The sequence below is a fragment of the Mobula hypostoma genome, chromosome 22 (assembly GCF_963921235.1).
Source record: "Mobula hypostoma chromosome 22, sMobHyp1.1, whole genome shotgun sequence".
NCBI classification, from domain to species: domain Eukaryota; kingdom Metazoa; phylum Chordata; class Chondrichthyes; order Myliobatiformes; family Myliobatidae; genus Mobula; species Mobula hypostoma.
The window spans coordinates 38786158-38847105 of NC_086118.1; the positions used below are offsets into that span (position 1 = coordinate 38786158).

At 42.5% G+C, this 60948-nt stretch overlaps 1 long non-coding RNA gene across 1 annotated transcript; it reads right to left on the minus strand.

Moving 5' to 3' along the window:
• Window positions 1-31052: 31052 nt before the first annotated feature.
• Window positions 31053-58285, minus strand: LOC134336519 (uncharacterized). The gene is made up of 3 exons (XR_010015813.1): window positions 58168-58285; window positions 36096-36254; window positions 31053-31855 (listed from the first exon to the last, which is right to left on the minus strand). It is a non-coding gene; the product is annotated as an uncharacterized LOC134336519 (long non-coding RNA).
• Window positions 58286-60948: the final 2663 nt, after the last annotated feature.

Sequence of the window (60948 nt, forward strand, 5' to 3'; positions counted from 1 at the left end):
AGCAGCGAAGAAAGAAAAATCCTACTGAGGATTTTTCCGACTGAGAATCTCACAACAGGAACAAAACATTTCTGTTTTTGGTTTAACCAGATTCTCGACAAGTTTTGCAGCTGACTGAAGGAATTTCAAACTCAAACCCAGGAAGTTTTGGGGGAGGAAGTTCCAGAATGTGTTAGAACATGAAACTTGAATTGTAAACGGTGACACTGGCTTTCCTGAAAGCAAGGTAACTTGTTTTCCCCTTCACCACATGTTATATATGACCTTGAAGCTTAAGGCTGCAGACACCCACACTGTACAACCACGCAGCCAAAAGCTTCAGCACAAGGTCACCTCCCACTCCTCCCTTGGCATGGTACCGGAGATCTTTAACTGTTTACATCTGGCCTGTAGGAGCAACTTTTTTTTTGAGGCGGCCCAACCTCAGGTTGGAATGAGACTGAGGCAACACGACTTATTTTACAAAGTTGCATTGTTCTGCAGCTGAGAGCAGTTCCCAGATTGTTTCCTTTCACTCATCATCGAGAACTGCCTGCTCCCAGCATTTTCCAACCTTGCCTCCTCTCAGCAATGAAAGCTCTTGCATTGATTTAATGCTCTTCATAACCTCAGGTTGTCCTGCACCAGCTGAGAGCAAATGAAAATGTAGACTGAACGTAACGTATAAGATCCTAAAGGGATTGGACAGGCTAGATGCAGGAAGATTGTTCCCGATGTTGGGGAGGTCTAGAACGAGGGGTCACAGTTTGAGGATAGAGGGGAAGCCTTTTAGGACCGAGGTTAGGAAAAACTTCTTCACACAGAGAGTGGTGAATCTGTGGAATTCTCTGCCACAGCAAACTGTTGAGGCCAGTTCATTAGCTATGTTTAAAAGGAAGTTAGATATGGCCCTTGTGGCTACAGGGGTCAGGGGGTATGGAGGGAAGGCTGGGTTCTGAGTTGGATGATCAGCCATGATCATAATAAATGGCGGTGCAGGCTCGAAGGGCCGAATGGCCTACTCCTGCACCTATTTTCTATGTTTCTATGTTTCTATGTTTCTATGTAAGGGTCCAAAATTCAGAAGCTAATTTGCACGACATTTCCCCCCACACACACCACACACACAAAAAAATAATGTTAATCATGTGATTTTCCTCAGAAAGTGTTTGGAGGTGAACGTGTCAAGAAGCTTCCTCAAACCTCAGTGAGAAAATATACGGTGGGATGTGGGACAGAGACTTTATTTATACTGAGTTAGCTGATTTTAGACAGAGTACAAAGAAAATTTACAAGGATGCTGCCACATCTGGAGGAGTTACAAAGAAAGTTTGAATAAGTTAGGACTTTATTCCCTGGAAATTATAAGACTGAGAGGGGATTTGATAGAGGTATACGAATTTATGAGGGGTGTAGACAGGGTAAATGCAGGCAGGCTTTCTCCATGGAGGTTGGGTGGGACTACAACCAGAGGTCATGGGTTAAGGGTGAAAGGTGAAAAGCTTAAGGGGAACATGAGGGGAAACTTCTTCACTCAGAGGGTCATGAGAGTGTGGAATGAGCTGCCAGTTCAAGTGGTGCATGTGAGCTGAATGTCAATGTTTAAGCCAAGTTTGGACAGGTACATGGAGGGCTATGGTCCCAGTGGAGGCCAACGGGAGGAGGCCGTTTAAATGGTTTTCACATGGACTAGATGGGCCGAGGGGCCAGTTTCTGTGTTGTATTTCTCTGTGACATTACATCTGGTCCCACTGCTCCTGGGCAAAAGGAGGAGGACCCAGAACACTATCCACTGACTTTGGCCACACAATGTGTCCATGCCTACATCAGGTGACGAAATGATGGAACTGACAGAGATGCCCCACATGGTAGATTGGTATCCTAACCCTCTTACAGGATGAGTCAGAACAAAACCTGCACAGAGTACTGCTTTCAGGAGAGAAGCAAAGAAAAATTACCTAGAAGGAAAAGGATATAGCGAGATTCAAATTGACTGCCTATCATCTGAATACAATGTGAACACAGCCACGTATATTCCCATTATATTTCCCATAGCAGGCCTGGGGATAACTACACACATCCAACTTTAGTCTACAAATGGGAAATTAACATTCCATTCACTTAATCCTAACAAAAAAAGGGCTGACAGAGACACCATTCTCTCAGCTGGATTACTGTCACTGACAATGAGTTTAGACAGGAACAGTTTTAAACCGATTCTTTTCAATTTTATGAATGGCTCACTTCGTGCAAATTGGATTTAGAGGCATGGCTGGTGCCCCCTAATGTTATGTCAGTGTAAGTCCACACTGCAGGAACGATTTGTTATAACTGGTTAATGGAGATTGAGGAGATACAATCTAAGCTTAGATGGTTTTCTCTGGAACAAAGGAGATCAAAATAAAATTTAATTGAAGAGTATAACATTTTGAGAATTTATTTCCATCAGTAGGTGCGTTGAAATTTGGAAATATAGATTTAACATAGATCCTAGATGTCTTCATCTCGATAGAGAATAAAATTCACTTTCACAGAATTAATGTGGGAAGTGATTAAAAAGTAAGCAATCAAACGCAAAATTCAGTTTAACTTTTGTTTCTTGGGTATGAGCAGATGGCACAGCCTCATGTTAACATCCTGATATGGAGAGCTGAAGATGTCCATTCGCCCTGTATTGCAAGAGAACATTTATTTTCCAATTCTAGCTATGCATTGGTCGGCGATGATGAACTCATCAGATTTGGATGCTTGTAAGATTATTTTTCACTAGATCCATGTTGTTCAAAGTTAAAAATACATAATTTCGGCAAATACAACCATGAGATTCATTTCCAATTGGGCATACTCATTAAATCCATTGAATTAAATTCATAACAGAATCAATGAAAGTCCTCCCAAGTAGGGCATTCAACTAGAGTGCAGAAGACAACAAGCTGTGCAAATACAAATAGCGAATCCACTGATCCGTGAGGCATCGATCATGTGGATAGCCAGAGGCTTTTTCCCAGGGCTGAAATGGCTAACACGAGGGGGCATAGTTTCTAGGTGCTTGGAAGTAGGTACAAGCAGGATGTTGGAGTAGGTTTTGCGCACACAGTGGTGGTAGCGTGGCGTGCACTGCCAGTGACAGTGGTAGAGGTGGATACAATAGGGTTTTTCAAGAGACTCTTTGATAGGTATATGGAGCTTAGAACAATAGAGGGCTATGCGATAGGCAGTTTCTAGAGTAGGTTACATGGTCAGCACAACATTGTGGGCTGAAGGGCCTGTAATGTGCTGTAGATTTCTATGTTCTGTGATCTCAAAGGATCTATCCTGGGCTTAGCATATTGATGCAATCATGAAGAAGACATGCCAGAAGCTCTGCCTCATTAGGAGTCTGAGGAGATTTGTTACGTCACCCGAAGACTGCAGCAAATTTTTACAGATGTTCTGTGGAGAGCACTCTAACTGTTTGTATCACTTTCTGGTGTGTGGGGCTAATGCACGGGATGGGGAAAAAGCTGCGGAGGGTTGGAAGGACAGCGAGCTCCCGTCGTGGGCACTAGTCTCCCCATCACCACGGACACTTTTAAAAGTTGGTGCTTCAAGAAGGCCTCCCAGGACTTGCCTTCTTCTCATTATTACCATCAAAAAGGAGTACAGGACCATGAAGATGCAAATTCATCATTTAGAAACTGCTTCTTCCCCTCCACCATCAGTTTTCTGAACAATGCCTCACTATCTTCGCTCACTTTTTGCACTTTTTAAAGATTTCTTACTGTGAATTATGGTAATTTTTTATGTATTGCACTGTACTTCTGCTGTAAAACAGCAAGTTGTACGACATACTGTATGTCATTCATAATAAACCTGATTCTGATTCCAATTCTGAAAATAATTGGTGGAAGGGCTATTGAAAAATTAAGGAACTTATTTCCTAATGAAAAATAGTGGGGTCTGGTACTCCTAATGGAGTCAGAAATGCTCATCATACATAGAGTGCTCATCACATATAGAAAACTCATCACATATAGAAAACAAGTAAAGGAGCAGTTGATAGATACAAAATTCAAGGATAGGAAGCAGGTGTAAGTTAAGTAGCTGAATTTTTGACCAACAAGGATATCATCAATTCTTTCTCTGGAAATCTGATGATTTTTATCGAAAGGCACCTTTCACCACCTTAAGACAATTCAAAGCACTTCACAGCCAATGAATTAACTTACTAACATTGGAAACATAGCATCAGACTTGAGCACAGATAGCTCCCAGAAATAAATGTGAAAAATAACCTGATCATTTGTTCCTCAGCCTAACATTTTCTGTTGTTTTAGTGTAATCTTCAGTTAACGTACTATGGTCTGAATTCCCATCGTGATAACCATTCTTCATTCTCGAGAAGAATTTGACCAATATATTTTTAAAGTAAAAATATCAGAATCAAATGAAGTATCATTGTGAATGAAACACTTTTTGGAGCTATAAATGTATTAAGTTTACATTCTGAAATCATGTGTACTCAATTATGTTCACATTAAGTCATACATTGCTTTAAATGGTAACTTGGGGAATAGTATTCTGGGGAAAGTTATTTTTGTGCCAGTCAAAGCCACAGAACCCGCAACACTACTGAAAATTAAGAGCTCTATTCAAAATTGCAGGACTACTTTGCGGACACTACAAAGAATACAGCAAAGAACAGAAAAAGTAGAAGTAACAAGTGGAAAGATTTTATACCAAATAATCGTACTGATCGTCACTCATTCTGCTTTTTTCCTCATTGCCTCCATCATGTGCACCATTGCCAAGCCATCATTGACTGGAACTTCTTACTGTTAGGCATTCTTTTATGTATTTATTTGGCTACTGGGGCAAATACAACTATGATAAGATAATAAACTTACCACCATTAAGGATATTCATGTTTATAGGTTAGATTCGCATTTTGTTACCTTCATGCCTTTAAAGATGCATATAATTTAATACAATAAAGTATTTTTTAAATTATTTGATATATCAGTGTGATTACGCTGCTTTGTATAACAAAGACGCGCGGCTAAAAGGGTTCCTTCTCTAATTTATCATTCTACATATACCTTCACCTTGATGGACAAGGGCCAGTGACTAAAAAAATCTATAATCTACCTGCATTCTCCTGCCAGCAGTGCTGTGGCCCAAGTTGAGCAGGCAGATCATGTCTTACTAACTTGATTGAATTGTTGGAGGAGGTGACGATGAATATCAAAGGTAGAACAGTGGAAATTTTCTATATGGGTCTTAGTAAGTCATCCAACAAGGTCCCTCAGGGTAGGCCCAACCAGAAAGTTAAGATGCATGGGATCCACGATGATTTTGCTGTTTGGATTCAGAATTAGATTGTCCACAGAAGACACATGGTAGTGGACATCTGTCTTATTCTGGCTGGAGGTCTGTGACTAGTGGTGTTTCAAGTGGGACCTCTGCTGTTTGTGAACAAAACAGCAGAGTTTATATATATGTACACGCTCAGGACAACAAAGACTTTTTCGGGTTTTAATTCCTTTATCGGCTTTCGATGTTTAAGTGCCAGTAGAAGGTTGCGAAACAAAACGAACAAATTTACAACCAGTTCTTGCCATTACAATCTCAGTTTAACTTTCGATTCACACCCTTGTGTATGGACAGAATTGCGTATGCAGTATAAAAATACCGGAACTAATACGGTACAAATACGGTAGTGGCAATCCTGAAGGAACACAATACAAACAACATTAGAATCCCACCCACCCTGCATCTTATACAATACAGCAAAAAATGTAAGTGAATATATCTCATCTAAGACGTACACATGTGCTGAACTTCCAAACAGAGACTGAACATTCACGCTACGCGGTTACATGCACAATCAGCCCTGATACAATAAAGTTAGACAAAAGGTACACTTTGGCACAACTTTTACAAGGTATTGCCTGGTAGTTAAATTACAGGGAGACTGACCTACTTGGATGGTGAGGAACTTGGTATAAGCCACACTACCCAGCGTTGATTTCTTCACCTGTGGAAATCTAAAGCATCCACACATAAAACATGTCCTCAAATTACCACTATTCTCCATCCGCCAACACGCATAAACAAATTCACATGGATATTGTCAATTAATGCTCACCTTTCCTCACCATGCCCAGCCTCTCTGGAAGGAACCCTCTTCCAACACCTTACCACGTGTTCAGCAGAAAGCAAAAATGGTCTCCCCACTGTCCCGTGCGTGCGTAATGACATCACCATCTCCCTTAAAGGCACAGACAACTATTCTAGCATTACCCGGATGGATGCCTAAGTACACTTTTAACAATACTGAATAAGATCCGATGGTCAACTGGTTACATATAAGTCATTTTATATATATACATAATGACCATGAAAATGCAAGTTAGTATTTTTGTAAATGGCACAGATATTGGTGGTGTTGTGAGTAGTGTAGAAGGTTGTGGGATATAGATCAATTGCAGGTGTGGGTGGAGAATTGGCTGATGGTGTTTAATCTGGTAGAGTCTGAGGGTTTTTACTTTGGGACATCAAATGTAAAGGGAAAATACACAGTTAGTGGAAGGAACCTTGACAGCACAAATGTACAGAGGCAGCTGGGTCTCCAAGTCCAAAGCTCCCTGAAAGTGGCCCCACAAGCTGATAGGGTAGTGAAGGCAGCACATAGCATGTTTGCCTTTAGCAGTCGAGGCACTGACTTCAAGATTCAGGAAGTTAAGTTGCAGCTTTGTGAAGGTCTGTTTAAGCTGCAATGTGAAGCACTGTATTCAGCTTTGGTTACCCCGTTATAAGAAGTATGTGAAGGTTTTGGAGTGGGTGCAGAAGAGTTTTACTAGGATACTGTCCGGACTAGAGGGCGTGTCCTATCCGGATAGGTTGGACAAGCTAAGGTGTTTCCTCTGAAGTGGCAGGCACTGAGGTGAGGCCCAATGATAAAAGTTTAAGAAATTATGATAGGTATGGATAGACAAACAGTATCGCTTTTCAGCTTTGCATTGTCTAATACTAGAGGGCATGCAATCAAAATGAGAGGGGGGATGTTCAAAGGAGATACATGGGCAAGTTTTTATTTCTTACATGGAGAGTGGTGGGTGCCTGGAATTAGCTGCCAAGAGAGATGGTGAAGGCCTATATGATAGGAAAGTGAATATGCAGAGAATGGAGGTATAAGGTCCAGGTGCAGGCAGATGGGATTAGTTTAATTAGTTGTCATTAACTAAATTAGTTTAGCAGAATATCATGGGCAGAAAGGCCCCATATCTGTACTATACAGTTCCATCTTCTATAACACAATGGCCAGCAACTGATGTTAAAGTTGTGAGGAAAACAGATGGAAGGAAAGTATAAAACTGGTAAAGACAATTTCAGTACACAAAGTTCAAAATCTCATGTAGCATTCTAATTTATTTACCTTTCATACAATTCTAACCATTCTTTGTTGGATACTAATTTGCTTTATAATTTTTTTTTCCAAGTAAAACCCCAGGTATTTTAATCATTTGGCATACGGCTGCTGAAGCCCATCAAATCTTCATGATGTCATTTAGATTGCAATGCAACTTATTCAGATATACTGCAGGAATTGGCTTTCCCCGGCACATCCGATTATTTCCGCCAGCTGCAAACGCTTACTAACAACTACTTGACACAACAAATTAACCGCATGAAATTTCAAAGTCAGCAAATGTGTTCTCCTAAATTTGGAATTCATACTTTACATGCAGGAAACCTCCATCTCTCATCAATAGCAGAGTCAGGAAATGTTGTAAGGAGCTGGTGGGAACTGCATTAATGCACTGTATATAGATGAATGCAGAACATATGTTATAATGTGCACGGCAATAGAAGGAATTGATAAGTGTATAAATTAATTGCATATGCTTTGCTAGTTCTCCAACTTTAACAGTCCCTATACAGCATTTAGTGCTGCAAGAAACATACAATGTAAGCCAGCAATTCACAGCATGGTAGTGTAGCGATTAGCAGAACGCTTTACAGCACCAATGACCTGGGTTCAATTCCCCCCGCTGTCTGTAAGGAGTCTGTACGTTCTCTCTGTGACCACATGGGTTTCTCTGGGTGCTCGGTTTCCTGCCACATTTCAAAGACATAAGGGCTTGTAGGTTAATTGGTTACGTGGGTGTAATTGGATGGGGCAGGCTATATCTGCGCTAGTCCTGGTCTGAAATGTCGACTGTTTGCTGCTTACCGAACTCCACAGGTGCAGCCTAAACTGCTGAGCTTCTCCAGCATGTTGTGTGTGGACTTCCAGCATCTGCAGAGAATCTCTTCTGTTAAAGTAAGCCAGTTGCAAGAACGAGATGTAGACCTGCGTGAAGGCGCTTAATGTAGAGGGAAAAAAAACTCATTCACACCCCTATCTGTGTGTTGTAGTTAGCACCATGCAATCAGCTTACCTTGACCATGTCAATCATGATGCATGCCTACACTAATTTCATTTCCCTACTTTAGGTTTGTATCCCTTAATGCCTACCCTATCTAATTCCTTGTCCAAATGCCTCTGAATTTTGACGATCTATCTGTAAGGTGGACACTTAATCTGAAGTACCAGAGATGTGACCACAGGAGGGAGTTCCGTCCAAATTGTGCCATGAATGAAGGGAGGAAATGCCACCGCCTACACTGATCTGGGGCCAAACAGTGTGCCATGAAGTGGCACAATATACGCTACAAATAAACAGAACAGAGACAATGTATTCAGTGGATTCAATCAAGTCAGGAAAATTCTCAAAGGTCTTAACAGCACATTAATTACGCTACAAATTGTTTTGTGGTAACCTAATGATTTACAGTGTGCAGCCATCAGCTTAGTCATTCAAGTTCAAGCTCAATTGTCAGTCAACCATACACATGTATTCAGCTAACCGAAGCAGTGTTCCTCCTGGGCCAAGGTGCAAAACACAGTGCATACAGTCACAAAAATAATATTAGCACAAGTCCCTGATTGTCTGTAGATTGATGGCGCATGGGATGTTGTCCTGCGAGCCATGTTTCTGCAGGAACAACTATACAGCAGTTCCTCATCCCACACTCGTTCAGCAGATGAAAGCGAATCAGCTTGCAAGTCACGCTGGGTCAGCCTCAGGCAGTCCAGCTTGACTTCCATGGAGCGAACATTGGAGAGCAGCATTGACAGAAGGTTCCAACCCTCAAACCAGCAGGGCTCCCAACGCGCCTGCCAGGCCTCTGTTCTTTCCCACAATCAGGAGAGCTTTGATGTGACTTCATCAGTTCTGGAGGAATTAAATCAAAAGCGCAAATGTGGCTACTCAGCATGTACCAGGGTATTGTACAAAACGTGGAGTGTAGAATCTAATGCTTGAGGGTCTCATTTCAGGTTCAGATTCATGTATTTATCACATGAACCTCAATCATACAGTGAACTGTGACATTTGCATTAACGACCAACACATCTTAATGATGTGCTGGGGGCAGCCTGCAACCATTGCCATACATCCCAGTGCTAACAGCATGCCTACAGAGCTTGGCAGAACAAAACAGAACCCAACATGCAACAAAACCACCGCATCAAAACAGGCTCCGTTCTTCCCTCCCACGCACATGCACAGTCCTCTAAACTCCAGAACAGACCACCTCCGGGCTCCAGCGGGCTTGTGGACTTGCAGACCTTCGACCTCCTCAGAGCACTCGCAGAGATTCACCAGTCCCAGCCTTCCACAGACTCCTGGGCTTCCGATTAATCTTCAGTCTTTGATCTTCGGTATCGATCCCAGAACTCGCAGGTGATGATGAATGAGGACCCTGGATGAGAAAGAATGCAGAAATGTTCAGGAACCATCCATCTGGATATTACAGGTTGCAATTCCTGAATCTGTGGGTGAGAGGGATACAAATATTTGCTGCCAATACAATGAAAGCCATTGACTGCATGTCTGTACCAGCAGGCCAACCTCCAGAGCACCACATAACATCAAAAGATGTAAGCATTCTGCAGGTTGCTCGGGATTGGGAAATGGACGTGGACTTGGAAAAAAAGCTTGTGTTTCTCCCAGACATTGTGGCTACAGCACTCCGGCCAGACATGGTCCTGTGGTTCACAACAGTCAAGCTGGCATATGTTGTGGAATTGACAGTACCATGGGAAGATGGTGTCGAAAAAGCTTATGAGAGGAAAAAGACCAAGTACTCTGAACTGGCAACTGAAGCTGTCCAGAATGGCTGGAAGACCAAGATTTTCCCTGTAGAAGTGGGATGCAGGGGATTCATTGCTACATCTACGACCAGTCTATTGAGGAAGATGGGGATGAGGGATCACTCCCTCCAACAAGCAGTCAAGTCCTTGTCAAATGCAACAGAAGAAAGCAGCAATTGGATTTGGATTAAAAGGAAAGACAACAACTGGGCTGCAAGATGAAGACAGGAAGGTATGGAACTGAGGGGGTGTATCTGGGATGCCAGGTAGCACCATTGAGCTCTCTGGAGATGTTGTGGGCTTATCAACAAAACCTCAAAGAAGGAGGGTGCCCACCTGATGACCCCGATGATGTACCTACCCTCCCTCCTTGTCACCACTCAAAGCCCACTGCCAACATCGAGAGTGCCAACTTACCATAGGGATTGAAACATCAAGTCCTGGTAACTCTACAGCTCCAATGACAGCTTAACAAGGCAACATGTTTCACTTGTCAGAGAAAGGGTCTCACCTCCTCACCATTCAATTATCACCTATCTCTTTGGGTACCGACGAGCCATGAACTAATGAACAAGAGCAGACCTAAGGTAAGTCAGTCTGACTGGGCAACTCCAACCATAATATACCAGAAACAAAGAAGAGTATTCAACCATGTGAGGATTACAAGTGTTTGACGATGAACATACTTTATGCAACCTTACAGAATTTATTTGTAAGTGTGGCAGGAGTCAAAATTGTAACCAAGTAATTTCAAGCTAGTATGACAAGAAACTACAACATGCAAATCATTGTCTGTGCAATATATTGAAAGGCAAAAGAGCGGATGAAGGAAATCTCCAAATACTACAAATGTTTGCACAACCTACAGAATTTTACAGGCTGTGGAGAGCTTTCTAACTGGTTGCATCACCATCTGGTTTGGAGGGGCCACTGCACAGGATGGAAAAATATTGCAGAAAGTTGTAAACTCAGCGAGCTCCATCATGGGCACTGGCCTCCGGGACACCCTCGAAAGGCGATGCATCAAAAAGGCAGCATCCATCATTAAGTACTCCCATTACCCAAGACATGCCCTCTCCTCATTGCTACCATCAAGGAGGAGGTACGGGATGCTGAAGACACACACTCAACGTTTTCCCCACTGCCATTAGATTTCTGAATGGAGAATGAACCCATATACACTAGCACACTATTTTTCAGAGAAGCAATGTGTCATTTCCATATACATTATTCGATTATATACATTATATACATGTATACAGTTAAATGGCAATAAAATTGACTTAACTGCTGCCACAAAACATCAAACTTCAGGACAAATGTCAGTGATATTAAACCCGATTCTGATTCTGATTCTGAATCCCATTCAGGTGCAACTCAAGAGTTCAAGGAAACAACAATAACAATAAACTTCTGTACAGCACCTTTAATACAGTAACGTGTTTTAAAGAATTACACAGGAACATAATTGGGCATTAATTGATACAAGGCAGAGAAGGAGGCATTTGAATGAGTGACAAATACTTAATCAGGGATTTTAGATGCTAAGAAATTTAACCTGCACACCTTGTTCTACATTTGAAATTCAATTTTGGCGAAGTCTGTGCGATTTAACATGGGCCGCAGAATGCAGTGCGGAGTGTTCAGCACTACCAACTCAAGGATGGATTTCTAGATGAAAGAGCTAAAATGGTCTCTTAGCAAAAGGGAAGGAAGCAGAAAAGAAACAGATGGAATCATGGGGATGACAAATGTTCTTTCTTGTTAACCAAGATTTATATTGCTTGCCTTTGGTTTGGACAATGCACAGATAACAAACAAAAGTGCTCTAAGAATATTTTCCCTGTAGTTGAATTTAAGTGGGTAAAAGTAATGGATCAGGCGGTCAGATGAAGCAACCCATGATAACAGAGATTGCTAACAGATAGCTGATGGAAATGTAAACTGTGGTGCTGCATTAGTGCTATTTTAAACAGCAGGCACAGAACTCGTCAAATGGGAACTGAACGCAATCAAGCAGTGGTTAGTTTGCTCTCACACACTAAGTCCAATCACAACAGTTCCTTCCATTGTTTTGACCATCTCTGGCTTGGCCATTTCCTTCAGACCTACAACTCTCAAAAATATTTGCACTCACACCAAGTACAAAATCAGATCCCAGGATTTAATTACTCCATTATGTCTGCACAGCTTTCAGTTACTGTGATCCTAATCTCGAGCAATTCCTCTCAAATCCCCTTAGCCTATCTACCATTTCCCATGAACAGGGTCTGCCTCTGTGATCAAATTCCTGACATCCCCTAACGTGAAGCAGCATCAAATGCTTGCTCGATGATGCCTCCATAAGGGACTTGGACCATATTGCTACATAATCTGTTACTTCAATCAGTTTAATTTGACTATTCATTTACATTACAGAATGGCAACAGGCCCTTCTGGCGTAGTGAGCCTGGGCCACCCAATTATACCCATGTGACCAACCTGTACATCTTTGGAATGTAGGCAGAAACCGGAGCACCCTTAGGAGACCCACAGTGTCACGGGGAGAATGTACAAACTCCTTACAGACAGTGATGGCACTGAATCAGGGTGACTGGCGCTGAAACATTATACTATTCTGGGATACTTGGTTATATTGCCAAATTTGCCAAGCTCTGATCCTTAGCAGGAGGGAGGAGGGAGGAGAAAATGGTGGCACGACACAGTGCGCGCGGCCGTTCCGAATGATATTGTATGTGTTAACTAGGGGCCGTGCACAATCCTGATTTGATTGTGACAGCCATAAGAAGCATGGAGGAACACCTGGAGAAACTTCTGAAATGCCCGCTTCGCTGCCGCTGCTACTGTGTGATCGAGAATTTCCAGAGGGGAAGGCCCCAAATCCTCGGCTTTGCCTATTGCCTGTTGCCGGGACCGGGGTCGAAGCGCTCGGCAGAGATGGTGCTCGGTGCTCGGTGCTCGATGTCGGAGAGCTGGTCGGAGGCTCGGAGTTTTCAGACGGACTCGGAGTCGGACTGTGGTCAGATGCTTCCATGATGCCGCATCGGCAAGTTCGCGGCACTGGAGGTTCACCATCTGCATGAGATGATGGGACTTTCGAGAGACTTTGAGACTTTTTACCATGCCCATGGTCTGTTCTTTACCAAATTACTGTATTGCTTTGCACTGTTGTAACTATACGTTATAATTACGTGGTCTTTGTCAGTTTTTCAGTTGGTTTGTCATGTGTTTTTGTGATATCATTCTGGAGAAACCTATCATTTCTTAATGCATGCAGTACTAAATGACAATAAAAGAGGACTGCGTGTCCTCATAATCTAAAATATGGGTGAAGGACGAGATGTGGAAATTGCATTAATGTTGTATGAGACTCCAATCGGGCCATACCACACCTGGCTTATATTTTACAGTGGTAATTGTCTTGACGTGAGGTGGCATGTTAGAGCCTGGAGGCAATGTAGATGAGAGCAAAGAGACTGATCCTAGTGACTGGGAACAAGCCGAAAAAATGGTGGATGCAACCCGAGCCATCACAGGCAGAGTCCTCCCCAGCAGTGAGCCCATCTACAAGTAGCACTGCCACAAGAAAGCAGCATAAACTATCAAAGACCCTTTGATAATTGTAGCTTTTTCATAAATTCTATTATATTTCTTTAGCTCCCTGTAAATGCCTGCAAGAAAACAAATCTCAAGGTAGTGACATATATGTTCTTTGTAATAAATTTATTTTGAACTTTAAACTTTGAAGAATAATTGGAGCCTTTGAAGGAGTTATCCTGGGGTGAGAGGACCTCATCAAACTCCATAAAACATTTAATGGGATTGCCAAGGAACGTCAGAAATAAACTTTTAGTCCACAAATACAACAGGATAAGAAAGCACAGACAAAATAAAACTGCATATTGGACATCAGCAAGGGTTTCTTCACAGTAACACTAAAAATTATCAACAGCTGGACTGGTTTGCTAGAAAGATTGTGTGAAGCCAAGACTTGGGATTCAGTTCAGAAAGACTAGGAAGCAAAAGTCTGTTGATGTTGAAACTCTTAAAAACAAATCAGAAGATGTTGAAGCTCCTCACCACTTGATTTATATCTACATATACCCAACATCCAGGCCTTACTCTCTTCTAGCTACTACCATCCAGCAGGTGGTACGGAAGCCTTAGGCCCCACACAAGGTTCTGATAGATCAGAAAGATTTGCTGGTTGAGTGGTGTCATAGCAACAACCTTGCACTCAATGTCAGCAACTCCAATGAACCGATTGTGGACTTCAGGAAGGGTAGGTCAAGGGAATGCACACCAGTCCTCATCGTGGGATCAGCAGTTTCGAGTACCTAGGTGTCAGCATCTCTGAGGATCTATCCTGGGCTTAACATATCGATGTAATTACAAAGGAGGCACAACAGTGCTATATTTCATTAGCAGCTTAAGGAGAATTGGTATGTCACCAACGAAGCTCACAAATTTCTGCAGATGTACCATGGAGAGTATTCTAACTGGTTGCATCACCGTCGGATATGAAAGAACTACTGCACAGGATCGGAAGAAAAGGTGCAGAAAGTTGTAACTCAGCCAGCTCCATCTTGGGATCTAGACTCCCCAGCATCCAGGGCACCTTCAAAAGGCAATGCCTCAAAAAGGGGGCATCCATCACTATGGACCCCCATCGCCCACGACATGCCCTATTCTCATTGCTACCGTGGTACAGGAGCCTGAAACACATACTCAACGTTTCATCAACAGCTTCCTCTCCTCTGCCATCAGATTTCTGGATTGACAATGAACTCATCAACACTTCACCTGTGAGTCAGCTGGGGTGATATACTGCGTCTGGTGCTCCCGGTACGGCCTTCTATATATTGGCGAGACCCGACGCAGACTGGGAGACCATTTCGCTGAACACCTACGCTCTGGCCGCCAGGGAAAGCAGGATCTCCCAGTGGCCACACATTTTAATTCCACATCCCATTCCCATTCTGATATGTCTATCCACGGCCTCCTCTGCTGTAAAGATGAAGCCACACTCAGGTTGGAGGAACAACACCTTATATTCCGTCTGGGTAGCCTCCAACCTGATGGCATGAACATTGACTTCTCAAACTTCCGTTAATGCCCACCTCTCCTTTGTACCACATCCCTTATTTATTTATTTATTTATTTATTTTCTTCCTCCCCCTTTTTTTTTCCCTCTGTCCCTCTCACTATACTCCTTGCCCATCCTATGGGTTTTCCCCCCTCCCCCTTTTCCTTCTCCCTAGGCCTCCTGTCCCATGATCCTCTCCTATCCCTTTAGCCAATCACCTGTCCAGCTCTTGGCTCCATCCCTCCCCCTCCTGTCTTCTTCTATCATTTTGGATCTCCCCCTCCCCCTCCCACTTTCAAATCTCTTACTAGCTCTTCCTTCAGTTAGTCCTGACGAAGGGTCTCGGCCCAAAACGTCGACTGTACCTCTTCCTAGAGATGCTGCCTGGCCTGCTGCGTACACCAGCAATTTTTGTGTGTGTTGCTAACACTTCTTCAGTGTTTTTTTTTCTTCTCTTTTTGCACTACTTATTTAATTTACTTTTTCCAATATATTTTATTGTAATTTACAGTTGTTATTAGTAAGTATTGCAATGTACTGCTGCCACACATCAAAAAGTTTCAGAACATAGACCAGTGATATTAAACCTGACTCTGATTCTGGTTCAAGAATAGTTACTGCCATTACCATCAGGCACCTGAACCATGTAGATAACTCCACTCACCTCAGTTCTCAACTGATTGCACAATCTCACTATCAAGGACCCTCCTGAAGTCGATAATCAAAGACCCTACAACTCATGTTCTCAGTATTACTTATTTATTTGCACAACTCATCTTCTGTTGCACATAAGTTGTTTATCAATCTTTATTTATGTACAGCTTTTCATAAATTGCATTTCTTTATTTTCCCATAAATTCCTGCAAGAAAATGAATCTCAAATTAGTGTATTGAGACAGATACATACTTTAATAATAAATTACTTTGATTTTGACATGCAAACCTAACCCATTGATGTTGGTAGCATCTTCTCAACTATCCACTTCCCCATTGCCACCAAAAAACTCCCCTGAACAAAGGTGTGATAGGAATTAGAGTAAAAGTGCAGAAGAACATGAATTTTAATCACACGTGTTGTTACATTCTGTCACTCTAACTGCAAGGGAAAAAACTGAGAAAAGCAGATCAACGTTTGAAACTGAATTTAGAACTACAGAAGGCCTGAAGGCAGAAGACTTATTTGTACAGTGATGTGTTCTGATGCTGAGGTTTCTCACTCTGCCTTTTCCAGAACTGCTTTGAGGTGCTTTTTTACAACATTTTAAAGTTTCCTTCAGTCTTCTCATTCAGCCCCAGAATACTGATACTTCTGTAAGTCAAAACTGGGTGCAAGGTGCAATAGATAGTACTTTGCATTTTCTCAGTAAAACCTGCTCACATCCTGAACAAAAGCAATGAATGTGTCAGAGGGTTTCCTGGAAAGAAGCTATGCTGAGTGAAGGGGGTAACGTTCCTTATTATCACTAAACAAATCCACAGAAGCCAAGTCTGCCTTGTATTTTGGAGTAACAAGCAATCTGCTGGAGGAACTCAGCTAGTCAAGCAGCACCTGGGAGAGAAAAAGAAACAGTGAAGTTTCAGATCAAGACCACTGCATCTGGACCCGTATCAGTACTCCTCCTTTGACTTATAGTTTTGACCTTTAAATTTATGAGGACACTCAGTCCTCGTTTATTGTCATTTAGAAATGCATGCATTAAAAAATGGTACAATGTTCCTCCAGAATGATATCACAAGAAACACAGGACAAACCAAGACTAAAACTGACAAAACCACATAATTATAACATACAGTTACAACAGTGCAAAGCAATATCGTAATTTGATAAAGAACAGACCAGGGGCACGGTAAAAAAAAGTCTCAAAGTCCCGATAGACTCATCATCTCATGCAGATGGTAGAAGGGAGAAACTCTCCCCGCCATGAACCTCCAAGCACCGCCAACTTGCCGATGCAGCACCATTGGAAGCACCCGACCGCAGCGGACTCTGACTCCGTCTGAAAACTTCGAGCCTCCGACCAGCCCCTCCGACACAGCCTCTCCAAGCACCATCCTCTGCTGAGCGCTTTGATCCCGCCCCAGCCGCCGAGCAACAAGCAAAGCCGAGGACTCGGGGCCTTCTCCTCCGGAGATTCTGGACCGCACAGTAGCAGCAGCAGCGAAGCAGGCATTTCAGAAGTTTCTCCGTGCTCTCACGTCCGTCTCCATCAAATCAGGATTGTGCATGGCACCCTACTTGACAAATAACAGACATCACCACCAGAGTGGCCGCTGCGAGCTGCATCGCGCCGCCATCTTCTCCTCCCACCGTAGACCTGCTTTATGATAAATTTTAATAAAGCTGATCAATTTAGAAAAGAATTTGAGCTTTTCTGTCTGTAATGTCTTAAAGTAGAAGGCTAGAATCTTCTGCCCAGAAACTAGTTCCAAACACTTAATTAGTTTCAAGTATGGTCCACCTCTTTTCTTCTCAGTGTTAACCTTGTTAAAACTGATGCATTATTATAATAAAATATACTCAGTTGCCACTTTATTAGTACCTCCTGTACCTAACAATGTAGCCGCTGAGTTGATGTTCGTGGTCTTCTGCTGCTTTAGCCCATCCACCTCAAGGTTTGATGAGTTGTGCATTCAGAGATGCTCTTCTGCACACCACTACTATAATGCAAGGTTATTTGAGTTACTGTCACCTTCCTGTCAGCTTGAACCAGTCTGGCCATTCTCCTCTGACCTCTCTCAATAACAAGGCATTTTTGACCACTGAACTGCCGCTCACAGGATATTTTTCTTGTTTTTTTTTTTGTACTATTCTCTGTAAACCCTAGAAGCTGTTGTGCATGAAAATCTCAGGAGATCAGCAGTTTCTGAGATACTCAAACCATGCCTTTTGGCACCAACAATCACTCTATGGTCAAAGTCACTCAGATCACTTCTTTTCCCCATTCTAATGTCTGAGATGAACGACAACTGAACTGTTTGACCATGTCTGAATGCTTTTATGCATTGAGTTGCTCCCACACGCTGGCTGCTTCGATATTTGCATTAACGAGCAGGTGTACAGGTGTACCTAATAAAGTGGCCACTGAGTGTTCAAGTGGTTACTATCAAAGAATGCATACCGTGTACAACCTGAAATTCTTACTCTTCACAGATGTCCATGAAAACCAGAAGAACCCCAAAATGAACGAATGACAGAAAAATGTTGGACCCCAAAGCCCCCTGTCCTGCACAATCAGCAGCAAAGCTTCAACCTCCCCCCACCCCCACATCCCTTTCAGCAGAAAGCATCAGTGTGTCCTGACCTGATATATTAACCATTCATTCACTGGTAAATTAGCTGTCATTTCACCTTCCAAACTGTGACAAAAATAGCTTATTTTCTTGTATCCAAAATAACAGTCCGTACACATTATGATTGAATTTAATAAATGCAGAGATACAATGTGGTTTTCAGGAACAGCATAGGGAGTTGAATTTTGTGCTCCCAATTGACTTTACAGTCCATTCTATACTTAGTGATTGTAAATATCATACATCACACTTGATTGTTGGCTCATGTAATGTAGTCAGTCTGGACCCGCACTTTGGTACTGAGCAGGACAAACTGAATCCATCACAAACATGTTAACAAAAAGCTTTTAAGAATACAGATCAAACAAGATGTTACACTAACACAGAACCAGATTAATAATCCACCGTCACACATCATGGTTGCATTCTGTGACAAACTCCCAAACTGTGTTTTCTTCTTTAAATAAGTTTTCGTTGTTCTAAGCTCGTTTTATTTCTCCGTTCAAGAAATATGTTGAAGCTCAATTACTGTTTGTTAATACGTCAATACCAACAAAAGTAACCGTGTTGTTGCAAGCAGTTGAAACAAAGAAACTTTTTTCTAAAGGTAGTCAGATATCAGAATTCCTTCAAGATTTTTTTTTGGAAAACACTTCTTACAGATGCATTTGGTCACTAAGTTGTGGGACTTAAAATCAAGAGATAAGCTATCAATTAAGTATTCTTTTCACTACAATTTTCAGAGACCATTAACTGATCTTGAAATGGTACACCTCAAATTAGTGAAATTATTGCTAAATGGAAGTACTGTGACATCCCTAACAGCCTCCACTGCCATCGTCTGTTTTTAACACTCCGACATTTCTAATATTTTCTAACATTTAACCTACTAACTCACACAGCTATCTTGACTATACTTCTTCCCACCTTGTAAACATGCAACTCCCTCTTCTCCGTTTCCCCATCTTTGCCACATCTGATCCCAAGATTAGTCTTTCCTTCCAGAACATCGGAGCTGTCCTCCTTCTTCAAAGAATGAGATTTCCCTTCTTATACAATTGTTGCTGCCCTCAACCGCATCTCCTCCACTTCCTGAGCATCCACCCTCACCCCATCTTCCCATTCCTTAATTGGGATAGAGTTTCTCTTGTCCTTACTTACCACCCCGAGCGCCCGCATCCAGTACATTATTCTCTGTAATTTCTGCCATCTTCAAGGGATCCTACCCCCAAACACAGCTTTACCTTCCCTGAACTCTCCACTTTCCTCTGGGATCAACCCTTCCATGATTCCCTCGTCCCTTCATCCCTCCCCACTGAACTCCCTCCAGCACTACACACAAAATGCTGGAGGAACTCAGCAGGCCAGGCAGCATCTATGGAAAAGAGCAAACAGTCAACGTTTTGGGCCAACACCCTTCATCAGGACTGGGGGAGAAAAAGGATGAGAAGTCAGATTAAGAAGGTGGGGGGAGGGGAGGAATAAGTACAAGGTGGTAGGTGATCCGTGAAACCGGGAGAGGGGGAAGAGTGAAGTAAAGAGCTGGAAAGTTTAAAACGGTTGCTAAAGTCCATTCAGGTTAATCCCTCCAAAGCAGTTGCTACTACTGAGCGAAATACATGTTAGTAGGGAAGTGGTGTTAGGTAAATTGAAGGGATTGAAGGCAGATAAATCCCCAGGGCCAGATGGTCTGCATCCCAGAGTGCTTAAGGAAGTGGCCCAAGAAATAGTGGATGCATTAGTGATAATTTTTCAAAACTCGTTAGATTCTGGACTAGTTCCTGAGGATTGGAGGGTGGCTAATGTAACCCCACTTTTTAAAAAAGGAGGGAGAGAGAAACCGGGGAATTATAGGCCGGTTAGCCTAACGTCGGTGGTGGGGAAACTGCTGGAGTCAGTTATCAAGGATGTGATAACAGCACATTTGGAAAGCGGTGAAATGATCGGACAAAGTCAGCATGGATTTGTGAAAGGAAAATCATGTCTGACGAATCTCATAGAATTTTTTGAGGATGTAACTAGTAGAGTGGATAGGGGAGAACCAGTGGATGTGGTATATTTGGATTTTCAAAAGGCTTTTGACAAGGTCCCACACAGGAGATTAGTGTGCAAACTTAAAGCACACGGTATTGGGGGTAAGGTATTGGTGTGGGTGGAGAATTGGTTAGCAGACAGGAAGCAAAGAGTGGGAATAAACGGGACCTTTTCAGAATGGCAGGCGGTGACTAGTGGGGTACCGCAAGGCTCAGTGCTGGGACCCCAGTTGTTTACAATATATATTAATGACTTGGATGAGGGAATTAAATGCAGCATCTCCAAGTTTGCGGACGACACAAAGCTGGGTGGCAGTGTTAGCAGTGAGGAGGATGCTAAGAGGATGCAGGGTGACTTGGATAGGTTGGGTGAGTGGGCAAACTCATGGCAGATGCAATTTAATGTGGATAAATGTGAAGTTATCCACTTTGGTGGCAAAAATAGGAAAACAGATTATTATCTGAATGGTGGCCGATTAGGAAACGGGGAGGTGCAACGAGACCTGGGTGTCATTATACACCAGTCATTGAAAGTGGGCATGCAGGTACAGCAGGCGGTGAAAAAGGCGAACGGTATGCTGGCATTTATAGCGAGAGGATTCGAGTACAGGAGCAGGGAGGTACTACTGCAGTTGTACAAGGCCTTGGTGAGACCACACCTGGAGTATTGTGTGCAGTTTTGGTCCCCTAATCTGAGGAAAGACATCTTTGCCATAGAGGGAGTACAAAGAAGGTTCACCAGATTGATTCCTGGGATGGCAGGTCTTTCATATGAAGAAAGACTGGATGAACTGGGCTTGTACTCGTTGGAATTTAGAAGATTGAGGGGGGATCTGATTGAAACGTATAAGATCCTAAAGGGTTTGGACAGGCTAGATGCGGGAAGATTGTTCCCGATGTTGGGGAGGTCTAGAACGAGGGGTCACAGTTTGAGGATAGAGGGGAAGCCTTTTAGGACCGAAGTTAGGAAAAACTTCTTCACACAGAGAGTGGTGAATCTGTGGAATTCTCTGCCACAGCAAACTGTTGAGGCCAGTTCATTAGCTATGTTTAAAAGGAAGTTAGATACGGCCCTTGTGGCTACAGGGGTCAGGGGGTATGGAGGGAAGGCTGGGTTCTGAGTTGGATGATCAGCCATGATCATAATAAATGGCGGTGCAGGCTCGAAGGGCCGAATGGCCTACTCCTGCACCTATTTTCTATGTTTCTATGTTTCTACAGTAGAGAATGGTTCCCTTTTTGCAATGTTTTGAAAGGTTTTATAATTGAAATTGAGTTAATTTTGTAATGCAGAGTCACATCACATTAGAGATGTTGTTGAATCAGTTTTAAACCCAAACTGCCCACAAAGATATATTCTTCCAGTTGCTGACATCTGTGCACAGAAGGAGAGAGTTTAAATCCTCACCCTGGACATACTGAAATAAAGGTGGTTTGCTTTGACTGTTATTATTTCTGGATCCTCTCACTTCTGCTTGAACATCTTCTCCTATACAGTATATGCTAAGATAAGAGGTATGAAGCGAATCTGAATAGTAAAACTGGGAGGACATGATTAAAAACAACTCTATTAAAATTACAGAGAGGACTAAACTACTGAAATTCCCTTTCACTAAATATATATATATATAAGGGTTTGGGTTGTGGGCACGCTATATTGACACCAGAAGTGCAACACTGCTTGTGGGCTGCCCCCAACACAATTCTCACTGATTTGATTTCAAAGTTCAAAGTAACTACATACTTTGAAGTTACTACATACATACATGTCACCATGTACTACCATGAGATTCATTTTTAGCAGGCATTCACAGTAAGATACAGAAATACAACAGAACTTATGAAAATCTATAAATAACACGGACTGATAAACAACCCATCTGCAAAAGAAGACAAATCATGCAAATAATAATATCAAAAAGTAAATAAATAACACTGAGAACACAACTTAGACCATAAAACCATGAGATATAGGAGCAGAAGTAGGCCATTTGGCCCATCAAGTCTGCTCCACCGTTTCATCATAGCTGATCCAATTTTCCTCTCAGCCTCAGATTCCTGTCTTCTCCCTGTATCCCTCCATGCCCTGACCAATCAAGAATCTATCAACCTCTGCCTTAAATATATATACAGACTTTTGGCTTCCACAGCTGCCTGTGGCAACAAATTCCAGAGATTCACCATTCTCTGGCTAAAGAAATTCCTCCTCATCTCCGTTCTAAATTGACACCACTCTATTTTGAGGCTGTGTCCTCTGATCCTAGGCTCTCCCACTATATGAAATATCCTTTCCACATTCACTCTATCAAGGCCTTTCACCATTCAATAGGTTTGAATAAGGCCACCCCTCATTCTTCTGAAATCCAGTCAGTACAGGCCCAGAGCCATCAAACACTCTTCATATGACTAGCCATTCAAACCTCTTTTGAACCCTCTCTAGTTCCAGCACATCCTCATATACCGTCTGGGTAGTCTCCAGCCCCTTGGCATGAACATAGAATTCTCCAACTTCCGGTAATTCCCTCCCCCTCCCTTCCCCCATCCCTGTTTCACTCTGCCCCCTCCTCCAGCTGCCTATCACCTCCCTCATGGTTCCGCCTCCTTCTACTACCCATTGTGCTTTCCCCTATTCTTTCTTCACCTTTCCTGCCTATCACCTCCCTGCTTCCCCTCCCCCACCCCTTTATCTTTCCCTTTACTGGTTTTTCACCTAGCACCTACCAGCCTTCTCCTTCCCATCCTCCCCCCACCTTCTTTATAGGGCCCCTGCCCCTTCCCTCTTCAGTCCTGACGAAGGGTCTCGGCCCGAAACATTGACTGCTCATTTCCACGGATGCTGCCCGACCTGCTGAGTTCCTCCAGCGTGTTGTGCATGTTGCTTTGACCCCAGCATCTGCAGAGTATTTTGTGTTTCCTTTCTAAGATAAGGGGCCCAAAACTGCTCACAATACTCCAAGTGAGGCTCCACCAGTGCTTTATAAAGTCTCAACATTACATCCTTGCTTTTATATTCTAGTCCTCTTGAAAAATAAATGCTAACATTGCATTTGTCTTCCTCACCACAGACTCAACCTGCAAATTAACCTTCAGGGAATCCTGCGTAAGGACTCCCAAGACCCTTTGGACCTCAGTTTTTTTGTATTTTCTCTCCATTTAAAAAATAGTCAACCTTTCATTTCTTCAACCAACGTGCATGACTATACACTTCCCAACACTGTATTCCGTCTGCCATTTCTTTGCCCATTCTCCGAATCTGTCTAAGTCCTTCTGTAGCCTCTTTACTTCCTCAAAACTACCTGCCCCTCCACCTATCTTCATATCGTCTGCGAAGTTTGCGACAAAGCCATCAATTCCATCATCCAAGTCAGTAACATATAATGTAAAAAGAATCGGTCCCAACAGACCACTGTGAAACACCACCAGTGACTGGCATCCAAACAGAAAAGACTCTCTTTATTCGCACTCCTTGCCTCTTGCCAGTCAACCATTGCTTATCCATGCTCAAATCTTCCCTGTAATACTATGGGCTCGTAGCTTGTTAAGCAGCCTCATGTGTGGCACTTTGTCAAAGGCCTTCTGAAAATCCAAATACACAAAATCAACAGATTGTCCTTTGTCTATCCTGCTTGTTATGCATATTTTATCATGTTCCTCCAAGTACCCCAAAATCACATCCTTCATAATTGATTCCAACATCTTCCCAACCACTGGAGGCAGACTAAATGGTCTATAATTTCCTTTCTTCTGCCTGTCTCCCTTTTTGAAGAGTGGAGTGAATTTGCAATTATCCTGTCTTGCAGAACCATTCCAGATTCTAGTGATTCTTGACAGATCATTACCAATGCCTCCATAGTCTCTTCTGCCACGTCTTTCAGAACCTTGTGGTGTACACCATCTGGTCCAAGTGACTTCTCTACCTTTTGACCTTTCAGTTTCCCAAGAACCTTCTCCTGAGCATTGGTAATTTCATAAACTTCATGATCCTGACACCTGGAACTGCTGGTGTCCTCCACAATGAAGACTGAATCAAAATACTTAATCAATTCGTCAGCCATTTCCTTGTCGTCCGCTACTAGCTCTCCAACATTGTTTTCTAGCAGTCCGATAACCACTCTTGATCTCTTTAACACTTTATGTATCTGAAGAAGCTTTTGGTATCCTCTTTAATATTATTGACTAGCTTACTCTCATACATTTGTACCTTCTTAATGATTTTTTTAGTTGCCTTCTGTTGGTATTTGAAAGCTTCCCAATCCTCTAACTTTCCTCTAATTTTTGCTCTATTATATGCCCTTTCTTTGGCTTTGTAGAGTCCTTGAAAGTGAGCCTGTAGGTTGTGGAGTTGTGCAGAAATGTGGTGAGTGAAGTTGGTTCACTTTGGTTTAGGAGCCCGATGTTTATAGTGCAGTAGCTGTTTCTGAACCTGGTGGTATGAGACCCAAGGGACGTAAGATTTGATGTAAATTATGCATTTCACTGTATGTTTCAAAATACAGTGTAAATAAAACAAATCTTTATCTCTCTCTCTCTCTTTATTCCACCGAAACATCAACTGCACTTTGTTTCCATAGGCGCTGCCCGGCCTGCTGAGTTCCTCCAGCATTTTGTGTGTGTTGCTCGGATTTCCAACATCTTCAGATTTTCTCTTGTTTGTGGACCCATTCCCTCCTACATTTTGCTGAAAGAATTAATGCTGAGTTGAAGTTCTGCCTTCAAGCAGACAGAACAGACTGGAGTGCTCATCTATGGAGGCTATATGGGTGCAACTGAGGAGTAAGAAATGGATCACCACATTAATAGGATTATATTGTAGACCACCCCAATAGTCAGCAGGATTTAGAGGAGTAAATATGCAGAGAGATCACAGACTGTTGTGATAATATGTGATTTTAACTTTCCACATATTGACAGGAACATCCATATTGTAAAAGAGCTGGATGGGATAGAGTTTGTCAAATGTCTTCAGGAAACTTTCCTTAATCAATACATGGAGGTCCCAACAAGAGAATGTGTGATACTAGATCTCCTATTTGGAATAAGATGGGACGGGTAACAGAAGTTTGTGTGGGGGAACACTTTGCATCTCGTGATCATAATGCAATTCATTTCAAGATAGTTATGGAGGAGGATAGACTATTCCCCAGTTTGAGATTCTAAATTGGAGAAAGGCCAATGTTGGTGGTACCAAAAGGGATCTGGCAGGTGTGGATTGGGCCAGGTTGTTTTCTGGCAAAGGTGTGCTTGGTAAGTGGAAGGCCTTCAAAAGTGAAATTTTGTAAGTGTTTGTATGGTCCTGTCAGAATAAAAGGCAGATAACGGCTTTAGGGAACCTTGGTTTTCAAGAGATAGTGAGGCCCTGATTACGAAGAAGCATGAGGTGCACAGCAAGTATAGGCAGGAAGGAACAAATGAGGTATTTGAGGAGTATAAGAAACGCAAGAGAACACTTTAGAAGGAAATCAAGAGGGCTAAAAGAAGGCATGAGGTTGCTCGCAGACAAGGTGAAGGAGAATCCCAAGGGCTTCTACAGATATATTAAGAGCAAAAGGATAGCAAGGGACAAAATCAGTCCTGTTGAAGTTCAGAGTGGTAATCTATGCATGGAGTTAAAAGAGATGGGGAAGATCTTAAATGGATATTTTACATCTGTACTTACTTGGGAGATGGACACAGTCTATAGAAGTGAGGCAAAGAAGTAGTGAGGTCAGATTACTGAGGAGGTGGTGTTTGTTGTTTTGAGGCAAATTCGCTTGTTCATTCATTAAGTGCGGTGTCATATGACATGGGCAATCATGACCATGATTGTCCTTGGCAAATTTTTTTATGAAAGTGGTTTGACATTGCCAAGGCAGTGTCTTTACAAGACGGGTGACCCCAACCATATCAATTCTCTTCAGAGATTGTCTGCCTGGCGTCAGTGGTCACATAACCAGGACTTGCGATGTGCACGGCTGCTCATACAATCATCCACCACCTACTCCAATGGCTTCATGTGACCCTGACTGGGTGGCCTGCAGGCCAGTGGAGAGAAAGAGTGGCTTACACCTCCTTTGGTAGAGACATATCTCCACGCCGCCACCGTTGAGGCAAATTAGGGTGGATAAATTACCAGAGCTTGACAGGGAGTTCCATCAGACCTTATTGAAGGTTAGCGCAGAAATTGTAGGGGCTGTAACAGAAATATATAAAACATCCTCAGCAACGGGTGAGAGGACGTTAATGTTTTTCTGTATTTGGATTTCAGTAAGGCATTTGATAAGGTTCTCCATGCAAGGCTCATTCAGAAAGTAAGGAGGCATGGGATCCAAGAAGACCTTGCTCTGTGGATGCAGAATTGGCTTGTCTACGGAAGGCAAAGGGTGGTTGTAGATGGTTTGTATTCTGCATGGAGATCAGTGACTAGTGGTATTCTGCAGGGATCTGATCTGGAACCTCTCCTCTTTGCAATTTTTATAAATGACCTGGATGAAGAAGTAGAATGGTGGGTTAGTAAGTTTGCTGATGACACAAAAGTTGGGGGTGTTGTGGATAGTCTGGAGGGTTATCAGAGGTTACAGTGGGACATTGATAGGATGCAAAACTGGGCTGAGAAGTGGCAGATGGAGTTCAATCCAGATAAGTGTAATGTGGTTCATTTCGGTAGGTCAAATTTGAAGACAGAACATAGTATTAATGGTAACTCTTATGGTGTGGAGGATCAGAGAGATCTTGGGGTCAGTGTCCATAGGGCACTCAAAGCTGCTGTGCAGATTGACAGTGTTGTTAAGAAGGAGTATGGTGTGTTGGCATTCACCAACCATGGGACTGAGTTCAAGAGCTGTGAGGTAATGTTACAGCTATTAAGACCTTGGTCAGACCCCACTTGGACTTGGTGTTCAGTTCTGGTCACATCACTACAGGAAGGATGTGAATACTATAGAGAGAGTGCAGAGAAGATTTATAAGCTGTTGCCTGGATTGGAGAGCATGCCTTATAAGAAAAGGTTGAGTGAACTTGACCTTTTCTCATTGGAGCGACAGAGGATAAGAGGTGACCTGATGAAAGTGTAGAAGATGATGAGAGGAATTGATCAAGTGGATAGCCAGAGGCTTTATCCCAGGGCTGAAATGGCTAACACGAGGGGGCATAGTTTTAAGGTGCTTGGAAGTAGGTTCAAGGGAGATATCAGAGGTAAGTTTTTCACACAGGGATTGGTGGGTGCGTGGAATGCACTGCCAGTGACAGTGGTGGAGGCGATACAATAGGGTCTTTAAAGAGACTCTTAGATAGGTACATTAAGCTTACAAAAATAGAGGTCCATGTGGTAGGGGAATTCTAGTCAGTTTCTAGAGTAGGTTACATGGTCGGCACACTGTGGGCCAAAGGGCCTATAATGTGCTCTAGGTTTCTATGTTCTCAGTTCTATGTTGTTTAACAAAGTTTCAATGAGTAAGCCCAGAAATTATAGGGTGATGAGCCCAACATCTGTAGTGAGTAAGTTACTGAAAGTTATTCTAAAGGACTGAATATGTAAGTATTTGGGTAGAGGGGGACTGATGAGGAATTGTTAACATGGCTTTAGGTGTGATAGGTGGTGTCTAAACAATCGAGGAAATTACCAGGAAATTTGATGAAGGCAAGGCAGCAGATATTATTTACATGGACTCTTGCAAGGCCTTTGACAAGGTCCCCCATGGGACATTGGTCAAGAAAGTTCAGTCACATGGCATTCAGGATGAGGTAGTAAATTGGATTAGACGCTGGCTTCATGGGAGAATCCAGAAGTGGTAGTAGATGGTTGCCTCCTCACCAGAGGCCTGTGACTAATAGTCTGCCTCAGGGACCAGTGCAGGGTCTTTGTTTGCCATCTTTATCAATGATCTGGATGATAATGTTGTAAACTGGATCAGCAAGTTCACGGATGACAGTAAGATTGGGGGCATAGTGGACAGTGAGGAAGACTGTCAAAGCTTACTGCGAGATCTGAACCTGTTGGAAAAATGAACTAAAAAATGGCAGATGGAATTTAATGCAGACAGGTGTAAAGTGATATAATATGGGAGACCACGACAGGGTAGAGCTTATACTGTGAGCAGTTGGGCACTGAAGAGTGTGGCAGAACAGAGGGATCAGGGAATACAGATCCATAATTCCCTGAAGGTGGTGTCACATGTAAGAGCTTTTGGCACATTGGCCTTCATAGATCAAAGTATTGAGTACAGGAGTTGAGATGCTATGTCGAAGTTGTTTAAGACGTTGGTGAGACCTAGTTTGGAGAATTTTGTGCAGCTCTGCTCACCTATTTCAAAGTTCAAAGTAGACGTATTATCAAAGAACATACACGTCACCATGTACACCTGAGATTCATTTCCTTGCGGGCATCCTCACCAAATCCAAGAACCATAATAGAATCAATGAAAGACCAGTCAGAGCAGACTACTGTGGAAAAGATAATAAAATGTGCAAATACAAAAAGAAAGAAAAGAAGGAGAAATAATAATAATAAATAAATAATGAACATGAGTTGAAGAGTCCTTGAAAGTGAATCCATTGGTTGTGGGAACATTTCAGTGATGGGGCAAGTGCAGTTATCCCCTTTGGTTCAAGAGCCTGATGGCTGAGAGGTAATAACTGCTCATGAACCTGAGGCTCCTGTACCTCCTTCCTGAATGCAGCAGTGAGAAGAGAGCATGACCTGGGTGGTGGGGGTCCCTGATGATGGACGCTACTCCATGTAGAAGTGCTCAATGGTGGGGATGGCTTCACCTGTGATGAACTGGGCCGTATCCACTAATTTCTTTTGGATTTTCAGTTCAAGGACATTGGCATTTCCAACAAGTCTGTATAACCTCCACCACATGTGTATAGAAGTTTGTCAAAGTTTTAGATGTCATACCAAATCTTCGCAAATTTTTAAGGAAGCAGAGGTGCTGACCTGCCTTCTTTGTAATTGCTCTTGTGTGCTCGGCACAGGACAGGTCCTCTGAAATGATAACTGTCACATCCACGGATTCAGCAGCACAGTAGATACGGCAATTGCGCTTCTGAATATACATGTGTCAGCTAATTATTATTTCATAGCTCGTATTAAAGTCTGTGAACTATCGTCCCGCTTCACTGCTGTCACCGGGTTCGGATATGGCCCAAGTGCCGAGTGAGAGACACTGACGCAGGTCGATAGTTCACAGACTTTAGTGCAAACAGTGTTAAAGGAAAAAGAAAACAATAAACACTAGGCCAAACAGGGCCGCTAACTAAAACTCTCAAATGGAAAAACAAAACTTACACTGCAGCTGAAAAGAACAACTAAAATATAAAATGAATACCGCTAGTCTTCAGAGTCAGATGACTCGACAGTCCAATTTCTCAGGCAAGGCCGAATGCAAACAGGCAGCGAAGCACTGCTGTACTGTGTCCAAGTCTCAACAAGCACTACGACAACAAGTATGGAGTTAAATACTATGACAATGAAATAATAATTAGCTGACACGTGCATATTCACTAGCGCAATTGCTGTATCTACTGTGCTGCCGAATCCATGGATGTGACAATAACACTGAGGAATTTAAACTTGCTGACCCTCTCTATCTCTAATTACCCCTATGAGGACTAGCTTACGGACTTCCGGTTTCCTCCTCCTGTGGTCAATAATCAGCTCCTTGGTCTTGCTGACATTGAGAGAGAGGTTTTATGTGTGGCACGATGCCAGATTTCTCCCTCCTATATGTGGATTTGTGTGCACCTTTGATTCAGCCAATGACAGTAGTTTAGTCATCAAACTTAAATACGGCATTGGAGTGGCTAAGAACACAGCCTTGTGGTACACCTGTGCTGAAGGAGATTGTGGAGGAGATATTGACTGGAGTCTGCAAGTGAGGATATTGAGGATCTAGTTGCACAAGGAGGAATTGAGGCCAATGTCTTGAAGCTTATTGATTAGTTTTGAGGGTATGATAGTATTGAATGCCAAGCTGCAGTTGATAAAGAGCATCCCGACACTACCAGCTTCCTGCATGCTCTTTACTCTGGTTGGATAGATCTTTGCTGTCTAGATGTGTCCAGGTTGAGTGATGAGCAAATGAAATATCATCTTCTGCAGACTTGTTGTGCCAATAAATGAATTAGAGCAGATCCAAGTTGCTCTCAGGCAGGAGTTGATGTGTTTCATCACCAGCCTCTTATAAGTGCTACTGGACAATTGTCATCGAGGTAGGTTACCATGTTCTTCTTAGTCACTGGTATAATAGAAGCCTGGTTGAAGTGGTTGGGTATCTCAGATCACTGAAGAGAGAAGTTAAAGTTATCGAGGAACACCCCAGCCAGGTGATCAACATGGGCTAGGAACTAAAGCTCATGGATTAGGGGTAAAAGGTGAAATATTCATGAGGGAAAACTCAGAGGGTGGTGATAGTGTGGAATGAGCTGCCAGTGAAAGTGGTTGAAGTGGCTTCAATTACAAAATTTTTTTTTAGATTATGAGGACACTCAGTCCTCATTTATTGTCATTTAGAAATGCATGCATTAAAAAATGATACAATGTACCTCCAGAAAGATATCACAGAAACACAGGACAAACCAAGACTAAAACTGACAAAACCACATAATTATAACATATAGTTACAACAGTGCAAAGCAATACCGTAATTTGATAAAGAGCAGACCATGGGCACGGTAAAAAAGTCTCAAGTCCTGATAGCCACATCATCTCACGCAGACGGAAGCGCCGCAAATTTGCCAATGCATTGGAAGCACCCGACTGCAGCCGTCTCTGAGTCCGTCGAAAACTTTGAGCCTCCGACCAGCCCTCCGACACCAAGCACTGAGCACCATCTCTGCCGAGCGCTTTGACCCCGCCCTAGCCACTGAGCAACAAACAAAGCCGAGGACTCGGGGCCTTCCCCTCCAGAGATTCTGGATCACACAGTAGCAGCAGCATCGAAACAGGCATTTCAGAAGTTTCTCCAGATGTTCCTTCGTGCTCTCACGTCTGTCTCCATCAAATCAGGATTGTGCACGGCACCCTACTTGACAGATAACAGATATCATTCACCAGAGTGGCTGCTGCAAGCTGTGTCTCGTCGCCATCTTCTCCTTCCTTTAAGAGAAATTTGGATATGGACATGGATGGGAAGGTTATAGAGGGCTATGGTCCGAGTGCAGATCAATGGGATTAGGCAGATTAATAGTCGGTATGGACTAGATGGGCTGAAGGGCCTGTTTCTGTGCTGTAGTGTTCTGATTCTATGACTCTGAGCTTAATTGCAAGCTTCCAGTATGCTCTTTGCTCTGGTTGGACAGATCTTGTTTCTGGAGTGGAGTCAAAAAAGGTTGAAAAGTTTTCTATTCAACACAAAAATGGAACAATTCAGCTTTGGTCACCAATATTTGCGCCAAAAACAATGCCAAATTAAAGTGAATGCCTTCTGGCTGTACATGATCTATATCCCTCCATTGCCTGCCTGTTCATGAGTCCATCTAAAAGTCTGCAAATTAACTTCACTCCACCAGACAGCTTGTAGAAGGACAAATGAAATATTGTGGAAGAAAAATTAAGATGATTGGTGTAATTAAATCTTTCCTTGACCCCAGTCTGCATTGAGATGGGATTATAATGTTATGCAAAGGCAGACAATAATATTATCTAATGTCAGCCTTCTAATGATAACCTTTACCAGTTGAATGGCAAATGGTACCAGTTCAATTGTGCTCAGTGGAAGTTAGGACTTGTGTAATATTATGTAAGGGCAAATAGTCTCTTCTGAACACAAAACAATAAAACATAAACTTGAGTGGTGAATCTGTGGAATTCATTGGCACAGACAGCTGTGGAGGCCAAGTCATTGGGTGTATTTAAGGCAGAGGTTGATAGATTCCTGGTTGGTCAGGGCATGAATGGATACTGGGAGAAAGACAGGAGATTGGGGCTGAGGGGAACATTGGATTAGCCATGATGAAATGGTGAAGCAGATTCGATGCGCCAAATGGCCTAATTCTGCTCCTACACCTTATGGTTTTATAAACTTCTGAGAAAAGAAAACTAAGCTGCACAAACCCTGAGATGACTGCTGACTGGCCAACAATTTTTAAAAGAGAGCTGGAAATTTAAAATAAAACATAAAATGCAGAAAATTTTAATCAGTTTCTCTATTCATGGCATGGTACTGTAGTGGTTAGTGTAACACTCTACAGCATTAGCAATTGGAAGATCGGAGTTCAATGCCCACCATTGTCTTGTAAGGGATTTGTATGCCCTCCCCATAGCCATGTAGCTCCGATATCAACCTAAATTCCAAAAAACATACAAGTTAAGGTTAGTAACTTGTGGGCAAAGCTATGTTGGCGCTGGAAGCCTGGCGACACTTACAGGCTGCCCCCAGCACAGTATCAGACTGGTCACTGACATAAAATGGCACGTTTCACTGTTACATCTGACAAATAAAGTTAATCTTAAGCAAAAGCTTTCCACAGATGCTGCTTGACCTACTGAGTGTTTCGGCACTTTCTGCTTCTGTATTTAATATAATTGTTCTGCTTAATAGAAATAGGTATTGAGACAAATTTGTAAATTGTTAAGGACCGGGTAACTCAGCAGATTAAAACATGGGCATTCATTGTCTTGTTCCATACTACATCTGACAGTACTTTATAACTGAGAGGAATCAGCATATTGACAGAAAGTCTTGACGCGGGAAGGCATAAAGCTTTGATCAAGGATCACAGAACTTACCTGTTAAGTTTTAAGAAAATTAACACATAATTCTGAGAACAAATGCTTCACAGATTGATAATTTCCATACACTGTAATGTAAACTATGACATATCATTCATTATTCTACACCAAACCCCCCAAAACAAAAAAAACAGCAGCCAAATGTGAAGATCTGATTAGTTGACAAGATCAAAGTAGATCATTCAGCTCAGCAAGTTTGTTAGGACTTCAGTGAATTCACAGCCAATCGATTACTTGATGCACTTACAGACCGTCATCAGCTAATGAAAAGAATCCACTCTTTTTTTTACAGACATCCATAAGTCGATTTTACAAGTTAGAAGATAAACAAAAATCACTTTATATCGTAACCAAACCTCCACAGTATTGCAATCAATGATTGATAAGAAAGAACAGTGATCAAAAGTGGAGAGGAAAACAGTTCTGTCATTTGTAGGAACAAGTGCATGAACATATGTCAGACTTTTGAATTCAATATTATGCAAGCTCATTCATGTTTCTATGTTTCTCTATGAAGAGGGGTTGATACAAAGGTTAGCCATTCCAAAATCAAGGACTAACATTTTTTACATATACCTTGACATCCTTATTGAACAAAAGTCTCTCACTTTTGTTATTAAGCCTATATTCCCCAATATTCTCACAAACAACGATGAGGTATTCCAAAGCTAGTTACCACAGATGCTGGAAATTTGAAATTAAAACAGTAAAGTCCTAAAACAGGAAAATACTCATCAGGCAGACAGCATATGTGGAGACAGAAGTTTCAGGCTCATGTCATTGCAACAGTGAATGTTTAAACTGCCGCACAATTAATATGCTGCTGCTTCAAACTGAAATCTTTAACCCTTTGGGTACAGGAAGCAAAGAAGGAATTAAGTTAATCACAAACACAGGGAAGTCTGCAGATGCTGGAAATTAAGCAAGCTGTTTTGATGATACTAGTTGAATAAACTTTCCAAAGTGCAGAGAATTATTTTTTTAAAAGACAGTGTAAAAGGTTTCCTTGTTTTACGTATCAGTGCATTTGCTCATTTTGTTGGCATAACACTTACCCAGTGGAGATATTTTTAGAATAAAGAATAGAGATAAAGAGGTTAGTGCATTATCCGGTCACTTCCAGTACATGTCTTCAGGATGAGTGTGCATAATTCATCATTCACTTCCCCCTTAGGAGACAGGAAAATCCTTTCTGTGCTTCAGTGGTAGGAAGTGTTGGCTATCACAGACTGGGGTCACAAGGTTAACGATGTCAGCAGACATTTAATTTTCAATCTATAAACAGATAACTTTATAGATCTGATATGTTAAAGGTTTTGTTTTATTCTCATTTCATTGTCTGGCTACAGCAACAATAAAGTGACAATTAATGTGTTAATGTAAGTGCTCTAAGTAGAAAATTACTCTTAATTTTTTTTCCAGAGGTGTAGTCACAAACTGAACTCCTGGACTGGTGAGGTGCTGGTCAAACTGCTATGGGTGATGGAACAGGTCACAATAAAGAGAAAATACGTGAAAATCCGGAGCTTCGATCCGGGCAGATACTTACACAGGAGTCAGAGAGGGAGGAAAAGAGGGAATGATTGCTGAGACGCCGATGATTGGTGGTCACACAGTAGTTGGCCTCATGGGCAACAATGATGAGTCAGCGTTCAGACAGGAAGTAGAGAGGCTTGTCAAATCGTGTGAGAACAACAACCTGAGTCTCAACCTGGACCAGACAAAACAGATCATGGTGGACTTCAGGAAGGTGCAGGTAAACCACTCTTCATTACACACCAGTGGTTTCCTGGACGGCCTACACCTCCTCATTAGTCAAGAAGGCACAGTAGCATCTACTTTCTGAGGGGATTGATGCATGTAAGGCTTCCTGGCCCCATTCTAACAACTTGCTATAGGAGCACCATCGAGTGTCCTGTCTGGCTGTGTCATTGTGTGGTACGGAAGCTGCAAGACTCTACAGAGGATCTAGACACCACCCATCCCACAATCTCTTTGACCCACTGCCATCTGGGCTAGGACTGCCAGACTGGGTAACAGCTTCTTCCCGCAGGTTGTGTGACTAATCAATACCCTGCCACCACCAAGGTCTCATCACTAGAACAGCGAGCTGTCTCCTGTTTACTTATGCTATGCACTTCACATGCAGTTTGAATTATATTTTGTTCACTTATTTGTGGTAATATTTTGTTTTATGTGCTGTGTGTGATATATGTATTGAGGGTGCACCGTGGTCTGGAGGGATTTTTTTTGTTTGGTGCATATAAGTACAGTCAGATGGCAATAAATTTGAACTTGATAAAGTATGCGTGTTCTGGAAATGAGGAAGGTGGAAAGAGAATCAATCAATGCATTGAGAAAGGAATTAAATAGGAGCAATGTTACAGAGAAGGAACAGGATTGACGAGATTGTTTCACTGATTCGATGAGCCAGAGCCCTCCACTGTGTTGAAATGATTCGAATGGAACTACTGTGTGATTTCTGGTCACCACAATGTATCGATGGCGTGACTGCACTGGAAATGAGAGAACAAATGAACAAAAGGCGAGTGTAATTGGGTGAAGAAATACTTGTGTTTGCATGGAGCCCTCGATCCCTCGATTCTGAGGTGAAGCCTCTTGGGAAGTTCTGAGGGTAGGGCAGACTGCATGGAGCCACAGGGAGTACTGAGGAACAGAGAGAGCTCTGTGCACAAGTACATAGATCTCTAATGATGGCAGCGCAGGTAGATAAGTGGTGAAAAAGGCACCTGGAAGACACAAGAAACAGCAGATGCTGGAAGCTGGAGCCACTCACAAAGCACTGGAAGAACTCACCTGACATGCTGACTTCCTCCAGCGCTTGACGGAATATAAGAGCAAGAAGAACAGCATTCTAAAACTTCAGTTCGGCCACAAATAGAAGACTGCGTGCAGTTCTAGTCACCACACTATGGAAGGAGATGATTGCACTTAAGTGGCTTTCCAGGATGTTACCTAAGATGAGAAAAAAATGGATAAGGCTAGGTTTGTTTTCCTTGAAACTAAGAAGCATAAAGGAACACCTGATAGAGGTACTGTAAGAAAAATATGTAAAAGTTAGACCCAGCTTTCATTATTGCTTGAGAAAGAGACTTCCAAAGACTCGCAATCTTCAGAGAAGGAAAAATAATTCTATCCATAAAGGGCAGCCCCTTATTTTAAAAGCTGTCCCTTTAACTCTGGATTTATAAACAAAGCCAAGCTTTTTGTCAGGTGCACAAGTACATTAGGGCACAGGTGCAATGTAAAACTTACTTCCAGCAGCATCACAGGCACTTAACATCATATAAGCAGCATTCACAAGAAAAACATAAATTAAACGTTAATTATACACAGTTTTTTTTTACAAGAAAACTCAATTAGAACAGAAAACCTAAGTCCAAGTGAGTGCAAAGTGGACATGGTGTTGCAAAACTGCAGTGATTAATGTTTTGCCAGTTTGAAGAAAAGTAGCTGTTCTTGACCTGGTAGTTTGGTTCTTCAGGCTTCTGTACCTCCTGCCCGATAGTCACTGCAAAAAGATGGCAAGGCCCGGGTGGAGGGTTTCTGCCGTAAAAGGAATTATCTCCCAACACACCCCTCACTCTAACCTATCCACCTTTCTACATAAGACAACATTATTCCAAGTTCAACCTAAGGGATATTATTCTGTTATTTTCAGCTGATGACAAGTTTTGGTGTTTTAGATTCAGTGATTCAGACGTTAAAGTACATAAAAGTAAGAGAGATTTGAGATTTAATTGCTAACACAGTCATTTACTGGCAAATTAAGCAACTCAATTTGAAATTGTGTTATTAAGTTGTAAGCAGTAGGAAACTTCCTTTGATGGAAGGCAGAGGGAGAGAAGCCGACTTTACATTCATTAAAATTCAAGAGTGATTGATAGTGAGAAATATAAATGGGACTTCCCTCTCAACTACAGGCTGTCCGCGCCGTGAGTGGATCCCAGGGTGTGGTAACAGTGAGAGGCAGCTGACCTTAGAGCTATGTAGCACAAAAACAGGCCCTCTGGTTCACTACGAGATGCCAGCACAAGTGGTGGATGGGGTTTCAAACTTTAAGAGAAGTTTGAATAAGTACGTGGATGGGAGGGGTATGGGGGACTATGGTCCAGAAGAGGGTCAATAGACCAGGCAGACTAACAACTTGGCATGGGCTAGATGGGCTGAAGGGCATGTTTCTGTGTTGTAGTACTCTATGGATCCATGCCCATGACAACATTTTTTCTTCAACTAAACTAATCCCATTTACGTGAATTAGGTCCCATCTTTCTGTGGTTTTCCTATTTCAGTGTCTAAACATAATAATTCTAACTGATTCCTCCTCTGGCAGCAAATTCCACATATCAACCATTCTCTGAGTAAAAATCGCCCCCCTCAAATTCCTTTTAAAACTTTGCCCTATTATGTTAAACCTATGTACTTTTGTTTTGATATCCCTCCCTTGGGAAAAAGATTCTTGGTACCTGTTCTATTTATACATCCCATAATTTTACATATCTCTGTCTGGTCAATCTCAGCCTCCCTTGCTCCAGGGAAAACAAATGCTTCACATTCAATATGTCCCATTATAACAGTCCTACAGTCCAGGCAACATACAAGTGAACTTCCTCTGCACTCTTTCCAACACAAATTCTGGAGGGCTAGTAACAGCAAGAGGGGCTCAGGGGAGTGGTAATTTAGCAAGTGGGAAAGGGTCCTAAAGGAGTGGTAACTCAGTGAGTGGGAGAATGCCCCAAGGGAGTAGTAACTCAGTGAGAGGGTCCAGGGGAGTGGTAACTCAATGAACGAGAGAGGGTTCTGGGGCAGTGGTAACTCAGTGAGAGGGTCCAGGGGAGTGGTAACTCAATGAACGAGAGAGGGTTCTGGAGGAGTGGTAACTCAGTGAGAGGGTCCAGGGGAGTGGTAACTCAATGAATGAGAGAGGATTTTGGGGGAGTGGTAACTCAATGAGAGCATCCAGGGGAGTGGTAACTCAGTGAACGAGAGAGGGTTCTGAGGGAGTGGTAACTCAAAGAACGAGAGAGGGTTCTGGGGGAGTGGCAACTCAATGAGAGGGTCCAGGGGGAGTGGTAACTCAATGAATGAGAGAGGGTTCTGGGGGAGTGGTAACTCAATGAGAGGGTCCAGGGGAGTGGTAACTCAGTGAACGAGAGAGGGTTCTGAGGGAGTGGTAACTCAATGAGAGGGTCCAGGGGAGTGGTAACTCAGCGAGTGGGAAAAGGTAACAGGGGTAGTGGTATTAACATGTGTACACCCCGGAGCAGGCAAGAAATTTCTTCTGGAAGCTTCATCACACTACTAAACATTTTCATACACAATGGCCACAAGTATTTATGGAGTCCCTACTGGGTACATTTGATCTCCCGGCAGAAGGAACTGTCCACACTGAGTTACTGACTAGCGCACTCCAAGGAGCAGGTATATAAGCTGAACAACAGGCTTAAATGAGGTACAACCTATGCATAGGACCTTTGCAATAAGGCTACTGTGTATTGTCAAATATGTAAAATACTGCCTGCATTAGTACGTACAGTGACTGCTCCTGTCTAAACCAATGGCGTTGAAATTGAGAGCTTCAATTTCCTCATATTTGAACCTCACCAGTAGAATGTCCTGGTCCTACTATGTTGATACCACAGCCAAGGAAGCTCACTTCCTCACGAGGTGAAAGAGATTTGACATGTCCCTGTTGACATTTACCAATTTTTATCCATGCACTGTAGAAAGCCTTCTAACTGGACGCACAACAGCTTGTTCTGCACATCATCAAAACCTGCTCCACACTTCCACTTTAACTTTTACACTTTAATCTGCATTGTTATTGCTTTACCTCTGATCAGGATCAGCATGAACCTGTTCCTCAGACCATTGCTGGTCATTGATGCAAACAACTCATTTCACAGTATGTTTTGACATTTTGATGTAATGTGACCAAAAATGCTAATCACTAATCTTTAAAGCCGATCTTTCAAAGAGGCTTTGATCACATCCCTGATCCTTCTCGCAATCCATCTGGTAATATTTCCTTATCACAATACTCCAGATAGCTTGTTTTGGAAGTCTGATGGTGGGCAGTCAAACCAAGCGGCCTGGACATAGTAACTGACTGACAGTACTAAGAGCCGCACTACTGAGAATGCCAGCCTGGGACAGCACATCGACAGTGGTTTGCTTGTCATAACAGTGTGTTTTTAGGACTTTGTGGAGACTGTGTTGGAGGTTTCACTAATCTTTAACAACCGTTCTATTGCGTTACGTAACCGGCAACGATGAATATTAATCGAGACAGGTTTTATAAAAACAACCGAACATTTATTAAACACGTATAAACGATAAGGAGAAAAAAAACAAAGGAAAACTTTGACCGGAGGTTAAACAGGTACACAGCCGTTCATCAACTCCACTCGGCTCTGGTTCTTAAAGCATTAAATGCGAAAACAGTTCTTAAAGCGATACAGTCAGATACGGTTCTTAAAGCGATAACTTCGAAAGCCCAACAGTTTTACACATTCAATTGGGAGAGACTTCTCTGGAGAACGATTTCTTCGCCGACACACCTTTACTGCTGGCTTTGTCCACAGGATTCCCGATGCCGAAAGTAAACAGTTTAAATCGACTGACCTTAATTTCCTTTTAGAGAGAGAGAGCCTTTGTGCATGAACTCATTGCGCCATTGCAAGAGTTATCTCAATGCAGCTTCTCTTCAACGAAGACTCAATAAGGTCGATCCTTTATTAAACTGCCAGACGATGCCGACTTCTCTCAATCCTTCACTTCGATGAATTCTTCACTCTCCCTTCAAAACTGTCGGAATTGAGTAGATTGGCACTTCCAGCCACAAATTTCCAATCCAAGTAATATGGAATCTTTCAAAAGAACGTACAACCGTTTTAAAAATGAAACTGCGTCACAAAAACAAACACACAACAGAAACGGAGGCACAACACGTTCTACCTGGGAATCTACAAACTCAAAATCCCCACTGCGTCACCTGAGTCGACCCTTATATAGTCACGGGGCACATGTCAGCACATGACCTCACATCGGCGGGAAAATCACATCAGGTGACCTCCAAAAGACCATTACAGCATTCTCACAAAAAAAAAACCAGATCTCCTTGAGCATGTAACAACTGACAGAATTATACATTGGTTGGTATAGAAAGCACTGCTTACTTCCCCTACACCTTATCATGGACAACCACCTACATCAGACAAATGGTGTTAAACATGTCAGTTCCACTGGCGAATCGCAATCGTGTTGCATTTAACATGGTGAGCTGCCCTGCTATTTCATGAGTATTTCAATTAATGTGCAATTACCTTAATGGCATGATCCTTTCTGCATATCATTTTAAAAGTTAATTGAAGAGTTTATTAAATGTCTGTAAATTGGTACCGTTAGCAGCTGAGTGTCACTGTTCACCCAGGGAGTTTGTGTAATCGGGGCTGAATGACAGCAATTTTTATTCACTGGCATTCACTTACACTGCAAGATTTCATTGTCTTACTCTGTAGCTCTGCACGTGAATGCTGGTGACTCTTACATGAACAGGGTAGAGCTGTCTTCTGACACAAGCATCTGTGTGATATGGGTTACTGTCCATGGCTAACATAACGAGACTCTAAGAATCGTTAAGGCATACAAGGAGGCCATTTGGTTTTCCAAGTCAAATTCGGCTCCTTGCGAACTAATATATTTAAGATTAATGCATTTTTTTGTTTTTTTTGCTGGGGGAGAGTTCTGCAGAACAGGCAGGGAAGTGGGGTTGAGAGCAAAATCAGATCCGTCGTAATCTCCTTCCACGGCACTGGAGACTCAAATGGATAAATGGCCGACTCTTGCTTCCATTTGGTATTGCTATTGGTTCACTTTTTTTTGTCACGTATAGAAATACAGTTGAAGGCTTGTCTTGCATAGTGTCCATACAGATCAAATCATTACACAGTACATAGAGATAACAAATGTCAAACAATAACAATGCAGGATAAAGTTGAAGAGCAAGTGCAGTTCAGGTAAACAATAATTTGCAAGATCATAACAAGATAGCTCGTGAAGTCAAGAGCCAACCTTATCATACCAAGGACCATTTAATAGTGTTATTAGTGCGGGGTAGAGGCTGCCTTTGAGCTTGGTGGTGCATGCTTTCAGGCTTGTGGATCATTTATGCAATGGAAGACAGGAAAAGAGCAAATATCAAGGGTTAGTGGGGTCTTAAATTATATTGGCTATTTTACTGAGAAGCAAGAATTATAGACAGAGTCCATAAAGGGGAGGCTGGTTTTCTTATTTCTTATGCTTTTGTTTTTGTGTTATTTTTGCCCAAGTTAACAGCCTTAATATTAACAGTCTTAATAAGACAATTGAGTACAAAGAACTCCATTTGGAATACATTTTTCCAGTCAAACTAAACAAGCACAGTTGAATCGAGATCCCCAGAGTGAATAATATTAACAAAGTGTTCAGTTTGCAACACACTGCTGGACCCTGAAGGCAGGAGAGGTTGGATTTTGTGGAATGCTGTCTGCATCCTGTGAAATATTTTTGTTAACGAAGAGAAGGGTTAGGTCACTCTATATCACATGTCACCCTGTCACACAGCAGGACAGTGCAGACAGCACCATCCATCACTGCTGATTACAAATCGACAGATCAAGACAGATGAACAAAGGAAGACACACAAGCCGGAGAGAGAGAGAGAAAAAAAATCGAAGAGGAGAGCTTGGTGTTGGTGATATAATGCCCAAAGCATCACATTACACACTGAAGTTAACCCTTCGTAAGCAGTTCTCGGAGTTAGCACGATGTCCCACAGGACGTCCTAGTGTCCTTCATTAGTTACAAGTCAATGTTTGTTTTGACTCCTTGTATCTCGTCCCCCTCTTCTTGGCCCAACACTGGATCACCATTTAATGATTTATCACATCTACTTCATTATTCTTCTTGCAACTTTTGGTGGCACCTTGAACTATAATCTTTGACGCCCCCTCAGGATTTAAGATTCAAGATTCAAGATTGTTTAATGTCATTTTCAGTACAAAATTGTAATAAGATCGAAATAATTGTTACTCTGGATCTGAGGCAGCACAATAAGATAAAGAACACAATATTAAAAACACAATAAATATAAATACATAACATAGCTTATATACATAGATTGATGTATGCACATAAAGTAACTCAATGCACAGGAATGTCTTTACAGTAGGTGCCTGACAGAAAATGATAAAGTAGGGGTGGTTGGATGTGTGGAGAGGTGGGTTAGTTGTTGGAGATGTTGATCGGCCTTACAGCTTGGGGAAAGTAACTATTTTCGAGTCTGGTGGTCCTGGCATGGATGCTAGGTAGCCTCCTCCCAAATGGGAGTGTGACAAACAGTCCATTAGCAGGGTGAGTGGGATCCTTCATGATGTTACTGACCCTTTTACGGCACCTTTCTGTATATACTATATGCCTTTGCTAGTAGTTAGGGTGGTACTGGGGATGTGTTGGGCACGTTTGGTTACCCATTGTAGAGCATTCCTCTCTGCCGTTGGGCAGTTTCCATACCGTGCAAGGATGTAGCATGCTAGGATGCTCTCTGCTACACATCTGTAGAATGGTACAAGCATAGATGTGCATAATCTAGCTCTTCTCAGCCTCCTCAGAAAGTAGAGGTATTGGTGAACATTCCTGATTGTGTGGAGTGCGTTCTGAGACCATGAGAGTTTGTGTGAGATGTATATTCCCAGGAGTTTGAAATGCTAATGGTTATAAGTAGAAATTAAGTCAGCACATAAATTGTCATTTAGTTTTATAACCTCAACAGATAACGTTAGTATTCATACTTAGCTGCAATTAGGAAAACAAAAACATATAAGTGACGCTTACATCATCCGGGATTCTTTCAGGAAGAATTTAGGGATATTATATCCTCTGAATTAAGTTGGTAAGTGGTTGGCAAGATGTTTGAGTCCACTATTAAGGATGAAGATCAGCTTACTTGGAGGCACATGATAAAGTAGGCTAAAGTCAGTACATTTCTTGAAGGGAAATTTTGAGCGACAAATCTGTTGGAACTCATTGAGGAAATAACAGGCAGGATAGGCAAAGGAGAGCCTGTGGATGTTGTTTACTTGGATTTTCAGAAGGCATTTGATAAGGTGCCATGCATGTCACTGCTTAACAAGATAAGGGCGTATGGTATTACAGGAAAGATACTAGCATAGATAGAACGTTGGTTGACTGACGGGAGGCAAAGAGCGAGAATAATGGAGGCCTTTTCTTGTTGGCTCCCAGTGACTAATAGTGCTCCACAGGAGTTGGGGCTGGGGCCACTTCTTTGCATGTTATATGTCAATGATTTGAATGACAGAACCGATGGCTTTGCAGCCAAGTTTGCAGACAATACGAAGATAGGTGGAGGGGCAGGTAGTGTTGAGGAAGCAGGGAGCCCACAGAAAGGCTTAGGCAGATGTGAGAATTTGAAAGATAAGTGAGGAAGGCAAATGCAATGTTAGTATTCATTTTGAGAGGACTAGAATATAAGAGCAAATTTGTAATGCTGAGGCTTTATAAGGCATTAGTCAGACTGCACCTTGAGTATTGTGAGTCATTTTGGGCCCCTTCTCAAAGAAATGATGTGCTGGCATTGGAAATGAAAGGGTTAATGTATGAGGAGTATTCAATGACTATGGGTTTATACTTGCTGAATTTAGAAGAATGGGGGGAGGATCTCATTGAAACCTATTGAATATTGGAAGGCCCAGACAGAGTGGATATGGAGAATTTGTTTCCAATAACGGGTGAATCTAGGACCAGAGAGCACAGCCTCTGAAAATAGGGATGTAGATTTAGAACAGGGATGAGGTGGAATTTCTTTAGCCAGAGAGTGGTGAATCTGTAGAAACCTCTGCCGTGGACGACTGCAGAGGCCAAGTCATTGAGTATATTTAGAGCGGAGGTTTCTAGGTTCTTGATTAGTCAGGGCATCAAAGGTCATGGGGAGAAGTGAGGAGAGACCTGATCAACAGTGTTTTAATATTTATTCAGTATGAAGTCAGCACATCGTATGCAAACCCACTCCTCCAGCAATTGATGTTGTAGTGAAAGCCTAACTCATGACGTTCATGTTGCCAATGAAAAGTGCTGGAAGCTTCACAATTCACTCCACATTCCAAGTGATAATGCCATTGGCTAGTACAGCGTTGGACAGGAAGGCTTTACAACGGGTAGTCAGGAGCATCACTGGCACCAGCCTACTCGTCATCAAACAGAAGGGTGCTTGAAAAAGGCCAGCAATATCATGAAAGTTCCCACCCGCCCGGCTCATTGGACTGTTTGTCCCACTCCCATCTGGGAGGAGACTCTGTAGAAGCCAGGCCAAGACAGCTGCTCTCAAAAACAGCTATTTTCCCCAAGCAGTAAGTCTGATCAACACCTCCACCCACTAACTCACCTCCCACACCCCCAATCACCACTACTTCATTCTGTCTGAGTCACTTTATGTACAGACACTCCTGTGCCTAGCATTGCTTTATGGATGTACAATCAACCAATGTTTATTGTATCCTCTTTTTTAGTATTGTATTCTTTATCTTACTGTTTTTGTGCTGCAGCGGATCTGGAGTAATGATTACTTAGTTCTCCTTTACACATGTGTACTGGCAATTACATTAAACGATCTTGAATCTTGAACTTACTGTTTGTGGAATGCAGTCAGCAGCCAAAGGAATACGTGTCTGGCTAATGAATTAATTTCAAAACTAATTAGTGGATCTGAAGTTTAGGCATAATTCCAACCCAAGCATAACATCTAGGCACAAGCACTTCCCACAGTGTCGAGCACAAGTTTCAGGACTGCCTTGTTCTCTGAAATATTGATGGCCTTTGTCAATATACAGGCAAAGCATGACACATCCCCTATCGTCTTCAAACACAAATTGGGTGCTGCTCTATGTTAGATCACTCACCTTTCACCTTGAGATAATTGGTTACAAATTAAAAACAACAACAAGGATGAAAAGCTTCATTAGTGGTAAAAACAACAGGCTGTGCTTTCCCTCTTTTGGAATGTGAGACTATTACGTGGGAATCTCAAACATAAGAACGTACGAAATAGGAGCAGAAGTAGGCCATCTGGCCCATCGAGCCTGCTCCGCCATTCAATAAGATCGTGACTGATCTGACCATGGACTCATCTCCACCTACCCTTAATTCCCCTACTATGCAAAAATCTATCCAACCTTGTCTTAAATATATTTACCGAGGTAGCCTCCACTGCTTCATTAGGTAGAGAAGGAGAAATATTCAGGACACTTTTAAATGATGGCTTTTAATGTCTAAAAATCAAATGAGCCCTATATGAAACTCATTTCCAATCGACAAGGTAGAATGAGAGCAACAACATACCAAATATTAAAATTATATCAAGTCAACAAGGTAACAATTTTTTAAACTCATTCAAAGGTTGTGGGTATTGCTGTCAAGGCCAGAGCCTACTGCCCACCTTCTCTAATCTTGAAAATCCTGGGCATTTTTGAGCATGCTTATCTCTCAAGTATACTGATAATTCCTGGAACGTGTTTAGAAACATATTTGATATCGTAGTTATGCATCTTCTGAATACATTAAACATATCACAGAATATTATGGTACAGAAGTAGGTCACTTAGCCACGAAGTCTAAATCATCTGCCAGTGGAGAACCCTGTCAGTCTTGTTCTCCTGTTTTTTTCCCTTTCATTGTGAAAATTATTGGCATTGTCCAATGTTTTGAAACCCCTGTTTACTTCCATTTGTACCGTCCACGTAAAAATGTTTTCTTACACTCCACTTGTACCTTTTGCCTCGGTATACGCTATAAAATTACTGAGGAATCTAGATTAACACCTGATTAAAATTGCATCAGTCTGGCATTATTACTTCATGCAAACTCCCTGAATATTGTGACCCATCATGAGAAATGTCCCCAAAACACAAGGGTTGAAGTGAGGGGAATTAATATGCAAGCAAAGTAGATTTCCTTACACTTACACTAGCAGTAAATTGGTGGAATGATATCTTATACATCTTTTTTTTTTATATTTTATCATTACCCTATGTGTCTTTTGGGCTGAAGAATACGTGTATCTAAAGCCAGGCTTCAGCATGCAGCCAACTAGCAGGCTGGCTGCAAAGTGACAAAACCTATCACATGAGCTGGCAACCAATCACTAGCCAACTTGCGAGCATAAACTAAAAGCCAAAGAGAAACAAGGCTGTGCACTGCTGATTCACTGCCTTCATGGGTGACTACACTAATAGAACTAACCCAAATCCATGGCCATACACACTCAGTGGCCACTTTATTAGGTACCACCTGTACACCTGCTCATTATTGCAAATATCTAATCAGCCAATCATGTGGCAGCAACTCAATGCATAAAAGCATGCTGACATGGACTAGAACAAGTGTTCCCAACCAGGGATCCATGGACTCCTCAGTTAATGCTAGGGGTCCATGGAATAAAAAAGGTTGGAACCCCTGTTCTAGAGGTTTGGTTGTTCAATTGGAGTGGTCTTTCATTGATTCTATTATGGTTGTTATTCTATTATGGATTTAATGAGTATGCCTGTGAGAAAATGAATATCATGGCTATATATGTGAGATATATGTACTTCGATAATAAATTTACTTTGGACTTTTTTTCAGACCAAACATCAGAATGGGGAAGAAATATGATCTAAGTAACTTTGACGTGGAATGATTGCTGGTGCCAGATGGGGTGGTTTGAATATCATGCACAACAGTCTCTAGAGATTACAGAGAATGGTGTGAAAACAAGACCATTTTCTGGTGAGCAGCAGTTCTGTGGTCAAAAGTGTCCTGTTAATGAGAGAGGGCAGAGGAGAAGGGCTAACGGACAGGAAGGCCACGGTAACTTAAAGAACCGCATGATACAACTGTGTTGTACAGTCAAGCACACAACATGTCAAACCTTGAAGTGGATGGGCTACAATAGCAGAAAACCACAAGCATACACTCAGTGGCCACTTTATTAGGTACGGGAGGTAGCTGATAAACTGGCCGCTGAATGTGGTATCTGACCGGCCAGAAGGGAAGCTACTGCAGTTTACAGAGCAAATTCCTTGGGCACAGTCTCTAGAAATGCAAATAATCTTTTAAAATCATGAAGAAACAGGGAACTGGTCACTAACAATACTGTAGCTTAGAGAAAGTTCGCTTTTTTTCATTGACAACCACATCGTTGTCATCCAACTGCTTTTTAAGACACTCCTTAAAGGCAAATTGATCAAGTCGCTGTGTCCATCTTTGCCTCATCAGTTATCTGATTAGATTCCTATGAAGAATCATGGCATTGTTGCTATGCTAAAGGCACTAAGTTCAAAGTTCAAAGTAAATTTATTATCAAAGTACATATATGTCACCATATGCTACCCTAAGAATGGTTTTCTTGCAGGCATTCACAGTAAATACAAAGAAATACAACTGAATCAGTGAAAAATTACACCGAAAGATGGACAAACAACTGATGTGCAAAAGACAACAAACTGGGCGAATATAAGAGAAAAAAACAAAATAATAATAATAAATTAGTAAATAATAATTATTGAGATCATAAGTTGTAGAGTCCTTGAAAGTGAGTTCATACGTTGTGGAATTAGTTCAGTGTTGGGGTGAGTGAAGTTATCCACTCTGGTTCAGGAATCTGATGGTTGAAGGGTAATAACTGTTCCTGAACCTGGTGGTGTGGTACGTAAGGGTCCTGTATCTCCTTCCTGATGGCAGCAGCGAGAAGAGAGTATGGCCTAGATCAGCCATTCTCGACAGGGGCCATATGGCCCCGTTGGGGGCCCTGACACATTTGAAGGGGGCCACCAACTGACAACTGTGAGAAGGGGAGCTCCAAGCATTTATGGGGGCCCTGGTAACTGATCTGATGAAATACCCAAGCAGCAACCTTCATTGGAGTCAATAGTTTATGTGAAACATCTCAAGCAGATACACAAGGATATGTAAGAAAGATTCAATGACCTGTTAAACCTCGGTATCCTGGATTGGATTTTGAATCCATTTGAAGCACAACCCACCCAAGTTGAGGCAAGAGAGTTCGATTGACCTTCAGAGAGATATAACTGCACGTCGTCAGTTCAGTCCGTTTCAAAAAAATTTTTGGATCAAGAGTGATCTGCCGAATAAATTTACAACACTGTGGGAAAAAGCCGAAAGGTTTTTTATCGCCTTTCCCTCAACATTTTTGGTTGAGAGAGGATTCTGCAAGGTAGTTTCCTTGACAAAATCCAGGAACAGAATTGATATCGCAACAAGAGGTGACCTCCGACTGTCATTGTCTAATTTGGAGCCCGATATCATGAAACTTGCAGAAAAGCACCAAGCTCAAGGATCGCATTAGGCCTGATAGATGTTTAATTTCTTACAGTCTTTGGTAAAGTTTTGTCCAGTATGTCGGAATGTTCAAGTTTTCTTGGTGTTCAATAATAAATGATTTTCTGTCTATCTGTTCGTGTTCTATCCCTGTTTGAAAGGGGGACGCTGGAACCTGAGAGGAGCTCCTAAGGGGGCCCTGGCCAAAAAACGGTTGAGAATCACTGGCCTAGATGGTGGGGGTCATTGAAGATGGCTGTAAAAGAGGTTATGATTGATGAAGCTATGTAAATGGTGTTAAGCAGGGAGGGGGGGTTAAGGAGTGAATTCCAAAAGATTAGCATACTTTGACCTTGACACTAACAGTAAACTGTCAAAATTTTATGCATTCCTGGTCATTGTTTATTATTTCCATTCAAAACAATCCTCTCTTCTCATGTAAAGCTGCTAAAAGGTGCTATATTAGTGCTCTACATAGCTAGACGGCACTTTGCAACTGAGGTCAGCTACCCTTGTCTTCACACTGGGCTTTGATAAAGATTTCTTTGGGTGCCAGAGCTGGATTAAATCCTCTCTTCACCAAACAATCACATTCACAATCAAGAGCACTTGGGATCTGGAGCCGTGGCCTGATATTTCCCCAATAACTATCTGAGGGCTGGGTTTTTATCAATTCCCTGGGTGAGCCCAGTTAACTTATGAACATACCAGAGAATTGAATCTGCTACCTGCCTGACATCAAACATATCGGAACATCGGAATTTATCCAAAATGTTGTCATTTTCCAAAGAATACACAGACTGTAACAGATCTGCTTAGCTACCTCAGTAGAAATGCAGTTTTATACACATTTGCCTGATTTCAGAGGAAGGTTGCCAACATACCAACAATGCTGTGTTCAGCTCACATTGTCTTGTGTAGTGTGATCCTAAATAAGGAGCAGGAGTCCGTTTCCTTGAACAGGCGAATCCATGTCGGAAACACAATGGAATGCTGACCTGTGCTGGCCTTTGATCGGAATCCAGCCTGATTCTCCCTGCTTCCTGCACCACACATTTTCTGTAGCCCTGATGAAGGCTTGCAAAGCATCATCTAGAATTTGCAACCATTCTTCACCAGGCTGCTCAGAATTCCTGATGTCTGAAAGGATCGGGATCCAATTCACACAGGAACAGAAAGTCACCTGCCTTGGGGCTGCCGACAATTTGCAGTGCCTTCGTAAATTTAGAAAGAGTAGCTTGGAGGGAGGCGGAGGCAATTTGAGGGCAGCATTGCTCACTGCTTCATTAACAAGTGTTCATCCTTTCCCTTCCAATCACCTAGACAGCCTCCTGCTACTGTGGTGTGGGGCAACAGTTGTGGAGCGGTGATCCACACTTGGTATGCTTTCAGACGTCTGGCACCAGGATGTTGCCAAATGATTAATTTGCTAATTCAATATTAGAGTATTTATTGAAAGGAGCAAACAGATGTTCTGATTGATTAAACTTCCAGAAAATTGCTAGTTCAACCAACACTTAAAGGTCATTCTAAGCGTATATTTATTCTTCAGGAAATCAATTGCAACGGGCTCAGTGTTGATGTGTAGGTTGGAAGCAACATGCCCATTCGTATTTATCCCAACTTGTATCAACCCTGTAGTCCACTCAGTTCAAAAATGAAAATTCCAGGCCCTTCTGTTCTGCCACTATTATGTTAACTAATCTTTTAACGGTCCTCTCGATAAAAGAATAACCTTGTGTGCATATCATCCCCTTGACGACAAGTTAAAAATTACATACAGTCACAAGTATACAATTTACAGCTGGATTTCTATTTTTCAAAAATGTGTGCAAAAGCAGCAGCTATGAAATTAATTACCTCACAGTTTGGAGGTGGTCCCATGACCACTTCTAACTGGCAGCCTTCCCACCTGTGAGTCAGAAGGGCTGTGCCTGAAGTTTCATTCCAGGACTTTGAGTATTTAGTCCAGCCATTGCAGTACTGACTGAAGATTGCTGTGCCCTCCTGGACGGATGGCACCTTTTCGAAGAGTAGGGCTATTTTCCCTGAACTCTGGCCAATGGTTAAACATTGTTAATGTAGACATTTACTTCAATTGCAAGTTGTCCACACGCTTCCTACCTTGTAAGAGTGTCCAAAAAATGGGAACTTAATGCAGAAAGTGACTTAGAAGGGAGTGTCATGAATCTTTATTGAAAGGTAGTAGAAAAGTTGGAAGAATACTGAAAAGGGTAAGGAATTCTTTGCTGAATGTGGGCCTTTGATGAAACTTCTGCTAGGTAAAGGAGGTCACTAATTTGGAGATTCCAAGCACAAGGCAGAAAAATTATCAGTGTAGAAAGGACCCTACAGGAAGAATTAACAACATGAAGGAGACACAGCATGTAGTCCAAAGTGGATAAAATTTATTAGATTAGATTAGATTATGAGGACACTCAGTCCTCGTTTACTGTCATTTAGAAATGCATGCATTAAAAAATGATACGTTGTTCCTCCAGAATGATATCACAAGAAACACAGCATGAACCAAGACTAAACCTGAAAAAACCACATAATTGTAACATATAGTTACAACAGTGGAAAGCAATACCATAATTTGATAAAGAGTAGACCACGGGCACGGTAAAACAAAGTCTCAAAGTCCCAATAGCTTCATCATCTCACGCAGACGGTAGAAGGGAGAAACTCTCCCCGCCATGAACCTCCAAGCGCTGCAAACTTGCCGATGCAGCACCATTGGAAGCACCCGACCGCAGCGGACTCTGAGTCCATCCAAAAACTTCGAGCCTCCAACCAGCCCTTCGACACAGCCTCTCCAAGCACCATTCTCTGCCAAGCATTTCGATCCCTCCCCGGCAGCCGAGCAACAGGCAAAGCTGAGGACTCGGGGCCTTCCCCTCCAGAGATTTCAGACCACACGGTAGCAGCAGCAGCGAAGCAGGCATTTCAGAAGTTTCTCCAGATGTTCCTCCATGCTCTCACATCTGTCTCCATCAAATCAGGATTGTGCTCGGCACCCTACTTGACAAATAACAGACATCACCACCGGAGTGGCCGCTGTGAGCTGCGTTGCGCTGCCATCTTCTCCTCCCCTCTGTGGATTTATGAGTGATGTGTGACTAAGAACTGGCTTAAGATATGGCAAGAAGAAGCGGTAGTGTTGACAGCCCCTTCATCTTCTCCGATATTAAACAAAGATCATAAAGGCTGACCTAACTTTGGCAATGACGATGAGGGAATTAGCTACCGAAATCCAAATGCATTGGAATTTGACACAGAGTTAGAGATACAGCAGATAACATGCCCTTCAGCCCATCAAGTGTGTACTGACAATCTTTTTACACTAAACCTATTCTGTCATATTTTATTCTTGCCACATTCCCATCAACTTTCCCCAGATTCTATCATTCCTCCACACACGAGGTAGTGGCCTATCAACCTACATATATCTTTGGTACTTGGGAGGAAAACAGAAATCTCTGAGGAACCCACATGAAAATATGCAAGCCTTGGATGGAAGTAGCTAAATAAACATCACCATGCCAAAGACAGGAGCTAGGGCTGAGGTGACAATGTTCTAAGGGTACCCTTCAGCTACAAGCAGTAAAGTGAACACAAATGATTGAAACCAGGCTCAGAGTCCAAATAGACACAGAGATAAAGAGTTATAATGAAAGCAGACATTTATTTAGGTTGGGCTAGGTTTAGATTTATTCAGACTGACTTCAGAGGCGTTAAGAACATAAGAACATTGACGCAATCAAATGGAGAAATGGAGTAGATATGCAGGTTGGCCTGGTAGATACGGGAGGCTTACCTATTACTTTTGCAATGGTTGCTGCAAAGGGACAGGTTTCACAAGAGCACAATCAGCTCTTCAATGATGCTTCACCAATTAATTACATGACTACGACCGCTTTCTCTTCCTCCCACCAGTCCCTACTTTCTAAAATTCTCTTTATGTCTGAAACCCTATTAAATCTCGGTTGACACTCAGTAGCCTCTTCATTAAGCATCTCCTGTACCTAATAAAGTGGCCACTGAGTGAGTGTATGTTTGTGGTCTTCCGCTGCTGTAGCCCATCCACCTCGAGGATCGACATGTTGCGCATTCAGAGATGCTCTTCTGCACACCCCAGTTGCAGCACATGGTTATTTGAATTATTGTCGCCTTCCTGTCAGCTTGAACCAGTCTGGCCATTCTCCTCTGACCTCTCTCATTTATGAGGCCTTTTCATCCACAGAACAGCCACACACTGGATGCTTTTTGTTTTATGCACTATTCCCTGTAACTCTAGAGACTGTTGTGCATGAACATTCCAGGAGATCAACAGTTTTGGAGGTTCTCAAACCACCCCATCTGGCATCAACGGCCATTCCACTAATAAAAAATCACTTAGGTCACATTTCTTCCCCATTCTGATGTTTGGTCTGAACAACAACTGATTATCTTGACTATGTCTTCAGGCTTTTATGTATTGAGTTGCTGCCACAAGGTTGACTGAATAGATATTTGCATTAATAAGCCGGTGTATAGGTGTACCTAATAAAGTGCTCACTGAGTGTAGCATATACAGTATACAGTAAACAAACACTACATCCCTCTGCAGTTGAAATCCCGAAGATTTATAACTCTCCAAGTAAAGAAGTTGCCCTTCTTTTCAGACCTTAATGGTTAATACCAAATCATAATTCCAGTCTTTACAAGATATTGGTCTGTGACTGAGATTCTCTGCGTAAATATCTAGCATTAACCATGAGCTTTGAAAGATCATCCTAGAGTGCAACAGTTAAGAAGTTATCTCCATCTCTGTCCTTTGGCCAGGGGATACTACAGAGTACATGCTTAATGTTGGTCAAGGGATATTACAGAATACATGCTTAACATTAGCCAGGGGATACTACAGGGTACATGCTTAATGTTGGCCAAGGGATATTACAGAGTACATGCTTAACGTTGACCAGGGGATATTACAGAGTACATGCTTAACGTTGACCAGGGGATATTACAGAGTACATGCTTAACGTTGACCAGGGGAAATTACAGAGTACATGCTTAACGTTGACCAGGGGATATTACAGAGTACATGCTTAACGTTGACCAGGGGAAATTACAGAGTACATGCTTAACGTTGGCCAGGGGATATTACAGAGTACATGCTTAAAGTTGGCCAGGGGATATTACAGAGTACATGCTTAACGTTGGCCAGGGGATATTACAGAGTACATGCTTAAAGTTGGCCAGGGGATATTACAGAGTACATGCTTATCGTTGGCCAGGGGATATTACAGAGTACATGCTTAATGTTGGCCAGGGGATATTACAGAGTACATGCTTAACGTTGGCCGGGGATCCGACAGAGTACATGCTTAACGTTGGCCAGGGGATATTACAGAGTACATGCTTAATGCTGAGTTCATTGACCTTAGCTGGGAGAAAATACTAACACCAGACTGGCCTCAGTTCATCTTGACCAGAGAAAGTAAATGTTAACCAAGGAATTTCCATCATATGAGATCACTGGAGGTTCTGATTGAGCTACTTTATACTTCATTGTCGCCAAACAATTGATACTAGAACGTACAATCATCACAGCGATATTTGATTCTGCGCCTCCTGCTCCCTAGATTACAAATATTAAATATTAAAAATATTTAAAACAGTAAAAATTAGTAAATATTAAAATTTTAAATTATAAATCATAAACAGAAAATAGAAAAATGGAAAGTGAGGCAGTGCAAAAACACCGAGAGGCAGGTCTGGATATTTGGAGGATACGGCTCAGATCCGGGTCAGGATCCGTTCAGCAGTCTTATCACAGTTGGAAAGAAGCTGTTCCCAAATCTGACTGTACGAGTCTTCATACTGTATTGACAGATGGTCATTGAAGCTTTCCCATGCACTCTGTTGTAGAAATTCATACCGCCATCTATCTTGTCCAGGCAAGTCAACATTCAGAATTAGAATCTGGTTTAATATCACTGACATATGTCATGAATTTTTTTGTTTTGCATCTGCTGTACAGTGCAATACTTAAAAAAAAACTACAATAGGAAATATATAGATATAAGTAGAGCAAAAGGAAAGCAAGGAAATAATGAGGCAGTGTTCATGGGTTCAACGCCCATTCGGAAATCTGATGGTATAGGAGAAGAAGATGTTCCCAAAACATTAAGTGTTTGTCTTAAAGCTCCTGTACCTCTTCCCTGATGGTGGCAATGAGAAGAGTGTATGTCCTGGGTGATGGGGATCCTTAATATTGGATGCCACTATTTTGTGGCATCGCCTTTTGAAGATTCGTCAATGCTGGGAGGCTGGTGCGCATGATGAAGCTGACTGAGTTTACAACTCTCTGAGGCTTTTTTCCAATCGCTTCCAGAGGAACCTCCTTACCAGATGGTGATGCAACCAGTTAGAATTAGACTTTAGATTTATCCCACTTCCCAACGTGTTCCATAGCTCTGTAAGTTACGGATCTTCAAATGCTCAATCAAATGAGAGTTTCTACCTTCAGAACCCCATCAGCCAGTGACTTCCAGTTCTCCAGCATTCATTGAATGAAATATTGTATTTTATGTTATTGCCTAATCCTGCAACAAATTAATTCTTGGAAACAGAAACAATTATTGATCTCTTTGACAAGGGAAATTAAGTCGTCAATGAGAAAGCATCTACCGCTTTCCCGGCCTATATGACGAATAGACTCTTTTTGAGCTTCCATTCAGGGGCAGATACTGATTTTAACCAATATTTCAATGACCAACTCTGCCACCTCCATCAGGGATAATGCCTGAGAAAAGTCATCAATGTTTATTCTGTCTTGGTCTGTATATCTGAAATGAGTGTAGAAGTCTATTTTACACATTCGTACAGTCAAACTTCAAATCTCTCATCAGTGTCCTTTTAAAGAAAAAGAAACCAAGCAAGATTCAACAGACTATGATCATAACTGTAATACTCTTGCAACAAGGTGAATTCCCTCTGCACCCTCTCTAATGGAACCAGATCACTCCTGTAGTGTGTTCACTAGAACTGTTCTCCATAGTCTGCTTGTGACCTACTATTTCATACAGTTTGAGGACGACTATACCACATTCCCTGCTCCTGCATCAGGTACAAAAGGTAGGTGATCCAAATGTCCTCTTAACTACATTTCCTACTTGCCCTGCCACCTTCAATGAATGTGTGTTCTAGGATCTCATGGCCCCTTCATACTTCTTCCATTTATTGTGCTTTGTTTTCACCAATGCACGTTTTTTTTGGATAGAATTCCACCTGGCTATGCTGGAAATCCGAGCAACACACACAAAATGCTGGAGGAACTCAGCAGGCCAGGCAGGATCTATGGGAAAAAAGCACAGTCGATGTTTCAAACATCTATGCTCCGTCCGCCAGAACAAGCGGGATCTCCCAGTGGCTACCATTTCAATTCCACTTCCCATTCCCATTCCAATATATCCATTCATGGCCTCCTCCACTGTCGTGATAAGGCCATACTTAGCTGGAGAAACAACACCTTACTTTCTGTTTGGGTAGCCTCCAACATGATGGCATGTACATAGATTTCTCAAACTTCCAGTAATGCCCCCCCTCACCATTTCCCATCCCTTTATCCCCCATGTTATCTGCTTGCCCGCCCATCACCTCCCTCTGGTGCTCCCCACCCTCTCCTTTTACTTTCTTCCATGGCCTTCTGTCTCTTTCACCAATCAACTTCCTAGCTCTTTTCTTCATCCCTCCCCCTCCAAATTTCACCTGTTGCCTGATCTTTCTCTCCCCCCTTCCTCCACCTTTCAAATCTACTCCTTAGCTTTTTTTCTCCAGTCCAGCTGAATGGTTTCGGCCTGAAATGTCGACTCTACTCTTTTCCACAGGTGCTGCCTGGCCTGCTGAGTTCCTCCAGCGTTTTGTGTGTGTTGCTCCATCTGACTCATCTGCCTCTTCTGTCCATTGAATCAGAATCAGGTTTATTATCACCGGCATGTGATGTGAAATTTGTTAACGCAGCAGCAGCAGTTCAATGCAATACATCATCTAGCAGAGAAAAAAATAATAATAAATAAAATAAAAATAAAAGTAATAAACAAGTTAATTACATATATTGAATAGATTTCTTAAAATGAGCAAAGACAGAAATACTGTACATTAAAAAAAGTGAGGAAGTGTCCAAAGCTTCAATGTCCATTTAGAAATCAGATGGCAGAGGGGAAGAAGGTGTTCCTGAATCGCTGAGTGTGTGCCTTCAGGCTTCTGTACCTCCTACCTGATGGTAACAGTGAGAAAAGGGCATGCCCTGGGTGCTGGAGGTCCTTAATAATGGACGCTGCCTTTCAGAGACACCGCTCCCTAAAGATGTCCTGGGTACTTTGTAGGCTAGTATTCAAGATGGAGCTGACTAGATTTACAACCCTCTGCAGCTTCTTTCGGTCCTGTGCAGTAGCCCCTCCATACCAGACAGTGATGCAGCCCATCAGAATGCTCTCCACAGTGCAACTATAGAAGTTTTTGAGTGTATTTGTTGACATGCCAAATCTCTTCAAACTCCTAATAAAGTATAGCCACTGTCTTGCCTTCTTTATAACTATATCAATATGTTGGGACCAGGTTAGATCCTCAGAGAACTTGACACCCAAGAACTTGAAGCTGCTCACTCTCTCTACTTCTGACCCCTCTATAAGAATTGATATGTGTTCCTTCCTCTTACCCTTGGTGAAGTCCACAATCAACTCTTTCATCTTACTGACTTTGAGTGCCAGGTTGTTGCTGCAGCACCATTCCACTAGTTGGCATATCTCACTCCTGCATGTCCTCTCGTCACCACCTGAGATTCTACCAACAATGGTTGTGTCGTCAGCAAATTTATAGATATCCCCCATCTCCTAAAACTCCCTCTTCTCCAACAGTTTTGAAGTGTTGCTATCATTTGGCAGTACGGGTTTAATTAGTATCCCCATTTTTAAATGCTCATGGTGCTGGAAGCCACAGGCACAAAAATACTTGGGGTCATTGCATTGAAAGGGGGAAAGCACAAACATGGCTAATAGAAAAATGGAGGGCGTTTTAGGAGGAAAGGGACAACACAGGATGGAGAAAGGTTCGCCTGGAAACGGTTAATGCAGCAAACAGGGTGGACTAAGTAGGTCATCGATATGTGGAAATTTTAAATTCTTGAGCAGTATTTAGCTGTGACTCAACCAGTCACTAGTGAGTTGAACATCCACTGGGCTTCACCCCTTTAGAAGCTGTAGATAGCTTTAGCCAGGACTCCTATACGAACTTCCGGCATGACGGTAATAGGTGAATTTACTTTTTTGCAAATCAGCACATTTCCAGCCAGATTTGAATCCGAAGTGGATTATTCCTTTCATATTCGCTCTTTCTGCATTTGGCAATGGGAGGTGGCGCAGACAGATGTCTCTGCTTGAATTCCTGGCAGCTTCAGTATCAACCTTGAGCGGTGCGCATTTCCTCCCCGGGGAGCTGAACTAATACTTACCGAGACAAGCTGCGAGAGGCAGCGGGGCAGCCCTGAGCACCGTCGAAACGCTGTTCGATAGTTCCCACGGGGGTACCCTGTGGGGACACAATGGTGGAATTTTTTCCTACACATTCTCATCACGGTTCTGTGTTGGAGAAGGAGTAACCAACACTGACACGGGGTGGGGGGGGGGTGTGGAATGCAATATTTATGCAGCGTGTCAGAGATGTGGCAACACAGAGCACCAGGCTCCTGCGTGGTTCAGTTACAGATCCTTCACATGATCACCATTAATCCTCGAGGAAGTGCACTCTGCAGGAACTACAAGTCCTGTCGAGAGGGGCAGGAATTTAACTCTTCGTGTGAACGAACCCAACTTCCGACTTTGACAATGTACTTTTTTCCGCAATTAATATTCCCCATTGTTATTGAACAATGAATGGTGTGTCTGGATATTCTAAGTCACTTCTTGTGATACTGATTCAGCATCACTATAGCAGAATGATTTTATTACGAGGATGTTGCCGGACCTGAGTTACAGGGAAAGTTGAGTAGGACATTGTTTTTATTTGTTAAGAGATAAAGCGCGGAACAGCTCTTTCCGGCCCAACGCGCCGCGGCACCCAGCAATCTTCCTATTTAACCCCTGCCAAATCACAGAACAACTTACACTGACCAATTAACCTACCAACTGGGGCGTCTTTGGACTCTTGGAGGAAACCGGTACACCCCGAAGAAACCATGCGGTCATGGGGAGAACATTCCCAGTCGCGTAGGAGAACGTGGGGAGGCAAACAAAATTGAGGGGTTTAGACCGGGTAAATGCAAGCAGCCTTTCCACTCAGGCTGGGTGAGACTAGAACTAGAGGTCATGGGTTAAGGGTGAAAGGCAAAATGTTTAAGGGAGGCATGCGGGGGTGGGGCTTCACTCAGCGGGTCGTGAGCGTGAGGAACTAGCTGCCGGTGAAAATGGTGACACGGACTAGATGGGCTGAAGGACCTGTTTCTGTGGTGTAGTGCTCTATAATTCTAGAACTGGTGCCACGCAGCTCCAGCGGGTTGGCTTCGAGCTCGTGTTGAGTTCACGCCTCCTTCCTGTGACCACGCGGATTTTCGCCTGGGGTGTTCCAGTTTCTTCCCACATCCAGAAGAACTCCAGGTAAATGAGCCACAGTACCTTGTCCTTAGTACGTAGGCAAGTAGTGGGTTTCAGGGGAGTTGATGGGGAATGTGAATATATTGGATTAGTGCTTGGTGATTAGCGTGGGTGCAATGTCACACTGTACGTGAAAGGGCAGCTAGCAGAATCATGCAGGAAAGCAGGCTGACAGCTTGTCAATATTCACCCCGTCCACACTTCAGAAGACACTGTTGAGGAGGCTGTGCACTTGTACAAAAGGAGTTATAATAACATATTGTGGGGGAACAGAGGGATCTTGGGGGTCCACATCCATAGGTCCTTCAAAGTTCAGCAGCAAGTTGATAAGGTGGTTAAGAAGGTATATGGTGTGTTGGCCTTTGTTAGTCAGGGGATTGAGTTCAAGAGCCACAAGGTAATGTTGCAACTCTATAAAACCCTGGTTGGACCACACTTGGAGCATTGTGTTCAGTTCTGGTCACCTCATTATAGGAAGGATGTGGAGGCTTTAGAAAGGGTGCAGAAGAGACTTACCAGTACAATGTCTGGACTGGAGAGCATGTCTGACTAGAAGCTTTCTGGCCTAGAGAGCATAAACATGTTTTATGATGAGACCATAATACATAGAAGCAGAATTAGGCCATTCCGCCCATCGAGTCTGCTGCACCATTCCATCATGGCAGATCCCAGATGCCACTCAACCCCATACACCTGTCTTCGTGCCTTCTTGATGCCCTAACCAATCAGGAAACTATCAACGTCCACCTTAAATATACCCACAGATTTGGCCTCCACTACAGTCTGTGACAGAGCATTCTCATTAGTAAGGCCAGTGATGTTGTGGGGATGGAACTGGACTCTCTGACCGTGGTGTCTGAAAAGAGGATGCTGTCCAAGTTGCATGCCATCTTGGACAATGTCTCCCATCCACTACATAAATGTACTGGTTGGGCACAGGAGTACATTCAGCCAGAGACTCATTCCACCGAGATGCAACACAGAGCATCATAGGAAGTCATTCCTGCCTGTGGCCATCAAACTTTACAACTCCTCCCTTGGAGGGTCAGACACCCTGAGCCAATAGACAGGTCCTGGACTTATTTCCTGGCATAATTTACATATTACTATTTAATTATTTATGGTGCAACTGTAATGAAAACCAATTTCCCCCGGGATCAATAAAGTATGACTATGACTATGACTATGACTATGACCACTCCACAGATTCACTAATCTCTGGTTAAAAAGATTCCTCCTTACCTCTGTTCTAAATGGTCATCCCTCAATCCTGAGGCTGTGCTCTCTAGTTCTGGGTACCCCCACCAAAGGAAACATCCTCTCCATATCCACCCTATCTAATCCTTTTAACGTTCGGTAGGAGAGGTTCATCAAGCTAGAGCTTTTCCCTTTTTTGTAATGAAGGAGGATGACGGATGACTTGAAAGAGTTGTGCAGGATGATAAGAGGCATAGATAGAGTGGACAGACAGCACCTTTTTGCCCAGGTTGGCAAAGGCACCTAATTTTAAGATGTTGGGAGGAAAGCACAGGGGGAGGTAGACTTTTTTTTTAAACAGCAGAAGTGGTAAGTGCATAGAGTGCCCTGCCAGGGGTGGTCAGAGGCAGAGATGTTAGAGATATTTAAGAGACTCTTTGATAAGC